Here is a 72,089-nt window from a genome sequence, read left to right as displayed (position 1 = left end):
CAAAGACTGCAGTTTATATATACAGTATCTATTGTAAATATTTTATTATATCAGCTCTCATGCAGCCCCAGACCATGACACTCCCACCACCATGCTTGACTGTAGACAAGACGCACTTGTCTTTGCACTCCTCACCTGGTTGCTGCCACACACGCTTGACACCATCTGAACCAAATAAGTTTATCTTGGTCTCATCAGACCACAGGACATGGTTCCAGTAATCCATGTCCTTAGTCTGCTTGTCTTCAGCAAACTGTTTGCGAGCTTTCTTGTGCATCATCTTTAGAAGAGGCTTCCTTCTGGGACTGCAGCCATGCAGACCAATTTGATGCAGTGTGCGGCGTATTGTCTGAGCACTGACAGGCTGACCCCCCACCCCTTCAACCTCTGCAGCAATGCTGGCAGCACTCATACGTCTATTTCCCAAAGGCAACCTCTGGATATGACGCTGAGCACGTGCACTCAACTTCTTTGGTCGACCATGGCGAGGCCTGTTCTGAGTGGAACCTGTCCTGTAAAAACGCTGTATGATCTTGGCCATCGTGCTGAAGCTCAGTTCAGGGTCTTGCCAATCTTCTGATAGCCTAGGCCATCTTTATGTAGAGCAACAATTCTTTTTTTCAGATCCTCAGAGAGTTCTTTGCCATGAAGTGCCATGTTGAACTTCCAGTGACCAGTATGAGAGAGTGAGAGCGATAACACCAAATTTAACACACCTGCTCCCCATTCACACCTAAGACCCTATAACACTAACGAGTTACATGACACTGAGGAGGGAAAATGGCTGATTGGGCCCAATTTGGACATTTTCACCTAGGGGTGTACTCACTTTTCTGCACTTGGAAGTGCAGTCGCTGTAGATCTAAGGGGGACATGAAAGGTAAATAAAAAACAGCATTTGTGCTTGCACATGATTGAATGATAAAATCAGCAGAGCTTCCCCTCATTTCAGATCTTCCCCTCAGATCTTGTAGTGCAAAGTGGATTTGCCTTTAGTAAATAAATCCCATTGTTTGCATGTTTGCAGACTGCAGTACTACAGAGCGTAGGTTTTGAGAGAAGAAAACTGCTCGGGCAGCTTTCTTCAGGTTTTGCTAGTTCCGGATGGGATTCTGTAGTTTGGAGATCCCTAAGAGTTTTGGGTGGGACAGGATCTCCAACACCTGTGTCCGAGTCTTGAGGATAGCCAGCAGGGTGTATGCCCAGGTGCACACAGCCCATATAACGAGGGACTGGTAAGAGCAAAAGGTGAAGGAAGGTGGAGTGTGAGCAGCTTGCTGCTGTTTAAAGACAGACCTGTGTCTGGAAAGCTGTCTGCCCTGTTTGAGACTACATCCCTGGTGACAGGGGACTTCTTGTGGGAAGGTTAGGCGGCTACAAGGGCCTGAGAGACCAGAGGAGTGTCTGGGAGGCTGGGAAAGCCGAGGCGGCTAGCGAGTCCAAGGGGACTGAAGGAAGTTCTAAAGTCTTGGAGACAGTGAATAATCCCAGGGGGCTAGAGAATCCTGTTAAGGCCAGGAGTAGGCCGGTTAAACAAGTCAAGGCAAAGTAAGCCTAGGAGCCAGGAGCCTAGGAGCCAGGTGGCATTTTCTCATTTGTTGGAGAAGAACCCCCTGTGTGGGAAGTCCTACGTAAAAACTTTTATTTCGTTTTTTCCATTTAATAAACGTGGGCTACCAGGTCCTTAACTGAAAAAACGCCTATCTGATGTGGACTCACTGGAAAAAGGCATCTACACTTGAGTTAAACACCCCCAATATCACAATATATAATGTAATTTAGCACCCTGGTATTTAGGCAGGGTTGCTAAGTAAATTTAGTTTGCCAGGCAGTAGTTGTCCTGGTTAATTGTTAGTAGATCCACTGATTCCTCTCTAGTTCTGGACTTGCTGCACCTTCTCTCTTCTGTCGCTAGGTGGCGTTATGCTGGTGACATTATATAGACAAGGGCTTAGCAAGGTAAGGTTATGAATGGTCTTTGGTCCTTTGGCCTGCTGGGAGAGCCTATTTATTGAGGTGGAGTCAGGTGATCGGGGTTCTGTGCTGCTAGGCCAGAAGCCTGAGGCCTGTCCCGGGGACATCTGGCTGCTAGGCTGTCTGAGGGCCTATCCAGCAGCAGAGCAGGGTTGGGACTGCAGGATTGAAGTCCAACCGAGAGTAACGGTTCAACCGGATGGGGAACCAGTTGAGGTGAGAGGTAAAGGGGAAGCTGTCGCCACTAAGGGATCATCCACCTTGTTACCGGAGACCATTATGAGTAAGCTGGAGCCAGTACCAGAGCAGTCTTCTCACTAGCCGGGGATGGAGAAGAAGTGGGAAAACTTCAGCGAGTGCCAAGCTAGGGACCCACCGGGACAGCAGAGATGACGCTTGAGGAGCATCAGTGAGTACCAAGCCAGGGACCCAGCAGGGAAGCGGGGGTGACGCTTGAGGAAGATACTGAGTAATGGAAGTGGAATAGCTCAAGGATTCCAGTGGCGATTGGGTCTGAGAGTCTAATGAGAGACTGGGAGCTCAGTGAGTGAAGACCTACAGTGAGAGACTGTAGCGTGCGAGGAGAACAATTCTGTGTTACCAATTGTTAAGTACAATTACCGTTAGTGACCGTTTTAAGATTTGTTGCCATAGGAGACAGCGGTCCTACCTATACAGACGTGGTATTCGGCTGGAGGCCTTCCACTGTATAGCTGTCTACCTATAGAAGTCTCGGAGTCTGCCAATTATCATTGCATCTACTTAAGGGTGTCCTGGCTGTAACCCTCTCTCCCACAGTTCTTGTTCAAGAGACAATAAATCTCTTTGCATTCAAATAGTGTCTGGCGCCCATCACTTCAGCTTGTATTACATCCGCCGTGCCTTGTAACCCACTCTACCAAGAAGGATATCAGCTCTCCCTGGCTCTGGAGGTCACCATTAGGCCTCTAGAGGTCCGGGACCTCTCTACAGTAATATAAAATATTGATCTTTTTCTAACTCAGTGATTTTGTTTTTGAATTTTTTTATGACATGTTGGTTTTATATCTTTAACTTGGATGTTATAAGTTGCACTAGTAAATACATCTGGATAAATCAAAAACTGTGTCTGTCTTCATTTCAGGTTGCAAAGCAACAAAATGTGATTATTTTAAAGTGGGGGTGATTCTTTTCTATACCCACTGTAGGTGCCTAGCTCTTGCTATGTCCATGCTGCTGCTGCTGCTGCTGCTTGGGGCCCAATGTGTACAGTGAGTGGAGGTGGAGAGGTGATCAAGCTGTTTTATTATCTCTAATAGAGAAAAGTGGGGTCACCAAGCTGTGCAGTGTGAATGATAAGACCTGCTAAACACAGCTACTAATCCATTGGCAGATAAGGCTGTTCACATATAAGCCTTTCACTTCAACTGTGTATTTAGCATTTTGCCTTCAGCTCAGCTTTAAAAATAGTGTATTTTTACCAATTATACTTCAGGACTAAAGTAAGGTTTCTGAAAGTGCCCGGAGTTCTTCTTTAAACATATATGCCAATATATTCCCGGTGTAAGATTCCTTGAGGCTTGACAGAAATTTTTAATTTGATGCAAAACCCCTGTCTGCAGAGAAGGTATTTTTGTTCTATCAAACTAATTCTTCATGACAGCAATCAGCAAGAACATTCAAATTTAAAGGAAATGCTCCCAAGGGAACCAGCCAATCCTCCTTCTCTTGATTTAGTAATGTAGCCAGTGTTTAATACACAGCACGGCAGATGCAAACTGCCCTATTTCCTACTGGCGGCAGAACGTAATCCACAAACTGTAAGACTGCAAGTTTTTTTTTTTTCCCGTGGATTAAAACGCGGTAGCGTACATCTACAAGGATGGCATTTGTTGAATCCTTTCCCTGTAAAAACATGGAAAAAGTTTAATACTATGACTTCTCTACAACAGAGAAAATATTACGAGATTAAATAGGGTTAAGTAAGCTTTTGTTTCTTGGCATCTACCATGAAATTCAAATATAGCAGCAGGTGATAGATTTCTCATAACAAATATATACTATATATATGTATTAAAAGTATATATACAGTATATATTCATGTACACTACAGATTGAGTTTAAATTCTGGAATATATATAACAAATTTGGCCTGCGTTAATATTTTCTGTGGAATAATGGGGGGGTATATTAAAGCTGGATACACACTATACAACTTTTTGTTGTTTGATTTCCTTTAGGTTTACCTTCAACTATGTAGTACAAGGGCCTGAGTGATTGTATACAAATTGGAAGTGTTTATGTTTGATCTCATATTAGATGGTCTTGGTAAATCTAAAGAAAATAATTGTATAGTGTGTATCCAGCTTTACTGTGACCAGGTGTCCATAAGCGGTCCTTGCAGGGTCCGCAGCCATCAGTCAGCTTGACATGGCACAACTCCCAGTTTTTAACATTGGCGTCTATGGAAAATCTTAGTCAGCTTGACATGGCACTGCTCCCGGTTTTTAACATTGTGTCTATGGGAAATCTTGGTCAGCCTGACATGGCACTGCTCCCAGTTTTTAACATTGACATCTATGTGAAATCTTGGTCAGCTTGACATGGCACTGCTCCCGAATCATACGAGTCAGGTACACCAAACTTGGGGAGCACCAAGAGGGGACCCAGGACTACAACATACCTGATTTTGGGGTCAGTCAGCTTGCCTAGGTAATCTACCATGTGGTAGTTCTTGGTCCCCTTAACGTGCTCCCCAAGTTTGATGTCCCTGTCCCTGGTTCGGGAGCAGTGCCATGTCAAGCTGACCAAGATTTCCCATAGACGTAAATGTTAAATGTTAAACGGCAGCAGTGCCATGCCAAGCTGACCAAGATTTCCCACAGAGCTATGGTATTTACATGCATTGAGAAGTGAAAAAAGGTATTGCTTCACTTTAAGCACATTTTCATATTTACATACATGCTCTGGTCTCATTGTGTACTTAAAAGTGGGGTATGCCTGTATATATTCTTTGCAGGGTGAGAGCCTGCAGTGTAGTACAGGAAAACCTAGAGAATATAGAGGTGAAAAGGTCCTGTCCTGCTCTAAAGGGGGATCTATTTGATTTGATTTAATATGGGATTTGTACTGCGCCGAATGTGCTTCGTTAGGGGGACCCTGGCCTGCTTTAAAGGGGGTCATGTTGGATATATATATATATATATATATATATATATATATATATATATATATATTTATATTATTTTATTCTTTGCAGGGAGAGCGTGGAGTACCTCGCGGTGCAGGAAACCCTGGTAGTACTGGGGAATATAGGTGAAAAGGTAAGACTAAAGGGAGATCTATGGGGACCCTGGTCTGCTCTAAAGGGGGATCTATGGGGATCCTGCTAGACCCTGCTAGTAGTCAGTGTTTTTTGATGGTTTTAATTTGAGATGTACCTTGGTGTCCTTCAATTTGGAAAATGTCAGCCACAGCCTTGGTCCGTGCCTATCCCCTGACTATAACATGATGGAAAGTATAGTGAGTGAAGGTTTCTAGGTGTGTGTGTGTTTTAGTTAATACAATGAAGCAGTCAAGGGATACAAATATTGGGGGAGAACAATAGTGTGGCTAGTTTGTTTTAAAATCTATTAGCTGGCTTCTTTGTTTAGTGTGATGGCTAATCAATTCCTTTCACAAGCAATGTGAAGTCTATTTAGACCCCCCTTCTGTCTTCATAATGGCTATCCCCATAAGGGCCAGTGTCGATGGACTCTTCAGAACTGCAAATCAGCAGCACTTACAATGAATTCTGAATGATCTCAGAAGCATCTCAAACAGTATTTTCCCATTACACGGGCCCTAAAAAGCACATCAATTCAACAAGAAAAAAAAAGTTCAAACCTAGTGCATATCCTGTTCTCTAGGATTCTCTAAACAGAAAAAGCCAAAAGATGGTTACTATAAGGCCATGTGCAGTTTGAAACATGCATACTTACACAGGCAGCAAGGCTCGGGATCGAGTCAGCGGTTGTTCCACAGTAGGAAGCAAATTCCTATGGTCGCACAGTAGAAGCCAGGAGTGCCAGTGGGGAACCCTAGAAGAGAGCAGGTAAGTATGGCATGTTTATTGTTAAAAAAAAAAATACCCTTTACAAAAGGTTTAACTAATCTTAGGTGAAATAAAATCCTGATTGGTTGATATGTTTTGTACACTCTGCACATTTTTATTATTATCTTTCATAAAGATGCTATAGATGGCAATCATTCTTTCTATTTCAGTTGATGAAGAATTGTTCCTCTGTATGAACTCCATGTTGCTCCATCTATTTGTTCTCTGGGGCAATACTTCCCAAACTTCACTGTAATGTCCTGGCTTCAAGATTTCCCTTGTCCGTCATGGAACCTGGCAGCACACATAAAGCTTTTTCAGTATTGACTTAAGCTTCTTATGGAGAGCATCCACACCCATGGGTGTACTAGCCAACTTCAAATTATTCAATTTATTACAAGTCATTGCTTTTAAAACACATACAGTATCTCACAAAAGTGAGTACTCTCCTCACATTTTTGTAAATATTTTATTATATATTTTCATGTGACAACACTGAAGAAATTAAACTTTGCTACAATGTAAAGTAGTGGGTGTACAGCTTGTATAACAGTGTAAATTTGCTGTCCCCTCAAAATAACTCAACACACAGCCATTAATATCTAAACCGCTGGCAACAAAAGTGAGTACACCCCTAAGTGAAAATGTCCAAATCGGGCCCAATTAGCCATTTTCCCTCCCCGGTGTCATGTGACTCGTTAGTGTCACAAGGTCCCAGGTGTGAATGGGGAGCAGGTGTGTTAAATTTGGTGTTATCGCTCTCACTCTCTCATACTGGTCACTGGAAGTTCAACATGGTACCTCATGGCAAATAACTCTCCGAGGATCTGAAAAAAGCATTGTTGTTCTACATAAAGATGGCCTAGACTATAAGAAGATTGCCAAGACCCTGAAACTGAGCTGCAGCACGGTGGCCAAGACCATACAGCGGTTTTATAGGACAGGTCCCACTCAGAACACACCTCACCATGGTTGACCAAAGAAGTTGCTCAGCGTCATATCCAGAGGTTGTCTTTGGGAAATAGATGTATGAGTGCTGCCAGCATTTCTGCAGAGGTTGAAGAGGTGGGGGGTCAGCCTGTCAGTGCTCAGACCATACAACGCACACTGCATCAAATTGGTCTGCATGGCTATCGTCCCAGAAGGAAGCCTCTTCTTGAGATGAGGCACAAGAAAGCCTGCAAACAGTTTGCTGAAGACAAGCAGACTAAGGACTTGGATTACTGGAACCATGTTCTGTGGTCTGATGAGACTAGGGATGAGTTGAACACCCCTGGCAGCAGAACATGCGAACATGCAAAAAATGTGTTTGAACATGCGAACACCGTTAAAGTCTATGGGATACGAACATGAATAATCAAAAGAGCTAATTTTAAAGGCGTATATGCAAGCTATTGTCATAAAAAGTGTTTGGGGACCTGGGTCCTGCCCCAGGGGACATGTATCAATGCAAAAAAAAGTTTTAAAAACGGACGTTTTTTCGGGAGCAGTGATTTTAATAATGCTTAAAGTGAAACAATAAAAGTGAAATATTCCTTTAATTAATTTTGTACCTGGGGGGTGTCTATAGTATGCCAATAAAGTGGTGCATGTTTCCCATGTTTACAACAGTCCCTGCACAACATGACATTTCTAAAGGACAAAAAGTAATTTAAAAGTACTTGCGGCTATAATGAATTGTTGGTCCTGGCAATACACATAAAAGTCATTGAAAAAAACGGCATGGGATTCCCCCACAGTCCATTACCAGGCCCTTTAGGTCTGGTATGAATATTACGGAGAACCCCAAACCAAAATTAAAAGAAAAATTGCGTGGGGGTCCCCCCAAATTCCATACAAGGCCCTTCAGATCTGGTATGGATATTAAGAGGAACCCCGCGGCAAAATTTAAAAAAAAATGGCGTGGGGGTCCCCCTCAAAATCCATACCAGACCCTTATCCGAGCATGCAACCTGGCAGGCTGCAGGAAAAGAGGGGGACGAGAGAGCACCCCCCCTCCTGAACCGTATCAGGCCACATGCCCTCAACATGGAGAGGGTGCTTTGGGGTAGCCCCCCAAAGCACTATGTCCCCATGTTGATGGGGACAAGGGCCTTATCCCCACAACCCTTGCCCCGTGGTTGTGGGGGTCTGCGGGCAGGGGCTTATTGGAATCTGGAAGCCCCCTTTAACAAGGGGACCCCCAGATCCTGGCCTCCCCCCTGTGTGAAATGGTAACGGGGTACAAATGTAAAAGACATATGAAGCAAAGTCCCAAAAATATATCTTAATCCGAGGTGATGGATGACTGCCCACTAGTATGAAATGGTAACGGGGTACAAATGTAAAAGACATATGAAGCAAAGTCCCAAAAATATATCTTAATCCGAGGTGATGGATGACTGCCCACTAGTAGAGAAGGGATTCCTCAGATGGTAAGAAAGGGTGCAGTGATAGGATAAATTAAGCATTCGTGTATCAACACCACTGTGTTCCACCACCAGGAGTCTAGGCCGCTCACCTCATTGAGTAGACCTTCTGCGCTAACAGCAAGGTCACTCATGCATTCCCTTCCACAGGGTTGAATATGAAGATGGAGGTCCACTTGCAGTATCCAAAAATCAGTCACATCGGTAGGTATATATCATGGTAAAACAAAATAACAGGACGTAGTGCTCTCCATACGACAAAGTATAAAATGTATTAAATTAAAGAATATTACTCACAAGGATAGCACTGAATCCCAGTGCAGGAGTATGAAGCATACAAAAATAGAACCAGATGGGTGGCTGTACTGACGTCACGGAGCCCCTCGCACGCGTCTGTATGGACTTCCTCAGCGAATCGCTCCACCATCCTCAAACGGAAGGTGGAGGAGTGCAAGGTCTCTAACATCCACCAGCTCTGTGATGTCATCATGGAGGAGTGGAAGAGGACTCCAGTGGCAACCTGTCAAGCTCTGGTGAACTCCATGACCAAGAGGGTTAAGGCAGTGCTGGGAAATAATGGTGGCCACACAAAATATTGACACTTTGGGCCCAATTTGAAAATTTTCACTTAGGGGTGTACTCACTTTTGTTGCCAGCGGTTTAGACATTAATGGCTGTGTGTTGAGTTATTTTGAGGGGACAACAAATTTACACTGTTATACAAGCTGCACATTCACTACTTTACATTGTAGCAAAGTGTCATTTCTTCAGTGTTGTCACATGAAAGGATATAATAAAATTATTTACAAAAATATGAGGGGTGTACTCACTTTTGCGAGATACTGCAGCTGTTCTAGATTCAGTCTGCAACCACCACAAGAGACCTAAAGCACATTTAGAGACTCTGTCACTTTGTCTATTCAGGGCATAGTGAAAGTTTCTTACTAGCTCACCCTTTGACCCATCTATACTTACCCTCCCCACACTCCCCCTGCCACTCCTACCTCTGGGAGTCAAACCCTGTGTAAGCTTTGTGTCAAAGCTCATACAGGATTGATGATGTCATCCTCCTCACATGACATTGTTTGAGTCTGCCATTGGCTGGTCAGGCTAGAGCACTGCATGCTGGGAGGAGGTAGCAAGATTCCCAATACCCAGGCTTGAAAGCATTGAAATACAATGTGGAAATGAGTTGAGATGATTTAGTCACTGCTGGGGGGGGTTCAGGAGGAGCTTAGCTGGGGAATCACTTCTCTGAGGGGGAGCAGGGAGAGCTCAGCATTTCAGTCAATGCTGGGAGGATAGAGTAGAGAGCCTAGGTGTAAGTCAGGACAGCAGAGCTGGTGAGTCCCTGCTGGGAGGAGTAGGCAGAGGGAGCTGAACTGCTCTGACACTGCTGGCAGGTGAGAGCAGGGGAAGTTTACCTGCTGAGATAAGGACTTAAATAACATTAGTCCTGCTGTTGTGAAATTTGAGGATGAATTGCTCCCCAGTGCCTGAAGGTACAGAGGTCAGTTAATGCTTGTTTAAAGCTCATCTGCTTGTTACGAAAATATGAATATAATATAAATACTTGAGAGTCCATAGTCTGGCCATAGGTTCACTTTAATGTACTACATCAGGGGTCTTCAAAGTGCGGCCCTTTGCTTGCCTTTATCCGGCCCTTGGGATACTATTCATCCAGCTGGTATGAGACGTTATTCTGATGCCAGAAATGGAGCATAATTCCTGCCACTGACATCAACAATGGAGCACTATTCCTCCCCCTAACGCCAAAGATAGGGCACTGTTTACTCCCACTGATGCCAGGAAAATGTTCTATTCCCGTTGTCCACAGTCCGCCCCCCTAAAGTCTGAAGGACAGTAAACTGGCCATTTGATTAAAATGTTTGGAGTCCCCTGTACTACATTAAAGTGTTTGTAAACCTCTGAAATGAAAATGAGCAAAGCATTTCCTTCTATGTGTATACTTGCCTTGATCCAAAGTACCTAGTGTGCTTTCTGTCTTTTCTCTCATTTCTCTGCTATCTGCATGAGTCAATTTTTGACAGTTTATGCCGACAATCCCAGGAGACGGCACTGCCCACCTCCAGCACACAGCAGGTGATTAACAGCCTCATGTTTCCCTATAGGACTGTGTATAGGGAGGGGGGGTGTCCATTTCCTCAACTCAGATTACACTCAGCTCCCTACTGAATGCTGTGTAGTGTGTGGCATCAGCTCCCCGCTCCCTGCCTATTCGAGCTAAGGAATGCTGTGTAAAATATGTGCTGTAGGAGGCTATAGAGAGGGCTGCAGATGCACAGGTACAACTTATGTAGGAGGATTTGTTTCATCTGTTTTTATCACCTGGGGCTAGTTACTTCAGTTGGTATATGTAAGGGCTTACAACCACTTTAAACAACTTCAGTCCTTCTGCTGTGAAATTTAAAGGATGAATTGCTCCTCATTGCCTGAAGGTACAGAGGTCAGTTAATGCTTGTTTTAAAGCTCATTTGTTTAAATATAAATACTTGAAAGTCATTCAAAATTTACATCAGCCTTTCTCAACCTGTTTAACACAGAGGAACTCTTGAAATAACTTTCTGGGCTTGGGGAACCCCTGCTAAAAATGACTATATCTACAACTCATAATACCTTCGTGTTAAATTCAGTGGGAAGAATGCTCCTTACGTTTGTAAACATTGGAAAGAATTATCCCCTTACAGAAAGCTAAAAAGACCAATGGTGTCATTGGGAACTTATCTGAGAGGCAGAAATTGCACATTGTTCAAGGAACCCCTAGCAAAGTCTGGAGGAACTCTGGTTGAGAAACCCTTTACTACATTAATACAATGAGATCTGTTTGTTTTTTTTTTTACTTTTTCACATTGGCGGAGTGAATTTTGAGGGCAACATTTGCAAAATGCCAACAGTTTACATTTTCATCATCTGTACAACTCCTATAATGAACCAGGGGCGCATCCAGAATCTAGTCTCAGGAGGGGCACTGACAACATTTTCGCGGGCAATTTGTCGGGGCAATGGCTGGTGCTGGCGCTTCAATTATCATGGCACCATGGTTGATATGGTGTCAGGATGATTGAAGCGCATTATTTCTATTATTACATAGAAATGTATAATGAAATAGTTCAACTCACCATAATGCAGAATCAGTGGGAGCCCTGAGCGTGTCACTTGCCACCAGATGGGCATTGTCACTTGCTACGTCGCCTATTATCAGATGCAGCTTGTCACTTGGCATAGTCACCTGTCACCAGATGCAGCTTGTCACTTGCCAGTGGCCAGTGTCCCTGTTGTCCCAGAGTGGGGGCGGGCAGTGAGAGATGATGTCATCTCTCTGCTGCCTACGCCTGCACAGTAATGGCAGTCTTCTTTTAGATGCAGTGATGCAGGGGGGCGGTGAGAGACAGTGGTGGCTCCAGCTTTCATATTTAGGAGGGGCACATGGGGGGACAGGGACAAAAGTAGGGGGGACAGGGTGGGTGCAGCCAGGTGGAGGGGAGGACAGAGTGGCAGCAGCCAGGTGGAGGGGAGGACAGGGTGGGAGCAGCAAGGTGAAGGGAAGGACAGAGTGGGAGCCGCCAGGTGGAGGGGAGGACAGGGTGGGAGCAGCAAGGTGAAGGGAAGGACAGAGTGGGAGCCGCCAGGTGGAGGGGAGGACAGGGTGGGAGCAGCCAGCTGGAGGGGAGCACAATGTGGGAGCAGCCAGGTGGAGGGGAGGACAGGGTGGGAGCAGCCAGCTGGAGGGGAGCACAATGTGGGAGCAGCCAGGTGGAGGGGAGGACAGGGTGGAAGCAGCCATGTGAAGGGATTGACAGCGTGGATGCAGCCAGGTGGAGGGGAGCACAAGATGGGAGCAGCCAGGTGGAGGGGAGCACAGGGTGGAAGCAGCCATGTGAAGGGATGGACAGCGTGGATGCAGCCAGGTGGAGGGGAGCACAAGATGGGAGCAGCCAGGTGGAGGGGAGCACAGGGTGGAAGCAGCCAGTGATAAGGTCCTGTACCTCTATAGAAGCCTGCACCCCTGCCCCCCCTCATCCCCCCCACCTGGAGGTAAGTTCTTACCTTGGGGGATATATAGTAGAATCACTAGCACTTTCTCTCTGGCTCCCTCCACCCGACAGCCTTGTGGTCACTCTTCTCCTCTCACGGTCCTCCTCTCCCCTCCTCCCGCTTGGCATGTTGGGGGTTGCATTGCACTCTCAGGGAATCATCCTGGGGCCTGCTGGTATCTGGGACTACATGTCCCATAATCCTCTAGTTGTTAGTTTCCCAGCCATTGGCCCTTAATTTAGCCAATAAGAGCGGTCATTGCCGGGTGAGTGAGAGCTGCTCGGCTCAAAGAGGAGAAGGAGGGGTGGAAATCCCCGGCAGCTGCGGCTCTGCCTGTGTCACTCCCTTTACAGAGCCTGTCAGTTTCCACGCCGCTGCCCTGTCTTTTTGCACTTTAATGGGGGGGGCACAGTAAAATGTCGCCACTGGTGAGAGATGACATCTCTCTGCTCACTCACCCGCCGAGTCACCTGCCAGCCTGCTCACTTACCCGCCGAGTCACCTGCCAGCCTGCTCACTTACCCGCGGCGGCGGCCTGCTCAGCAGCCTGCCCACTAAGTCACCGACAGCCTGCTCACTATTTTCTCGGGGCAATTGCCCGCCCCCCCCCCCCCGGATCTGCCCCTGTAATGAACAAGTGACGGCACGGAACCTGTAAACTCAGCTGGTTTATATCTCACAGGACAAGGTGAGCTATAGAACCTGCTAAATAACCCTCTCATTGGATAAATTACATTTTATCATATTTATTAAAAGCAAACAAAAAAATTATCTTTATTGAGTTTTTTTTACAAGCGCGGCTGCCAACAAAAACTTGTATGAAAATTTATAAACACAAATCTGAAATGCACATCGCTACTCAGAGAGGCTGATCAGTATGTATTAATCCTAATTTCATACAGCAGAGCACACAACAAATTTGTTTATTTGAAGACATTACCCTGAAAATGTCAACCGCTATTAGTACTGCATGTTCTTTGTCTCGGAAAATCATAGTTTAAAAAAAAAAAACGTGAATTTTGGAAATTAGGCAATATGTCGGGAACACATGTTTTTCCTAAGGCCTCTAACAAAAAAGCTACTGTAAAATGAGACTGGACGAGCAGCAGAGGCTAAAAGTTGGCACAGGAATGGGGCCGTGTGTTTAACCAATAAGCGAGACCAGGCAGAGTCCAAGTTAAACTAACATTTCTAGTGGAAGGAAAAACTGAACAAACACCGGACTGAACAAATACTGATGAGATGAGGATTCTGAAATGTTTTGCAAGAGCTGTCTTCTGCTCAGGGTCATCAGCTGTTCTCTTTTATGATACTGGGCCAAATTAACCAATGTTGAGCTTGTTTCTGAAGGTCAACACCAACAAAACCAATGTCCAAAGTGGAGATACATACTGTAGCAATGAAATGAATTTCTTGGAATTTCCAATATAAAAACATCCCTTCCTCTCTGCCTAAGTGGATGTGTTCCTCACCCTAAGGAGATTAAATAATTGCGGGCATGACACCATTTGTCTTTATTAAGGCTGTTTAGACAGGAATTTTGGGGGGACATCTTGTTACTTTTCATTTCAATTGTATGTCAGTTCACAAAAGCACAATGCATACGGTATATTAATTTTCATGCAGAATTTACTACTATATATTTTTTTTTATCTATATATAGTTCCTAAATGTCCCCCTGTCCATTTTTGGGAACCAGGTCCCTTTGTCCCTCTTTCCTCTTCGGTTGTCCTTACTTTGCATAACTTGGCGCAATTTTAGTGTACCCATAGCTCCCAACTGTCCCTGATTTCGAGGGACTGTCCCTGATTTGGAGCAATGTCCCTCTGTCCCTCGTTCCCACTCATTTGTCCCTCATTTTGGTCTGATCCATATAGTTGTGTATATAAAATGCACTTTTAATCTTTCAAAAAGTGCTTCCCTGTGCTAAACCTTTCATCCAAATTCTAAATTGGTGCATTTGTAAACTTTAAAAGCCAATATAAAGGAATAGTAGTGGTAAAAAAAGCTCTTGTGGATTTAATGAACCTTTCATTTTGGTTAATTCTCCTTTAAGAGGGTGTGGCAGGGGGGCGTGTCTTATGCCTACATACATTTGCTAGTAGGTGTTCCTCATTCTTATCTCAAAATGTTGGGAGGTATGGTGTACCCAACACCTGCAACGTCCTCGGACATGTCACACCTCCCAGGAGGCTGTGGGGCTAGTCACATGCAAGATGGTGGCATTAGAGAGCTGAAGCTCAGTGAAGAATGGGCTCAGAGAAAGACATGGCTGGACTCCACAGGCATTGTAGCTGCTGGCTTCCTCTTTAACCACTTCAGCCCCGGAAGCTTTTTCCCCCTTTGTGACAAATCTCACGTTCATGTAACGTTGTATCCAAACAAAATTTATATCCTTTTTTTTCCCCACAAATAGGGCTTCCTTTTGTTGGTATTTAATCACCTCTGCAGTTTTTATTTTTTGCGCTATAAACAAAAAAAGGCTGACAAATTTGAAAAAAAAAACAATATTTTTTATTTTTTGCTATAAAACATACCCAATAAAAAATATGCAAAAAAATCTAATTTATTCATCAATTTAGGCCAATATGTATTCAGCTACATGTTTTTGTTAAAAAAAAATCCCAATTAGCGTATATTGATTGATTTGCGCAAAAAAAGTTATCGTGTCTACAAACACGATAACTTTTGCATGCCCCCCAGACCTGGAAGAAGTGAACAATGTACAGGTACGTTGTTTTGCGCAGCCGGGCTGCCCTGCCACAGTATATGTGCGGTGGGTGGTCCGGAAGTAGTCAATCATGTATTTACATCATATCACAAGCAAACAAAAGATTTCCCAGCACACTTACCAGCCAGCCTACAAAATATCTAAATTGACCCTGTCTAACAGTTTACATTAAAAACAGGGGTTTTGGTTGCACACACTTGCAAATATATGCGTAAGCTGCAGTGCCCACATCAAGGCTCCTCTGTATACTGCTGTCCTAATTTTTACATTTCCAGAGCCTCTATAGCTAGAGCGCATACTGTATAAAGTAGGGTACACACTATAAGAAAATCTGGCAAAAGATTGTTTGATTTTCCTGGTGGTTTCACAGCAAATCGGAGGTGAGGAACGAAAATTTGTACGAAAATTCTCGTACGGCAAAGGCTTTTTCTTTTTTTGTTGTTTGTTTGTTTCTGATCATGCACAGTCTCTTTTTTGATCGTACGAAAACGGTACACATTAGACGAAAATCGTTCATTCTGTTCCTGTACAAGAAGAATTTTGGAGTTCTTCTGGAATTTTTGTCCGAAAATTCGGAATCGGCTCTCGAAAGTTGTGTACACAATATACGCAAATCGTACGAAAATTCTTTGGACGAAAATGTTTCCCCCATTTTCTTATAGTGTCTACGAGCCTTAAGGGCAGTTATGCGCCCGCCCCTCTTTAAAGGCACAGGAGCGCACATGACACCCACAAAAGCACAATGGCAGCGAAGGCATCCCTGCACCCAACTGTACAAAAAAGTGGCAACCACCCCAACCTATAACTTGTCTGGAGTTTGGATTTAACTTTCAAATGGGACCTATTACCCTGTTATATTACAGAACAGAAACTCCCTAAATACTCAGACAACCATAAGGCTCCTTTCACACTAAGGCCCCTTTCACACTGGGGCGGTAGGGGGCGTCGGCGGTAAAACAGCGCTATATTTAGCTCTGTTTTACCACGGTATTCGGCCGCTAGCGGTGCGGTTTTAACCCCCCGCTGGCGGCCGAAAAAGGGTTAAAACCCCTCGTATAGCGCGGCTATAGCCGCGGTATTACCGCGGTATAGCCGCGCTGTCCCATTGATTTCAATGGGCAGGAGCGGTTTAGGAGCGGTGAATACACCGCTCCTTCACCGCTCCAAAGAAGCAGCTGACAGGAGATTTTTTCTTCTCCTGCCAGCGCACCGCTTCAGTGTGAAAGCCCTCGGGCTTTCACACTGAACAAACAGCGGAGGCTGTTTAGGGGCGGTTTGCAGGAGCTATTTTTAGCGCAATACCGCCTGCAAACCGCCCCAGTGTGAAAGGGGTCTAACAGCAGTGTTTACTGCCCCCATGAAAAGCATTCTGGAGCTTTGCAGGCATTCAAGAGGTGATGCAGTTTCTTTTTTTGGCTTTTGTTACTGCTGGTCCGTTATCTTGCATTGTGAGACTGCACCGCAACTGCAAGGCATGCGTTTGGCTTGCCGTTGTGGAGCGGTCCCATCCACTTACATGGCAGAGTTCGACAGGCAGTCCCACCTATTGCTGCTCCTCATTGCAAAGCATCATGGCGGCTGCAATGTGTACTCACCCAAGTGGCACCATGGGCAGCTAAGAGGCTTTAAAATTGCAAATCAACTGTTTGTATTTACCACCCCCTGGCTGTCCTTGTTCAAGGAGCAAAGACTGCTACTCATCTGAAAAGTGATCCACACTCAGAGGCATTTGACAGGCAATATATTGGCATATGTTTTAACCCCCTAAAATGCCACACTACCGTGCCGTGGTGGTTGCAACACAGCCATAATCGCTTGAATCGGCTGTGTTTGGTGGGTGTTAATGCTCATGGAATGCGACAGGGGGTATAATTCCTGCTCTGCCCACAAAGCATCATGGCCGCGGAATGTGTAGACCTCTGGCCAGTGTCTTTGCAGCTTAAAGTGGTAGTAAACTCTGCTACACCACTTACACCTGTAGGAAAGCCTATAAGAAGGTACTTTGAACAGTGGCGTCCGGTGGTAATATTTTTTTTTTGGGGGGGGGGGTGGGGGGCGGCAAACAGTGACACCAACATCCCCCCCCCCACCGGTCGGATGGTCGGGTCCGGAGCACTTACCCCATTTATTGGGCGGCAGCGCTTCTCCTGCGGCTTCCTCTGCTCTCCGTGGGCATCATGGCGATGGCAGCTTCCTCTTCTCTCCACGGGCATCGAGGCAGTGGTGGTGGGGGGCGTCCCCTTCCCCTGCTCTCCACGGGCATCGAGGCAGTGGTGGTGGGGGGCGTCCCCTTCCCCTGCTCTCTACGGCCTCCGTTTCCTCCCTCTTCCTCGGCGGCCAATCGAGATGCTTCTATCTTCAGCCAATTGGGAAACGGGTCTCATACCCGCTTCCTGATTTGCCGAGAGGAGGATCAGTGTTTCAATAGCGAATATTCATTCGCTAATGTAACCCACCTGGGTGGGCTCGTAGCGTAATGCTCTGCGCCCCAAGCCCACCCTATTTTGAAGCCTATTAGAACCTCTGGTTCTAATCATGTATCCGGCGTCCTGAAAGGGGCCGGATGCATGGATAGATGGGGCGGCCATGGATAGGGGGGGGGCAGCACCCGGGCTCCCTTAATGGACGGGCCACCCCTGACTTCCACAGTTTAGGAGATATTCAGAGGCATGCAGCCGGTGACGTCAACAGCGAATGTGTCCGAGAAGGTCTGGCATACAGTGCTGGAGACCTTTAGAGCCCGTGCCGTAATCTTGCGCGGTAGTGACATCATCGCGCCCCCAACCACTCATATAGCCAGAAGGAAGACCGGGTGAGGATGGAAGCCCTCTCAGTGGTGACGGCGCAGCACTGGAAGGCGTTGTTCTAAGGTACGTTTCTCATAATGTACTAGTATGCAATGCATACTAGCACATTATGACATTGCCTTGCAGAGATTTTTTTTTTCACCAGTTGCGATTTACTACCGCTTTAAGGGTAAGCGGTTGGGAAAACTCTGTATTTTTACTGCCCCACACACACACCAACCGCAATTGTAAATAAGCCCTGGAGCCTGCACATTTAAAAACAATTCTCAAATGACAGCTATAAATTTCTACTCTAATAGGTTCTTTTCAAGTCACCTTTTTCTGTTTGAATTCCTTTAAAGGTCTCAGAAAGCTAAAAAAGAAAATGTTCATCTGCCAGGTGAGTTCACTCAGTTGATCGGACATGACTGCGTTATGCGGGTGAACGTCTTGTTATGCAATTTTTCTATCAATGGGATAAATTTTAATCCAAGAAAAATATTTTTGTCTTACGAAAGCTTGGGGTTTTCCCGAAATAATCCTTCTCCAACTTCAAGTATGAAGGGAGTGGTTTGAAGTTGGCAGACCTTACTCAGTAATAAACGCAGATCTCCACAACCCTGGCCGAGCCTGCAGAAAATATTTTGGACAGAACTGAACGTCTTCGGTAAAGCTCCGGATTGAGTGACTTGTCCTTGCTCGCCCCTTAGACTGGGGAATAAGACACGGGGGTAAGTGCTCCTATACCTTCTGAGAAAATGCAGAATTACATCTCATACAATGTATATTGATGCTAATATAGAAAAAAGGAACTGCTGTCTGCAGCTAGCTGGATTCCATTTCTTTTACTTTCCAGATAATTTCTGATTGGTTGTTCTGAACAGGAGCCCAGTAGTCCAACTTTTTTAAAAAAGCCCCAATGTGCTCAGTTCAGCATAGCTCCCAACTGTCTCTGATTTCGAGGGACTGTCCCTGATTTGGAGCAATGTCCCTCTGTCCCTCTTTCCTCCTCATCTGTCCCTCATGTTGGTCTGATCTATATAGTTGTATATAAAATGCACTTTTTATCTTTCAAAAAGTGTTTCCTAGTGCTAAACCTTTCATCTGATTTCTAAATTGCTGCATTTGTAAATTCCATTAGCCAATATAAAGGAATAGTAGTGGTAAAAAAAGCACTTGTGGGTTTAACCAATCTTGTTTTTTTGTACAATTCTCCTTTAAGGGGATGTGACAAGGGGTGTGTCCTATGCCTGCATACTTTTGCTGATAGGTGTCCCTCATTCCCATCTCAAAAAGTTGGGAGGTATGGTTCAGTGACCATTCTAAACTCATCTTTTAAGCATCATTCCCACGAGGTGGATCCGCTGCCTCGGAGTCCGCCTCTGTCCGCCAGCTCAGCGGGAGATCTCTCCGTTGATCTCCACTGAGCCGGCGGATGACAGGTCCCTCTCTGCTCACTGAGCGGGGAGGGGCTTGTCGAGCGCCGCTGGTTACTATGGAGAGATCGGACGAAACTGGACAGCATGTCTGTTTTCATCAGATCTCACCCGATCCGCCAGGGACGGATGTGAATGTTGGGCCATCCGTCTGATTTTAGCGGATCGGAACGATCGGATGTCAGCGGACATGTCACCGCTGACATGCGTCGCTCCATAGACTAGCATGGAGCGCCCGTTCAGGTCCGCCGACAAAACCGGCATGTGGACCTGAACGGTCCGACAGTGTGAAAGGGGCCTTAGTGGTGTTATTGTTGCAAACTGATTGGCTGATAGGGTGCTGCTGTCTGCACCCCATGTCTGCCATTATCACTACCCTATGTGTAAATGCAAAAGAGCAAAGGACATATGTAAACCGTTGTTAGAAATGGCTCTGTGAGGAGAGCCCCAATTATATTTTTGCTGCTGTTTGGTAAATAAGTTTGAGGCAGGGTTCACACTGGTGTGATTGCAGACATCGCATGTGATTCGCACCGCATTCCTGTTCACATCGCATGCGATGTCTGTGCGGAGGGTTTTCAGCCATACAAACTTTTGTTTATATGGCTGAAATTGTATTGCATTCGCACCAAAATGGTGCAGAACCCTGTTTTTGTCCTCCGCACCTAAATTGCAATGCATGGGTGTTCACACCTATGCGATGCGATTCTGGCAATCGCACTGCTTTCTGCGATCTGTTTTGGGGTGTCGTTGATTTATTATTGACCCCCCCGAGGCAGATCGCATGGACGCCGTGCGATTGCTTAGAGTGCAATAGAGTGAAAACGCAGCAAATCCTGTGCGTTTCCCGCATCGCACCAGTGTGGACTGAGACTAAAGCATGCTTAAACTTAAAAAACAAATATTTTAGAAATTGACATTTACCTTTTCCTAAAAGTGGTTGTAAACCTCAGACATGTGACATGAAATATGAACAAAGCATATCCCTCTATACTGTTTACTTGTCTCACTTAAAGCGGAAGTAAACTCATCCATAAAACAGATTCATTTCCGGTACGTGCCAGATATGTAACACTCCCATTGGTTGTGCTCTCAACCAAACTGTCAAACCATCCAATGGCTGGTGTCTAAACTGATCACATGTGCAGCATCATGGCAGTTGTAGCTTAAACAGAGGCAAAGATGGCAGCTTCCTTGGCTGAAAACGATAGGGGGGTTTACTTACACTTTAAAGTGTTACTAAGCCCAGGACTCTGCATTCACTATATCTGGTCTCCCACAGTACACAGAACATGGAAATGCAATCATTTTAATAAATATAAACTGCTAAATACCTTTTCTCCTCAGCAGTATTTCTCAGTCTTGTGACTTCTATCAGTGTCTGGTTAAAGCTTGTAGGAGGAGTTTTCATTCTTCTCTGACTGTCCTATGAGGCTGCAGGACCCCTGCCCCTCTGTCTGGACAGTGCTGACTGGCCCTGTGCTGATCAAATGCACCCTCCCAAGAAAAGAAAAAAAAAATCTCTCTAGCAATACACACCAAACTGAGCATGTGCAGAGTGCCCCCAAGGCTCTGTACTTTCAGGAGATGGATTGGGGACAGTGGAAGAAGGGGAGGATCAGAGAAGACAGGCTCAAACAGCCTTTTTATACAATGCAGAGGATTTACCCCTTAAGTTCCACAGTGAGTATAACAAGCATGTTTTACTGCATATACAGACTGATTTTACTGTTGTGGGTTTAGTAACACTTTAAGGGAGATTTACTAAAACTGGAGAGTGCAAAATTTGGTGCAGGCCTGCATAGAAACCAATCAGCTTCCAGGTTTCATTGTCAAAGCTTAAATGAAGAAGCTGAAATTAGAAGCTTATTGGCTACCATGGACAGCTGCACCAGATTCTGAGTGCTCCAGTTTTAGTAAATCCCCCACTAAGAGTAATTTCTAGATGCTGCATTCCTCTGCTATCTGCAGGAGTCATTTGTGACAAGTTTTCCTGACACCAAGAGAAAAAAAAGGTGATAGGGGAGGGATCTCCCGCACACAGCCTGTGATTGACAATCTCAGATCTGTTCCTGTGGGCTGTGTGAAATGTCCCTTCCCCCCAATCAGCTCTCGGAGCTCTCCTCACTGAGCTCAGCATTTCAGCTCTCCACCCCCTTTTTTCTGCAATCTCAGACAAGCTCATAGGCGTGCGCACAGGGTGTGCCAGGTGTGCCCGGGCACACCCTAATCACCCTGTGCTGCGCAGATTACCCCAGATGCTTGGCTGCACAGAGGAGGGGACTGGGGAATCTGTCTCCTCAGTCCCTTTCTCTGTCTCAATAGTGAGACATCAGGGGTCTGTTTAGACCCCTGATTTTCACCAAAGCCACCCAATGGGGCTCCTAAAAAATTGTTAAAAAAAATAAAAATAAAGAGATGATTATAAAAAAAAAATGGTAAAAAGATAAGTAATAATAAAAAAAAAAAATAACATTAACTAGTGACATGGGCCACTGCTCTACTGCTATATATACAGTATATACAGTATTTATACACACACGCATTTGTGTTTGAGGGTGCACACCCTAATGCACACACCTATGGACAGGCTCTATAATTTCTGAACTTCGATCAGATGTAGAAAAGAGAAGATTGCAGATAAACAAGTATAACTTATGTAGGAGGATTTGTTTCATCTCACTGCTTCACCTGAGGCTGTCACCTCACTGGGTGAAGGGTTTACAACCACTTAAATGCATTCATTTTCTTTTTTTTTTAGCCCAGGTTCACACTGACTGCGGGTTAGAAATCATGCGAGTTCAGCTGAACTCAGTCAGTCCAACTTCGGGAGCGATTTCAGAGACATCTGTGCGGATTCATGCACAGATGTTTATACAAATCGCCCGCCGAAGTCACCAAAAGTAGTATAGGAACAACTTTTGGGGATCTGTGCGGAGCCACAAAGTCTGCGTCACCCCGATTTGGACAGTTCCATTGCAGGCAATAGCCGCCGATATGGAATGCGATTTGACATGTCAAATCGCATGCCAAATTGCTTCAATGTGAACCTGGGCTTAAGCTTTTTTCCCTTTACTTTCACCTGGTGAAAACACACTTCCTGTCTTAGCCTCGGTTCACACCAGAGGCGGCACGACTTGCAGGTCGCCTCACCGAGGCGACCTGCACACGACTGCCGGGGCGACTTGCAGGACGACTTCTGTATAGAAGTCTATGCAAGTCGCCCCCAAAGTAGTGCAGGAACCTTTCTTCTAAGTCGGAGCGACTTGCGTCGCTCCGATTAGAACGGTTCCATAGCACAGAACGGGAGGCGACTTGTCAGGCGGCTAGGTCGCCTGACAAGTCGCCCCCGTGTGAACCGAGCCTTAGGGTGTCTCCCCTCTGGTTGGAGAAGCAAAGGAGCCACCCCTTGGACAGCAGCATTGTCAAGCTGTAGAGGGTAGTAATAAGCTGGCCATTTGCTGGGCTGAAATTCGCTCAGCGGGTAGCATTTTAGCAGTGGCAGCTACTGGGTTTTATTTTGTTGGGGGGGGGGGTTGGCAAACAACCACCCCCCAGGCGGCTGGAGGTCCAGCATTTACCCCATCTAGGTGGTGGGTGGCGGGCAGCGGCTCCGGTGTCCTCTGCTCCAGCACGGCGGACTCGATCTGGGTGGCGGGCGGCGGCTCCAGTGTCCTCACCTCCAGCACAGCGGCTTTTGCTATGCATCTCCTCTCTCCCCCTCCTAGGTGCTAGGCGTCCAATAGGATTTTGGCCAATCGGTAAACAGGTCTCACGACCCGCTTCCTGATTGGCGGGGGAGGAGATTTAGTGTGACAATAGCAAATGAATGCATCAACTGGGTGGGATCGGGGAGCAGGCTACCCTTTTTTGAAGCCTATTAGAGCCTCTGGCTTTAATCACGTGCTTCAAAAAAACACCCCCTTCATTGGAATCCATAGTCCAGCGCCCTGTATGTAAATTAGGGGACTGGAAGCATGGATAGGGCGGGGCGGCACCAGTGCGCTCCTAATGGACGGGCCTCCACTGCCTTTTAGCCCATCCCACCCAACATCTTTCAACTGAAAATTGTCAGCCAAACAGTGGCTGCATTCAATCAGCCGACAGCTGGCAGCACAAGCGGTCAAACTGCAACAGCCACAACGTGAGATTTGTCCATCTGAGTAAATGGAGGAATTGTTAGATTTGCTTAGCTCCGCCCACAGGCTAAACAAAAAAATCTTTATGGGCAATGGCCAGCCTTAGATGCACTAGCAGATTTTCATCTTTTAATCTTTTCTACCTTTATTTTTAGCTGTTGATCCAGCCAGTAACATACTTCCTGCCTTAACCATTTGACCTCAGGAAGGTTTTACCCCCTTCATGACCAGGACATTTTTTACTATTTAGCACTGCGCTACTTTAATTGGAAATTGCTTGGTCATGTGACACTGTACCCAAAATAAATTTATATCATTTTTTTGACACACATGGAGATTTCTTTTGGTGGTATTTGATCACCACTGGGTTTTTTTTTTATTATTATATAAATGAAAAACAACTGAAAATGTTGAAAAAAATGTATTTACAATTTCTGTTATAAAACATATCCAATAAAATCAAATTCCTTCATAAATTTAGGCCAAAATGTATTCTGCTACATGTCTTTGGTGAAAATCAAACTGCATTGTTGTGGGCACTATACTATTGGGGACACTAGTATAGTTCTGATCATGATCAAAATGCTGATCTGTACAGACAAGTAATGGTGGCAATCATCGTCTGATAGTGTGGTAGGCAATCTGGTGCTAACAGACACTGGCTGGGAGGGACACTAATGGCCCGTACACACGATCCGAAAATCGTACAAAAAAATAACGTCTTGACGCAATCGTACGATAATCGGATCGTTAGTACAGAGCTTTCGAGAGCCGATCACGGCAGTTCATCTGATATTATTCGATCAGACAAGCACGAAAATTTTCCTAGTACGATACCAGATCGTACGATTTTCGTTTGGTCAGTACAGTGGTCGTCCGAAAATACAATATAAATACATTACAACACATGACATCACTTCCGATTTTCTTTTTCTGTCGTACGAGAATTTTCGTGACTTTAGTAACCTATTCAATTTCTACTTGCGACTATTAAGAGAAAAAAGTCGGACGATCTGTGGTCCGATTTTCGGATCGTGTGCACGGGACATAACTGACTAATTGACACTGACATCGCTAGTGACAATAATACAGTTATCAGTGATAATACTATATACTGTACTAATAGCACTGGCTGGTAGGCAGTGTTCATTTTGACATCAGATTTCGATTTAGTTTTAGTCATAATCTTTTAACTAAAATGCCATTTTAGTTTTAGTCGTATTTTAGTCATCTGAGTTGTTTTAGTTTTAGTCGCATTTCAGTCAACTAAAATCTCCAGTACATTTTAGTCGACTAAAATCGAATGGGTTTAGTTAAAGTTATTGTAAAGGTGTTTTTTTTTTTTTTTAAATAACAAACATAACATACTTACCTCCTCTGTACCTTACCCCTGGCGGCACTCCTGGCTCCTTCTCCGCATTGACTGCCCCCACGGAGAGACGCTTTCCATGGGGGCATTCTTGCGGGCGCGCTCCCAAGTCCTGCTGCTGCGTCCATTGACACAGACAGCAGAACTCGGCCCCGCCCCCTGGCTCCCGTGTCACTGAATTTGATTGACAGCAGCGGGAGCCAATGGCTGCTGCTGCTATCAATCTATCCAATGGGGACCCGAGACAGCGGCTAGAGCTGCTGAGCTCGTTCTCGTCACTGGAAAGACGGGGTCAGGTAAGGTCAGGTAAAAGGGGGGCAGCTGCAGCACAGAAGGTTTTTCACCTTAAAGCGGGGTTCCACCCAAATTTTGAACAATATCTGTATGTATTCTCTTCCTTGCCTAGATGCTGACATGCCGTTTAAAAAAATTTAAATCGCCGTAATTACCTTTTATTTTTCTATTCTTCTTTGCACTTCCTGGTTCTCCTCCCGTGGGAGTAGGAGTGTTTCTAGCCTCTCCCAGACTCCTGGGAGCTAGTCTCAGGCTTCCCAGGATGCCACTGAGCATGTGCGGGAACGAGCGGTGAATGCTGGGAGCACAGCATTCACCACATCCAGGAAATAAATGCTTGTGGGCTTCAAATGCCCACAATGAAGATGGAAACCGCCTGCAGTGAATAATATAAGTTATTCTTTTCGACGAAATCTGACACAGGCGGACATATTACACACAATATGTGAGTATGTAATGCTGAGAAGAAAAGTTTGTGAATGAACTCAAAAAAAAAAAAAAACGATAGATAGGTGGACCCCCGCTTTAATGCAAATGCTTTACAACTCCTTTAAATTTGAATGCATTATTTCTTTAGAATTACCAAACATCATATACTCCTGGAGTAAAAATCGAATAACATGTTATTATTTATGGTATTAGGGTTTGAACATGCACTACAGACACAGATTTAACCGTTGTGAATATAAATTAAATTTAGTATTAGTCATAGTCATTTTAGATTTAGTTGTATTTTAGTCATCTATATTGTTTTAGTTGACGAAAATATTTTAGGCGTCAAAATTAACACTGCTGGCATACCTCCCAACTTTTTGAGATGGGAATGAGGGACACCTATCAGCAAAAGTATGCAGGCATAGGACACACCCCTTGCCACGCCCCCTCTTAAAGGAGAATTGTACAAAAAAACAAGATTGGTTAAACACACAAGTGCTTTTTTTACCACTGCTATTCCTTTATATTGGCTTTTGGAATTTACAAATGCAGCAATTTAGAAATCAAATGAAAGGTTTAGCGCTGGAAAACACTTTTTGATAGATAAAAAGTGCATTTTATATACAGCTATTTGGGTCAGACCAAAATGAGGGACAATTAAGGAGGAATGAGGGACAGAGGGACATTGCTCCAAATCAGGGACAGTCCCTCAAAATCAGGGACATTTGGGAGTTATGACTGCTGGTAAGGGGTTAACATCAAGTGGCAATTAAAGGGGTTACCTTTGTGCCTTACAAGTGTACTGTGTGCTGCTTTTACTAACAGATCTGTCTGCGTTTTCTCCCTGAATTCAGAGTTGATTTCTGGGAGAAAAAAACAGCCAGATCGCCGCTCTGTGTACAGAGGTCTGTGTGTTTGTAAACACAGAGTTCTGTGCTGTGATTGGTCATAGCCAATCAGCGGTTGTACAGCCATAATCATTGGCTGTAACCTTGTATAAAAGAGAGAAAAAACAGGCCCACTTCCCCTATCTCAGCGCTATGGTGCTCAAATTCTTTCACAGCAGAAAACATTTTTTAAAACAAAGATTAAAATGAAAATACAAAAGATATAATATAGTTATCAGCAGCTGCTTAAAATGAAAACATATTAAAACATTCAAAAGGTAAACGGGTCCAAAAGTACATAACCAGCACCAGGTATTTACCAAAGCAGCGCTCATCTTATTACTTAATATGTCTGGCTTTCTTATGTTAATATTCATATGAGAAAAAAGCACACTGATTGGAATGACAGATGTAGATAAAAAGTCCAGAAAAGACGCAGGCGGTGTTGTTTCCTAGTGTTGATTGATGTGTGCACCTATCAGCAGAATCCTCACAATCGTGCATCGCACTCCCCACAGGGGGTCAAACACACCAGAAATAAGTCATTTTCAAGCCTCAAATCACTTTAACCGATTGCCGACCAGCGCATGACGATATATGTGTGCACAATGGCACAGCAGCGCAAATGGGCCTGTACGTCCCCTTTAAGACGCAGCAATGTGGGCGCACATGCGCCGCGTACTCCATAACCGTGCCTGCGGGTCCCGCGGACTCTATGTCCGCTGGTGTCCCGCTATCGTGCCACGGAGCGGCAGAACATGTAAACAAGGCATTTCCCCATTCTGCCTAGTGACATGACAGGGATCTACTGCTCCCTGTAATCGGGAGCAGTGATCGCTGTCATGTCAGTGGTAGCCCATCCCCCCCACAGTTAGAATCACTCCCTGGGACACACTTAACCCCTTGATCGCCCCCTAGTGTTAACCCCTTCCCGGCCAGTGTCATTTATACAGTAATCAATGCATTTTTATAGCACTGATCGCTGTATAAATGCCAATGGTCCCAAAAATGTGTCAAAAGTGTCCGATGTGTCCGCCATGATGTCGCAGTCCCGATAAAAATCGCAGATCGCCGCCATTACTAATAAAAAAAAAAATAATAATACAAATGCCATAAATCTATCCCCTATTTTGTAGATGCTATAACTTTTGCGCAAACCAATCAATATACGCTTATTGCGATTTTTTTTTTTTTTTTTTTACCAAAAATATGTAGAAGAATACATATCGGCCTAAACTGAGAAAGAAATTTGTTTTTTTATATATTTTCTGAGATATTTATTATAGCAAAAAGTAAAAAATATTGCTTTTTTTCAAAATTGTCGCTCTTTATTTGTTTATAGCGCAAAAAATAAAAACCACAGAGGTGATCAAATACCACCAAAAGAAATCTCTATTTGTGGGAAAAAAAGGATGTCAATTTTGTTTGGGTGCAACGCCGCACGACCGCGCAATTGTCAGTTAAAGCGACGCAGTGCCGAATCGCAAAAAGTGCTCTGGTCAGGAAGGGGGTAAATCCTTCTGGGGCTGAAGTGGTTAAACAGCTGCTATTCACAGTATGGGCTGAATCAAAGCTGCATACAATCTCCAGAGGTATTCAGATGTATTAAAGAAAAGCTCCACCTAGTACAGTTCCGTTTATTGCAATCCTTCAATCTGTAAAAAATGACACCTTCCAACAATCTACATCAAAGTTGGTCCAATGTATCAGTGTCAGTGTTATCACCAGTCTTACTGTAGAGCCGGAGAAGATCAGAGGTAGTCACCGTGAACTGGACAGCCTTCATTCGTTCCTTCTGGTTGTCTCTCTTAAGCTGCGGAAAGCAAAACGTCACTTTCTTCTCATATATCTGAATACCTCTGGAGATTGTATACAGCTCTGATCCAGCCCATACTGTGAGCGGGCAGATAGCGGTTAAGCTGGATACACACGTATAGAATTTCAATGTATGTGTATCCCTTTCTGTTCAACAGAAGCTGGTCTAATGACCAATGGCTGCAGCGCTGACCTGTGTATTCTGATGGGGGCGGAGTCACCATGTCAGAATACAATAGTGCAGCAGGGGAGATCCCGGCATCTATACCGCTTGTGTGCTTGCAGGGATCTGTCAGCTTTTTTTTTCCTTTTAACCCACAGGTGGATGAGTGTGGGTGGGTGGATTAGGGAGGGGTTAGGTGTTCACCTGTTCATTTTTTCTGGAAAGGTGACCTAACCCTTTCAATGGAGACTGCAGTTCCCCTTTCATGGATTGGTAAACTGCAATATATTCCATTTCTGCGTTTGGGTTTAGATCCTCATTAAAGGAGTAGTAAAGGCAGAAGGTTTTTTTTATCTTAATGCATTCTATGCATTAAGATAAAAAAACCTTTTGTGTGTAGCAGCCACCCTAGCACCCCCAAATTACTTACCTGAGCCCCATCTTTTTCCAGCGATGTCCACAAATGTCAAAGCCGTCCGGACACTCCTCCTGGGACACAGTAGCGGCGCCATTGGCTCCCGCAGCTGTCAATCTAAGTCAGTCAACCAATCAGGGGAGAGAGGGGGTAGGGCCGGGTCGGGGATCCATGTCTGAACGGACACACAGAGCTGTGACTCGGCTCAGGTACCCCAATAGGAAGCTGCTGACTGTGGAGGCACTTGATAGGAGGGGGGGTGCAGGAGCAGCAAAGAGGGACCCAAGAAGAGGAGGATCTGAGCTGCTCTGTGCAAAACCAATAGTACCAGAAGAGATAAGTAGAACATGTTTGAGAGGTAAGTAGAACACGTTTGTTTTTTTTTCAGTTTTTTTTTAAACAAGACTTTACAATCACTTTAACTTGTCACTCCACTATTACAGTAAAAAATGGGATTGATAGAACACAGTGGTATGTTATTTTGCAACCATAATGCTTTTTTTTCCTACCACTTAGTTTCCAGCTTGCTTAGTGTACTTGGCTGTGTATCCCCCGCTGTGCCCAGACCGTGGGCTCTCTCTGTTGGTAATTTAAAACGAACAGCGCACATAAGATTTTATGCGGCTCAGTTTGAGTCCACTGAAGTGGGTTGGGGAGAGGCGGAGTTTTCCAAAGACGGCGCTACATTTCCCGGCTACTTTTCAGGGAACGTAATGCTGTTTGGCTTTAAAGGTAATTTCCTCTTAGAAAACGAATATGTTGAAAAATGCGTTACACATACACTTTAGGCAAACGCAAACTTTCTGACTCACAAACTTTCTGACTGTGAAAACACAGCCTACCTGGTCATTTTATACCTTGGCGTTCATTGCATGTAGCTGGCAGCTGTGCTGGATAAATTATAGTGTTAACTTCAGGATTTCATTAAAAAAAACAAAAACAAGCTGGTGTGTTCTGTGGTTCTGACACCACCTTCTCCTGAGTCAGCCTCACCCACACACATTGGACACAGAACAGAGAAAGAGGTTGCACAGATTAGACAAAAGCATGCAACTCAGAAGTCCTGTGTAAAGCCAGATTAAACATTTGCCTACTGGGCACTTTCACCCCCTTCCTGCCCAGGCCAATTTTCAGCGTTCAGAGCTGTCGCACTTTGAGGGCAGGTTCGCATATGTCCGAATTGGATGCGGTTTTCACCACATCTTGTAAAACAACCCATTCAATTTCAATTAGAAATGAAAGGCAAAACATTTGTATAGAGATATTAAAAAAAAAAAATTATAAGAGACGTGTAAACTGTAACATAAAACCGTTTATTTCCTTTATTTTAGCCGGTACACTTATGTTCGGTTACAATCATGCATACAGATGTTTTTTCAGCACTCGAGAAAGTAACCAGAATTTGCATTCTTTGCATTCCAGCCACAGGTTGTAGGGAGGGAAGCTGAAACCATTTCCAAAGACGGGATCTTATGGGTTTTTTGTTTTGTTATTGTAGATATTTTCAGGAAAGTTGCCTTATAAAAATATACAGCCTCCAAATTCAAGGTTGGTGCATTAATTATACAGGGCATTTCAAGTGACAGGGTCTCTTAATTAAACAACCTGCCCACTGATTTTCACTTTTGCTGCTTTGTTGCTCCACTGGAACTCTTCAGGAATGGCCAGTACTTCCAGATATGGGGGATCGTGTGACCTCTTCCTCTTCCTCTTCGGCCTAGGCCTGAGCAGTCAATCCTGTGAAAAGTGGAAATCATTTACAGCTCCAATGGGACATACACAGGGCTTGGATTTCCTGATTAAATGTAGGCACATTGTGGTGGGGAGTACAGTGAAGATGTGTTATTTCTTGATAAAAGCCCTCTAGTGTGCTAGATGTAACTAGGTTCAGCTGTTAATGTAGGTAGATTGGCTTGGCTGAGAGCCAGGCCTGGGTTGAATCTTGGTCAGGGTTGAGGGACTCAGGGAGGCTGGATGACTCAGCAAGCAGCATTTCTGGTGACTCCCCCTGCTTTCTGGAACCTTGGAGAAGCTTCCAGAAGTAGAATGTTGAGTCTAGGAGGAGCTGCTTGGAGTATTGATGAGTGCCCCAGCCAATTCCCAGAAAAATGGGCTGGCAGGGGGCAGATCACCTCATAAATACTCATGAATCATGCCAGCAGGGGCAGTTGGGTGGAAGATGGAGACGGAGTGCTGAGGAGGCTGTCGGTGGCCCTTGAGGGTGCCCCCTAGTCTGGGGGGTGACCTTGGGCCTGAGGCTCGGGTGCTGGTGGGACCCTCTACAACACACTGAGGAATCCTTTCTGGAGGCACGAGAGCAAGGAGAGGACAGCGGGAGCAGGTCAGCACGTCCAGGAGGTCTCTTGAGAAGTCAGCCGGGTGGGTTGGTGAATGATCAGTCTGGGCATACCTCCCAACTTTTAAACTTCAGAATGAAGAACACTTGAGGGAGGAAGTGACCTGCAGTGCGCGTAGCATGGTAAAATGGGTGTGGCCAAATGCTTAAGAGTGGGGGGCTAAAGGGGCGTGGTTAAAAAACTTGCTTGTACTTATAAAAAGGCTTTGATTGCTGTGCCACAAGCTGGCGTCTCAAGGACACAAATCCCAGTACGATCATTTAAAAAAAGTTATAATAGAAAGCCTCTATTACAAATGTTTTTACAATGCGGAAGAGTCAGTTACGCTAAGCGTGGAACAATTCAGGAGTGAGTTTCGTACAGAGTGCAAGGTTCAGATGTGCATTTCATACAGAGTGCAAGGTTCAGGAATGCATTACGTACAAGGTGCAGGGTTCAGGAGTGCGTTGTGCAGGGCTCAGGAGTGCGTTGTACAGAGTGCAAGGATCAGGAGTGCGTTGTACAGAGTGCAAGGTTCAGGAGTGCATTGTACAGAGTGCAGGATTCAAGAGTGGGTTGTACAGAGTGCAGGGTTCAGCAGTGCATTGTACAGAGTGCAGGGTTCAGGAGTGCATTGTACAGAGTGGAGGGTTCAGGAGTGCGTTGTGCAGAGTGCAGGGTTCAGGAGTGTGTTGTACAGAGTGCAAGGTTTAGGCATGCGTTGTACAGAGTGCAAGGTTCAGGAGTTAAACTGCAAAGACACCAATGAATTAAACATAGCACACTTATCTTCTAAAATCTTGATTACCAGCATACAGGAGCCGAGGCAAGAATGGCGGCTTTAGATGGATAACAAATGAGCGCAGCCTAGCAGGACAGTGTTAACATCCATCCAGCACAGTCAGGGATTGGTGGGCAAGGGGAGTACGCCACAATGAGAGTGAGTGCAGCTTTCAAATTGAAGCTCTGATGTCAGGGATAGGCGGGGCCGATATGCACTCACACTCATTGCGGCTGTACAGCCGCCAGCTTGCCTACCAATCCCTGACTGTGCTGGATGGATGTTCACACTGCTGCATGTCCTGCTAGGCCAGTGGTTCTCAACCTGGGGGTCGGGACCCCCTCGGGGGTCAAATGATGATTTGCCAGAGGTCACTGAATCCTGGCTGTTCCTGAAGCCAGCACTGATGTCCCAGCCTTTTTGTGGCCGTCCAGCAAGGCTGTTCCTGCAGCCCGCAGCTGCCCACTCAGCCTCTTTGCATCCGCTCATTTAGTTTAGGGCATGACTGGGGGGCAGAGACTAGAGGTCAGCTGACTGGTGAGGAATGTGAAGTGGGAGGGGCTGGAGGAGACCCTATCTCCTAATTTTGGCATAGGTGTCACTGCTACAAGACACCACAAAGTCGGAGACACAGTGAGTAACACTACCTGTGACTATAGTTGCCATTAAAAGTCCCCACTACAGTTCTCAGATCAGCAGATGACCTTGATCAAGAGCACCTAAGTTGGCTGATCAGAACTTCCCCCAGCACTGCCACTCATCCCAACTCCCCGCCAGCACTGCCACTCATCCCACCACCAAGGCGTAAGAAAAGGAATAAAAATAGAGAATACATGGAAGGGAGAGGAAAAGAGGGGGAGGAACAAAGAAAAAGGGAGAGAAAGAATAAGAAAGACGGCTAGAGAGAGGGATGGGGAAAAAAAACTCCAAGAAATTAAGATAGAGAGAGAGATAAAAGGGGAAGAAAGGAGAACAAAGAGAAAGAGTGGTACATCCTAAAATGTACCATGAGGGGTTTTAATACTGTATGAGTGGAAAGGACTCAGGGAGAGCTAAATGTCTGTGGGATAGGGGCGCAAATTACTTGTCTTACCTTGGGTGCTGGCAACCCACGCTACAAAAATAATTTTACTGTTAGGGGTCCCTACAACTTGGGAAATTTTATCAAGGGGTCATAGCACTAGAAAGGTTGAGAACCACTGTGCTAGGCTGTCAGCAATGGAGTAATGTGGGACAAGGTCCCTGTACACCGGGACAAACCGCGGGACAAAGTTTGAAATGTGGGAAAGTCCCGCCCAATCTGGGACTGTTGGGAGGTATGTAAATACCTGCAAAGCAGGGATAAAAAAACAAAGTTCTTTAGTAAAAAGCAGCACACATTAAACATTGTTAGACACACATTTAACCCCTTGATTGCCCCTAGATGTTAACCCTTTGCCAGCCAGTGTCATTAGTACAGTGTCAGTGTATAGTATTATCACTGATCACTGTATTTACCCCCCTAGAGCCAATTATTGTCACATTGCAGTCACATTATACTTTGCTGATTACTGCCATTAGTAGTATAATATAACAAAAAATAAAAAAAATTCCACTATAAATACCATGGTTTGTAGAAGCTATAACTTTCACTCAAACCAATCAATATGCACTTATTGTGACTTTTTGTAACAGAATACATTTGTATTGTAGCACAATACATTTTGGCCAACATTTATGAAGAAATGTGATTTTTTTTTATTTATTTTTTATTTGGACATGATTTATAGCAGAAAGTAAAAAATATTGTTGTTTTTTTTTTTCAAAATTTTCAGTCTTTTTTAAATTCATTTAATAAAAAAAAAACAGTGGTGATCAAATAGCACCTAAAGAAAGCTCTATTTATGTGAAAAAAATGATATAAAATTAATTTGTGTAGAGCGTTAATTACAAGTTAACATAACAGTGCCGAACTACAACAAAAATGGCCTGGTCATGAAGGGAGTAAAACCTTCCGGAGCTGAGGTCGGTAAACAGTCTAGGAGAAGACTTTTTAGATCTCTATCTTGTAAAGCTTTAACAAGAGAAGGACAATGGGGTTTGAGATACTCCAAAAATTCAGAGCACTATTATCCAAGGACATTCTTCAAAGTAACACAGCAAAGTAACCCAGTCTACCTCTCACAGCTAGTGACCATAAGGTAGTTTAGCATACTAAAGCAGTCTAATAGTTCACCGCTGAGGACTATGAGATAGTTTGAATACCAGTGAAGTCATTTATCAGATTGAAGCAGTCAATAGCTTTAAGGCTGAGGACCATACAATAGTTTGCAGCATAGATAAAGGCTCTTATTAAAAAATCCTGAAGCATGATAAGTCCATAGGTTCAGTCACTTGGAGAGCAGTCCAGCATCCAGCCCAAAAATTACCTCGGGCAAACAGCCCCCTGAGGATAGGTTTACATATATTAGAACTGGATGAGGGTTTCCCTGCAGAGTGTGACCGCCTCTCAATGGAGCAGGTTCACACAGCTACGGGACAGCCGAGGTCGGCATTTGGAAAGGGTCCTGTTCGTCTTTGGTTCCGATTCAGGTGCGAATTCAGGCAAAAATTCTAACCTGATTCGCACCTGAATTGGTAAACAGAGACGCACTGGACCCCCTGCTGTGAGCTGCGACCACAGTGTGTGTGAACCCAGCCCAAATCCATCCCTCCATCTCCAACCTATTTACCTCCTCAATGACAGGGCATAGTAAATATTCAGGCTGGGCATTTTTCCTGCCCTCACCCCAAGAACAGGGATCTCCAAACTATGGGCCTCCAGCTATTGTGGAACTATATGTCCCATGATGCATTGTAAAACTCTGACATTCACAGACATAACTAGGCACGATGGGAATTGTAGTTCCTGAACTACTGAAGGGCCATAGTTTGGAGACCCCCGCTCTAGATGATTCTTACAGAGGCAGGAGGAAACCATCAAAGTTTCAGCCTGTGAAACCATGAGCAGACAAAAGCAATCAATTACTGCTCCTCTGATTACAGAGAAAACCAAAATATACAGAGCAAGCCAAAATATACAGAGCAAGCCAAAATATATTTGCCTAGCATCCTATAGGGTGCTACAACCACAATTAAATCGGTTGTAAACCCTGGGGAAAAAAAAACAACAAAAAAAATCTGTAAGACAAAGGCATAATGTGCTAGTATGCATCGCATACTAACTCATTATGAAATACTTACCTTAGCATGAAGCCCTCCAGCAGCGCCCGCACACTGCTGAGACGGCTGACATCTTCCCTGGTGTTTCTTCTGGGTTCGTGGGCTCTGTTGCTGTGGGAGGCCTGGAGCCATGATGAAGTCACTCCCACGCAGGCGTGCAGATGCCGCCGTTTACGGCATGGGCTCTGAAGGTCTAGCACGGTAAGCCGGACCTTCAGAGCGCTTGCGCCGATTATGCTATTGGCTCATGCACTCTGAATATCTCCTAAACTGTGCATGTTTAGGAGATTTTCACAGTACTTATAGGTAAGCCTTATTATAGGCTTACCTGTAGGTACAAGTAAAAAATAAGACTTTACTTCCACTTTAAAGGTTTGATGAAAATATGACACATTTTTCATATGCTTTTGAGGTGTTCAAGTGTACAAAGGTGCTGCTGCTGCTATTTTGGTCCTGGGCTCTATGTCACTTTTTTTCATCAAACAAATCATTGTGGCGATTCTGCCATTTTGTGTCCGCCCCGGTCTACCAATATCTGAGCTTTGATAAAGGGGAATACTGATGAAGCCCTGAAACGCGTTGGCCTTTTTGTGATGCTTTGCGGACGTTTTTCACTTTAAGCACATTGGTCTGGCACTAATTTTGAACTTTGCATATGTTGCTTCCAAATTTGAGGTCCCCCCGTTTATAGGTGCACCCTGTTTGTGTTTTAGGACAGCCTCACCAGACACCCCATATAAATGCGTATGACCTTCAAACATGATCCATTCATGAGTGGAAGTCAGCACTTCAGTTTTAACATATTCCAGTTTGCTGCAGCACTATGATTCTGACCAGCAAAGATATGTATATGCAATCCTTCTGCAAAATTGTTGCTTCCAGGATTGTCTAATAGAGAGCGTGCCAGGTTGCCCACATCAGCATCCCCCAACCCCTACATCATGCACAAGTCTAATACTGGCCTTAACACTTTGAAACTTATATGTTCTGGGTGGAACCGCAGCCTCCAGGACAGGAAGTGATGGGAAATCTCCCCAATGGGACATGGATAGAAAAAATAACCCTTAACACTCTTTTACTCCATTCAAAACTAAAATAAAAAGTTTAGGCAATACAGGGGCGTATGTACAAGGGTTGCAGGGGTCGCCATTGTGGCCCCTCTGTATGCCTGGATAGGAAGGCGGCGGGGTCGGGGGAGGCAGCATGTAGAAGAACTGATCCCTCCATGTAGCCGCTGAATGTCTGCTTCTCCTCCTCTCCATCCTGCAGGCATTCAGTGGCTGCAGGAGAGAAATGAAGGTCATCAGTTCCTCCACCTGCCACTCCCACCACCTCCCTTTCCCTGTCCTGGTGCCCTAGGCCCCTGTGTGCCTTCCTGAAACCCCCGCCTGCCCTGCCGGCCTCCCCCCCCCCCCCACCGGTTGCTGCAGGGGATTGTTCAGGATGGAGAGCGGTGAAGGGGCCAGTAAATTACACATTCCTGGTCTTAATGAATAGAGTCAGTAATTGGTACCGATCACTGACTCTATTTTTTTTCTTCAGTCATTCATAGCTGAGTCATAGTAAACTGTGTTTACTATGCTTCGGTTTATGAATTAATGGAAAGCTCTGTACAGAAATATTCCTGTTTATTCGTTCTGTGCAGCTGAGGCTTCATTCTGTGCAGCTGATGAATCTGTCCTCAGTCCCTTTCTCCGTCTCAAAAGTGAGACATCAGGGGTCTGTTTAGACCCCTGATATTTCACCAAAGCCCCCCAACATTGGTCCTAAAAAAAATGTAAAAATAATAAAAAATTAAATTGTAAAAAATAAAAAAACAAAAATTAAAAACTACTAATACCAGCGGAGGAACTACCAGAGTCACAAAGGTTGCACTTGCAACTAGACTCTGGTGTGGGGGAACCCCAAGATGGAAGGAAGGTGGCCCACTGTTGGACCATAATAAAGGGTTCCACGATGGGAATAAAAGGCCCCAGAATCTGTAGGAAGGGCCCTGGTCGGGGGCCCTTCATGGTTTCTTGCACCGGTGATCTGAAGGTTCCAGTTACGCCTCTGAGGCTATACATAACCTCTACTGGCTGTAACAGGTTGGTGTATCATAAGAATGGTCAAAATGATAAACCCTTTGGCCAGTAGAACAGTAAACAAATATATTTCAACCTCATAATTAGTTGTTTCCCTAACACTCAATTTTAAAAAGTGGATCTGATGCATGCCTGCTTGCAATTGGCAGTTCTTGTTTGATTGGTAATTGGAATACAACTGCAAAATGATACTGCTAAAGACATACTGTATTTATTGGCGTATAACACTCACTTTTTCACCATGAAAATCGGGTGCAAATAGTGTGTGCGTGTTATACGCCAATACTTCAATTTTAGCTGCCTCGGAGGGGACAGGACGAGCGCCGTCAGATTACATACAATGAGAATCTCCTGTTTACTTGGCGGCCTCTGTAATAGGAAGTCCCGTCTCCTGAGCCGCCATTGGACCACTGTTCTGTCTATCATAGGAGATTCTCACTGTATGTAATCTGTCGGTGCTAGTCCCACCCCCCTCCCTGTCCCCTCTAGGCTGTAGATGGTCGTCGATCAGACAGCACTGATGGCAATGGTGAGGCTGCTGCATTGAATGCATTGGTGAGGCTGCTGCATTGATGACAATGGTGAGGCTACTGCATTGAAGGCATTGGTGAAGCTGCTGCATTGATGGCAATGGTGAGGCTGCTGCATTGATGGCAATGGTGAGGCTGCTGCATTGATAGCAATGGTGAGGCTGCAGATGGGCATTGATCAGGCTGCATTGATGGCAATGGTGAGGCTGTAGATGGGCATTGATCAGGCTGCATTGATGGCAATGGTGAGGCTGCAGATGGGCACTGACCCTTATTTTGCTTCAAAGTTCCTTATTTAAAATGTAAGATTTTTTTCCTGAAACTTCCCTCTTAAAATGAATGTGCGTGTTATACCCCTGTGCGTGTTATACGCCGATAAATACGGTATATTGCTAAAAAGCAACCTGTGCCTTTGTTTTTCAGGAGATGGATGAATCCTTGAACAACATTCCTCTTCAAGTGCATTCAGATCCAGCAAAACGTGGAACGGTTTGTATATTTGGCACTGGAGATTTTGGACGATCTCTGGGGTATAAGTTACTCCAGTGTGGTTATGTGGTTGTCTTTGGAAGCAGAAACCCAAATTTCAATTCCAACCTCATTCCAAGAGGAGCCGAGGTTCTCAGCCATGCCGAGGCCGCGATGAAGTCCTCCGTCATTATAGTAGCCGTTCACAGGGAGCACTATGACTTTCTAAAGCCATTTTCTGACATCTTGAAGGGAAAAGTCTTAGTAGATGTCAGTAACAACTTGAAAATCAATCAGTACCCGCAATCCAATGCTGAGCACCTGGCCAGTCTGTTACCAGGTGCTAAAGTGGTCAAAGCATTTAATACGGTGTCTGCCTGGGCTCTGCAATCAGGAACATTGGATGCCAGCAGACAGGTAAGAGATACACAATCCATTGTACTAAATCAATAATCTTTGTTTCATACAAATAGGGCCATGTCACTAATAGCTATTTTATTACAACAGACAATTGGCAAAAGCATTAAGCAATAAGGCTCCATTCAACCTTCAACATAACAAATTCACGAGATTTTAAAGACTTTTTTTGGGCTTTTTTTTTGGGGGGGGGGGGTGTTTTAGAAGCAATGTACTGTACAGAACTTTCTTTGGGGCAAGACTGTGTGTTTTTGATCCCATAGACATTTATTATGGGAGTGGCTAATAAACGCATTGTATTTTCATGGGTTTTTCTCAGACACCCTGATTGAAGTCTATGGGGCAAAAATGCCAAAATCTGCATGAAAAGTGTACTTTTTTTAGCTACAGGCACCTTTTTCAGGAGCAGACTTGATGTGTTTGTTTATCACATGTTTTAGCGCATTTGCAGCAAGTTTTATTACAATTCAAAATATGCATTTCCTTGCTGCTCTATTAAGAAACACTGGCACCAGTGTTAAAGTGGTTCTAAAGTAAGAAGGTTTTTTTATCTTCATGCATTCTATCCCTAGCGGGAAACCGGGATATTTCCCGGTAGGCTGGCTGCATTTAGTACCGCTGAGGCCGCTTTTGCCTCTGAGCTTGGCTGGCTGGCTGTCTGTGTCAGCAGCGGCCGCCGCACTATGCAATGCCTGTGTCACTGTGTCTCCTCCTCCGATCCAGCACCGCCCACACTCAACTAAAGTGTAATATGCCTCTGTGTGTGTGAGGGGAGGAGCAGGAGAACACCGTGCTGCTTGATTTTTCCCTTCGTGACTCGTCCTGTGCGGCGCCAGCACCGCCCACTAATCTGCACGAGGAGAATAGAAGTGGCCGGCCGTGCAGCTGCAGCACAAGAATTAAGGTACAAAATATCTCTCTCTCTCCCCCTCTCTCCCCCTCTCTCCCCCTCTCTCTCTCTCTCTCTCTCTCTCTCTCTCATCAAACGCAGCCACTGTACCCATCGATTACAGCCACTGTGCCCATTAAACGCAGCCACTGTGCCATCAAGCCCAGCCACTGTACCCATAAATTGCCACCACTGTGCCCATTAAACACAGCCACTGTGCCCATCAAACGCAGCCACTGTGCCCATAAATTCCCACCACTGTGCCCATCAAACGCAGCCACTGTGCCCATAAATTCCCACCACTGTGCCCATCAAACGCAGCCACTGTGCCCATAAATTCCCACCACTGTGCCCATCAAACGCAGCCACTGTGCCCATAAATTCCCGCCACTGTGCCATCAAACGCAGCCACTGTACCCATCAATTGCAGCCACTGTGCCCATTAAACACAGCCACTGTGCCATCAAGCGCATGCCACTGTACCCATAAATTGCCACCACTGTGCCCATTAAATGCAGCCACTGTGCCCATAAATTCCCACCACTGTGCCCATTAAACACAGCCACTGTGCCCATCAAACGCAGCCACTGTACCCATAAATTGCCACCACTGTGCCCATTAAACGCAGCCACTGTGCCCATAAATTCCCACCACTGTGCCCATCAAACACAGCCACTGTGCCATCAAACGCAGCCACTGTACCCATCAATTGCAGCCACTGTGCCCATTAAACACAACCACTGTGCCATCAAGAGCCACCACTGTGCCCATCAAGCGCCACCACTGTGCCCATTAAATGCTGCCACTGTGCCCATCAAACGCAGCCACTGTGCCCATCAAACGCAGCCACTATGCCACCAAATGCAGCCACTGTAACCATCAATTGCTGCCAGTTTGCCCCATCAATTTCCGCCAGTTTGCCCCATCAATTCCTGCCAGTGTCCCCCCCGCCCGGCACTTACCTGTCTCAGGTCAGCGCGTTGCTCCACGCTCCCTCCGATCACAGCGCCTGTCACTTCAGCCAATCAGGTGACAGGTAACCAGACCCAGTGCACCTGATTGGCTGAGAGGCGGGTCAGTGTTAGGGAAGCGATTTATTTGATTTCCTAACACAGCACTGTGTAAGCAGCAAACGCACAGCAGTGTATATATATATATATATATATATATATATATATATATATATATATATATATAAAGCCCTATGTGCTTTTATATGTGTCTTATCTATATATATAATGCACTCTTTAAATGTGCTTTAAAATGCATGGTTTTCCATTTTATGAACAAGAAAATAATGACGTTATGCTGTTGGGCTGGTATAATAATGCTATGGGGCTGGTATGACATTTTTCCAGGGCTGGTTTTCATACCCAGTCCGGCCCTGAGTCCGGCCCTGGCAGCAGCCCCCCCCCCCCAATACTTACCTGAGCCCCATCTTGATCCAGCGACGTTACACAAGAGTCTCGGCTGTCAAGGACTCTCCCTCCTCATTGGCTGAGACAGCAGCGGGACGCCATTGGCTCCCACTGCTGTCAATCAAAGTCTGCGAGCCAATGAGGAGAGAGCGGGGTGGGACCTGAGACACGGGTCCGTGTCTGAATGGACACACGGAGCAGCGGCTCGTCTCAGGTGCCGCCATAGCAAGTTGCTTGCTGTGGGGGCACTCGGCGGGAGGGTGGGGCCAGGAGCGAGGGACATGACGAGAAGAGGAGGATCAGGGCTACTCTGTGCAAAACCACTGTACAGAGCAGGTAAGTATAACATGTTTGTTATTTTTAACCACTTCAGCCCCGGAAGAATTTACCCCCTTCCTGACCAGAGCACTTTTTGCGATTCGCCACTGCGTCGCTTTAACTGACAATTGCGCGGTCGTGCGACGTAGCTCCCAAACAAAATTTACGTCCTTTTTTCCCACAAATAGAGCTTTCTTTTGGTGGTATTTGATCACCTCTGTGGTTTTTATTTTTTGCGCTATAAACAAAAATATAGCGACAATTTTGAAAAAAATGCATTATTTATTACTTTTTGCTATAATAAATATCCCCCAAAAATATTTAAAAAAACATTTTTTTTTCCCTCAGTTTAGGCCGATACGTATTCTTCTACATATTTTTGGTAAAAAAAAATCGAAATAAGCGTTTATTGATTGGTTTGCGCAAAACTTATAGCGTCTACAAATTAGGGGATAGTTTTATGGCATTTTTATCGACAATTTTCTTTTTACTAGTAATGGCGGCGATCAGTTATTTTTATCGTGACTGCGACATTATGGCGGACACATCGGACAATTTTGACACATTTTTTGGGACCATTGGCATTAATACCGCGATCAATGCTAAAAAATTGCATTGATTACTGTAAAAATTTCACTGGCAGTGAAGGGGTTAACCACTAGGTGGCGCTGTAGGGGTTAAGTGTGTCCTAGGGAGTGATTCTAACTGCGGGGGGGAGGGGCTGTGTGTGACACATCACTGATCACCGCTCCCGATCACAGGGAGCAGAGATCAGTGACACTGTCACAATGCAGAACGGGGAGAGGCTTGTTTACATTAGCATCTCCCCATTCTTCCTCACTGTGAGACGATCGCGGGTATCCCCAGCGGACATCGGGAACGCGGGACCTGCGATCGCGGTCACGGAGCTCCCGGCGGGCACGAGCCGCCTCTTAAAGGGCAACGTACAGGTACGTTAATCTGCCTGTACGTGCCCTTCTGCCGCAGTATATCTGCGTGAGGCGGTCCGAAAACGGTTAAATGAAAAAAATGGACTTTAGTATCACTTTAATTTTTATGTCAAATTTCAATTGAGTTTCTGACTAAAATGCCATTTTAGTTTTAGTCGTATTTTAGTTGAATAAAATATTGTCAATTTCATCAACAAAAACACTTACTGGCACCACAAGCGCAGAGCACATTTGTTGCGCAGTTTAAGACATGCTGCCCTGATACTGCCCCCGTTATATTTTAGTCGACTAAAATCGAAGGGGTTCAGTTAAATTGTAATGCATTATTTAAGCATTTCTCCAGAATTTCCAAACTCGTTCTATACTCCTTGAGTAAAAATTGAACAACAGGTTATTATTTATGGTATTAAGGTTTAAACATGCGCTACAGACACAGATTGAGCCCTGGTTCACATTGGTACGATTTGACGTCCTTGCTTCCGAGCATGCGTGGTTGTACTTTGGACTTTTGTCCGACGGACTTGCGGAAAATCCGACAACAGACATTTGTCCGCGGAAAGTTTTAAAACCTGCCATCCAACATTTGTCTGCGGAAAATCCGACAACAATTGTCTGATGGAGCGTACACGCGGTCGGATTTTCCGCCAACAGCCTGACATCACACAATTCCTGTCGGAAAGTCCAATCGTGTGTACGAGGCTTCAGTGTCCCTTCCAGTCAGTGTCTGTTAGCCCCAGATTGGCCGCCACACTATCACAGTCCCACTATAAATTGCTGATCACTATCATTACCAGTATAGCGCCTATAGCTACATAAATTCTAGTATACAGTATATACCATAGTTTGTAGATGCCATAACTTTGACACAAACCAATTAATATATACTTATTATGATTTCATTTTTACCACAAACATGTAGCAGAATACATTTTGGCCTAAATTTATGAAGAAACTTGTTTTTTATTTTTTTTTTATTGGATATGTTATATAACATAAAGTAAAAAATATTGTGGTTTTCTTTTTCAAACTTTTCTGTCTGTTTTTCGTTTATATAATAAAAATAAAAAACCTAGTGGCGCTCAAATACCACCAAAAGAAAGCTGTATTTGTTTGAAAAAAATTATGTAAATTTAAAATTGCATACAGTGTTCCATGACTGCGAAAATACCAGTTAAAGTAGTACAGTGCAGAATAGCAAAAAGTGCTCTGATCATGAAGGGGCTAAAGTGGTAATTCCTGATAGCAAAATCCTTCAGTAGTGAAAGCTAAAGTTATGGGAAAGAATTGAAAGAATTGAAATTTGTGTGTCCTCTGTGCAGCTGCTAAGGGCTGCGATAATCATTTGCTGTGAGCAGCTGGTCAGGGATGAACTTCCATCAATTGTTTTGAATAGCTGCCCAGGGCTGAGAATCATAATATAGTGGCCTAGGAATGCAGAAAATGTAAATCCCTTCCTGTTTGCCTAAAATCTGACCGTTAGCACCCATCCATCAGACAATTGTTGTCCAACTTTCTGCCAACAAATGTTGGATGTTGGCTAGTAAATTTTCGGCGGACAGCGGTTTGTTTTCAGATTTTCGTATGGTCAGTACACAAGTCCGTCACACAAAAGGCCAAAGTATAAATACACATGCTCGGAATCAGTGCTCCCCAAACACGACATTAGCAGAAGGTGCCCAAAGTGTGGCGCTCATGAGCTGAAATTCCACGTAGTACGTCACTATGTTCGTGTTTGTTGGCCAACAATTGTGTACCGTTTGTATGCAAGAGAAGTTCCTGGCACACGCCCTTCGGACAAAAGTCTGACGCTTTGTTAGCCAACAATCCGATCGTGTGTACGAGGCTTTTGGGTCAATAAAATACAGAAAAATGAATTATGATCTAAGGAAATTTCCCAATATCGCTGCAGCAGGTGTTGAAGACTGCTATTTTTTTCTTTTCAGTGAGCCATGGGTATATTGCAACCAATTGCAATAAAAAAATTCCACATATGTAGAGGATTGTTGTTTTTAGGGGCACTGGTGGCAAGGGTCCCAGGGCTTGCTTGTCCTTAGAAAATCCTTGGAGCTGGAGTGAGTACAGTAAAAAAATATTTTTGCAGTTGGGTAGAATAGGATGCCAAAAGAGAATATGAAAAACAACAATAATAATAAAATTTCAGATAATAATCATGGTAGTATTGACAGGTTCAATATGTATTAATTGCAATACTGTAATGGCTGTTTTGCTTTTATGATAATGCAACACTCAAACCCATTTTTATACCCGAACAGGTTTTCCTTTGTGGAGATGATGCAAAAGCAAAGGAAGTGGTTATGGATATTGTTCGATCTCTTGGACTGACACCATTGGACCAAGGATCTCTGCTGGCAGCCAAAGAGATTGAGAATTACCCACTGCAGTTATTCCCAATGTGGAGACTTCCCTTTTATGTTTGCTCTGGTTTCACCATATTGGTCTTCCTTTATTGTCTTATCTTTGAGGTGTTCCATCCCCTTGCCACAAATAAGGAGGACGCTTCCTACCTCATCATGATATCCATTGCCAACCGAGTGTTCCCCATCGTCTCTCTCATACTGCTGGCCTTAGTCTATCTCCCAGGAATCTTTGCAGCCATCATCCAGTTGTACCGAGGCACCAAATACAGCAGGTTTCCGGACTGGTTGGACAAATGGATGCTCTGCCGGAAACAGCTTGGGCTGGTAGCATTGGCCTATGCCTTTCTACATGCCATCTACACACTGGTGATGCCCATACGTTACTATGTAAGGTGGTGGACGGAACATTACATAAAGGAACAGGTAATTATTTTGACCCTAGAAATATTCAATGCAACTAAATTAATATAAACTGAAAACTCATGGAAAAGGAAGTACATCTTAAGCCAAAACAACGGCAGCAACGCCAGCTGGTGGTCATTATGGCCAGGAATAAAGGTGATGGGAAATGGAAAATATTACAGTTGTCACCAGAGCAGAGATAGAGGAGAAACTTCCAATGAGGACACCTGTCCTGGTCTCCCACCATTAAACTCACTTTCTCAAAGCCCTAGCTGTCATAGACCCAGTCATTCCCTTCTCTATCCAATACAACAAAAAGAGAAAACTTTTGGCTATAGATATACTTTAGGTGCAGTGGCTAGTTAAAACTCTTGCCATGCTGTTCTGGGGGCCCTGAGTCTCAGATTCACTTGGAACACCATGGGTGCCCCTTATGTAATTCTGGGCAGTTCATGAATTCTGGGTTATAAAGTGTATCTAAACTTAAGTACAAAAATATAACACATTGCAGCATACCATTTCTTAGATGTAGGGGCTGCATTATGGCCACATGGCCATCTTAGGTCACTGATGACATCTTAGGTCACTGATGTCACAAGCAACCTTGTCTCCCAGTGTATGTCAGCTGCAGGGCAGGGAATATCCCACTGACAGTTCATTGGCCCATGAATGATAGCTGTCCCAAACCTGGTCAAACCAAACACAAGCTCATCCCTAGTTGTCACCCTAGGACAGGGAGACATATGGGACCACAGAACACTTTCCCTCTCCTTTTTTAGAACATAGTCAGGATGTGTTCTGTAATCCACAAAGATAGCTGGGAACAATGTAACCGATGCAGCACAGGAAGTAATCAGCTCACTGGATTTATGCCAGGTTCAACATATGGTTTTGCACCAAATATACACTATATTACCAAAAGTATTGGTACACATGCCTTTAAATGTACATGAACTTTAATGTCATCCCAGTCTTAGTCTGTAGGGTTCAATATTGAGTTGGCCCACCCTTTGCAACCATAACAGCTTTAACTCTTCTGGGAAGGCTGTCCACAAGGTTTACCTTGTGGACCTTTGGGATGAATTACAGCGGAGACTGCGAGCCAGGCCTTCTAGTCCACATCAGTGCCTGACCTCACAAATTCACTTCTGGAAGAATGGTCAAACATTCCCATAGACACACTCCTAAACGTTGTGGACAGCCTTCCCAGAAGAGTTGAAGCTGTTATAGCTGCAAAGGGTGGGCCAACTTAATATTGAACCCTACGGACTAAGACTGGGGTGCCTTTAAAGGTCATGTGCGTGTAAAGGCAGGCGTCCCAATACTTTTGGCAATATAGTGTATCAGGTTTGGGACAAACCATTTCACACTGACAGAGGTGATTACAACCATCAGCTGGGATGCCATTAAAGTTCATGTGCATCAAAAGGCAGGTGCCCCAATTCTTTTGGTAATATAGTGTATATAATAGGACAAGAAGATAAATAGATAGGACTACAGAACACTTTCCCTCTCCTTTTTTTCTAGAACATAAGCAGAAGGTGTTCTGTAGCCTACAGAGAAAGCTGGGAACAATGTAACTTATGCAGCACCGTTTACTGTATACAGTGCATCCAAAAAGTATTCACAGCACTTCACGTTTGTTATGTTCCACATTTTGTTATATTACAGCCTTATTACAAAACAGATTAAAATCATTATATTCCTCAAAATTACACAAACAATACCCCATGATGACAACGTGGAAGAAGTTTGTTTGAAATCTTTGCAAATTTATTAAAAATAAAAAAATCCCATGTACATAAGTATTCACAGCCTTTGCTCAATACTTTGTTGAAGCACCTTCAGCACCAATTACAGCCTCAAGTCTTTTTGAGTATGATGCTACAAGCTTGGCACACCTATTTTTGGCAGTTTCTCTCATTATTCTTTGCAGGACCTCTCAAGCTCCATCAGGTTGGATGGGGAGCGTCGGTGCACAGCCATTTTCGGATCTCTCCAGAGATCTTCAATCGGGTTCAAGTCTGGGCTCTGGCTGGGCCACTCAAGGACATTCACAGAGTTGTCCCATAGCCACTCCTTTGTTACCTTGGCTGTATGCTTAGGGTCATTGTGCTGTTGGAAGATGAACCTTCGCCCCAGTCTGAGGTCCAGAGCTCTCTGGAGCAGGTTTTCATCAAGGATTTCTCTGTACATTGCTGCATTTATCTTTCCCTCGATCCTGACTAGTCTCCCAGTTCCTGTCACTGAAAAACATCCCCACAGCATGATGCTGCCACCACCATTCCTCACTGTAGGGATGGTGTTGGCCAAGTGATGAGCGGTGCCTGGTTTCCTCCAGACATGACGCTTGCCAAAGAGTTCAATCGTTATTTCATCAGACCAGAGAATTTTGTTTCTCATGGTCTGAGAGTCCTTCAGGTGCCTTTTGGCAAACTCCAGGTGGGCTGTCATGTGCCTTTTGCTGAGGAGTGGCTTCCGTTTAGCCACTCCACCATACAGGCCTGATTGGTGTAGTGCTGCAGAGATGGCTGTTCTTCTGGAAGATTCTCCTCTCTCCACAGAGAAATGCTGAAGCTCTGTCAGAGTGACCATCAGGTTCTTGATCACCTCCCTAAGTAAGGCCCTTCTCCCCCGAATGCTCAGTTTGGCCGGGCGGCAAACTCTAGGAAGAGTCCTGGTGGTTCCAAACTTCTTCCATTTACGGCTGATGGAGTCCACTGTATTCACTGGGACTTTCAATGCTGCAGAAATTTTTCTGTACCCTTCCCCAGATCTGTGCCTCAATACAATCCTGTCTCGGAGGTCTACAAACAATTCCTTGGACTTCATGACTTGGTTTGTGCTCTGACATGCACTGTTAACTATGGGACCTTATATAGGCAGGTGTGTGCCTTTCCAAATCATGTCCAGTCAACTGAATTTACCACAGATGGACTCCAATCAAGTTGTAGAAACATCTCAAGGATGATCAGTGGAAATAGGAGGCACCTGAACTCAATTTTGAGTGTCATGGCAAAGGCTGTGAATACTTATGTACATGGGATTTTTTTTTCTTTTCTATTTTTAATGGACATGTGCTCACTGAAATATTTTGTTTCAGAATTTCGGTTTCGTCCAAAAAATACATTTATTTAGTTACTCCCGAAATTCATTTTTATTTGGTTTCATTAAAAAATGCATTTGTACGAAAACCTGAATTAGTTAACCACTTAAGCCCCGGACCATTTGGCTGGCCAAAGACCTGAGCACTTTTTGCGATTCGGCACTGCGTCGATTTAACTGACAACTGCGCGGTCATGCGTGGCTCCCAAACAAAATTGACATCCTTTTTTTCCCACAAATAGAGCTTTCTTTTGGTGGTATTTGATCACCTCTGCGGTTTTTATTTTTTTTGCACTATAAACAAAAAAATAGCGATAATTTTGAAACAAAAACGCATTATTTTTTACTTTTTGCTATAATAAATATCCTCAAAAAATATATAAAAAAAACATTTTTTTCCTCAGTTTAGGCTGATACGTATTCTTCTTCATATTTTTGGTAAAATCGCAATAAGCGTTTATTGATTGGTTTGTGCAAAAGTTATAGCGTCTACAAAATAGGGGATCGTTTTATGGCATTTTTATTGATAATTTTATTGATAATTTTTTTTTACTAGTAATGGCGGCGATCAGCAATTTTTATTGTGACTGCAACATTATGGCGGACACATCAGACACTTTTGGCGCGATTTTAGGACCATTCACATTTATACAGCGATCAGTGCGGTTAAAATTGCATTGAATACTGTGTAAATGTGACTGGCAGTGAAGGGGTTAACCACTAGGTGGCGCTGTAGGGATAAGTGTGTCTTAGGGAGTGATTCTAACTGTGGGGGGGCTATGTGTGCCACTATACTGATCACCGCTCCCGATTACAGGGAGCTGTGATCAGTGTCCTGTCACTAGGCAGAACAGGGAGAGGCTTGTTTACATTAGCAGCTCCCCGTTCTTCCTTACCGTGAGACGGTCGCGGGTATCCCCGCGGACATGGAGTCCGCAGGACCTGCGATTACGGTCACGGAGCTCGCGGCGGCGCGCTCGCGCCCGCAAGCCGCCTCCTAAAGGGCCACGTATAGGTACGTTAATCTGCTTGTACGCGCCCTTCTGCCGCAGTATATCTGCGTGAGGCGGTCGGGAAGCGGTTAAGGTCGAATCTGTAAATTGAATGCTTATGGTGCCTGCCAGATGTTCTAAGAAGATTCGACAAAGCAGCTAAACTGTACAACGCCACGATCGTACATTTCCGGTCGAATGCCCTGCCCACAAGCTATAGTAGAATTCTAATGTTGTTTGGCTAGAAATAATTATAATTAGTAATTATGATTACTAGTCAAACAACATTAGAATTCTTCTATAGCCTATGAGCGGAGCATTTGACCATAAATGTCTGCTCGCGGCGATCGCATGTTTTTAGCTGCTATGACGAATCTTCATGTCGAACGGTATTACCACAGGTTCGATAGACACAGATCGCTATTGTCACCGTCATGTCGAACCTTCTATCTATCCATATCGGACTGTTGTCGCAACAATACGAAAATATAATGGATATGAAAATAAAGCATTTTTTAATTTTATTTTTTTTAATTATTTTTTATATTATTTTGGATCTTTCAGATTTCGGATTCTGCCCATTCGTTATTGTTTTGTTAAAATGAACACGAAAAATCCCTAAAGTTCGGGCGAAAATTCTTGCGGACAATACCGAATGCACATGTCTATGTCTCTTTAATAAATTTGCAAAGATTTCAAACAAACGTCTTTCTTGTTGTCATTATGGGGGATTGTTTGTAGAATTTGGAGGAAAATAATGAATTTAAAGCGGAGGGCCACCTTGTAAAAAAAAACACCACCAAAATTCCTAAAAAAAAAATTTTTATACTTACCTAAACCCTTGTTGCTAGGCAGTCTTCCTAATCTGCCTCTTCCTATTCCGCGGCGTGTTCTTCTCCTCGGTGAGCGGCCCCGTTGTCTTCTGGGAACTGTGTGTGTTCCCAGAACACCACGGGGCCATTCACAGATCGCTGCGCCACTCGCGCGTGCGCAGTAGGAAACGGGCAGTGAAGCCGTAAGGCTCCACTGCCTGTTTCCCTTACCTAGGATGGCGATGCCGGGACCCGAGAGCCGAGGGACGGTTCGGCCTCGGGCGGCCGACATCGCGGGCCGCCAGGACAGGTAAGTCTACTTATTTAAAGTCAGCAGCTACAGTGTTTGTAGCTGCTGACTTTAAACATTTTTTTTAGCTGGCCGGAATCCCGCTTTAATTCATTTTGGAATAAGGCTGTAACATAACAAAATGTGGAAAAAGTAAAGCGCTGTGAATACTTTCCAGATGCACTGTACTGCTCGTAAATTAATTGCCTGTTATTGGATCACTCCCCATATTCCAACTAAGAAGCAATGGGTGGAACAAGTGAATAATATGCTCATACATGAAAAACTAACATACCAACACAGAAAAATGTTACTTTATGTGGCAACCATGGCCATGTTCCAAGCCTTGCATAACACCAACTGGTGATGAATAGACTCCTCCAGGGTTGAGGTCCTATAGGGGAATTTGTGATTAGTTATGGCTTATATCTTTGAAGACACTCTCTTCTTTAGCACTTTGGATGGTATATACTCTTTCCATTTTATTTTGTATTTTTTGTTTGAATTATTCATGGATTTTACTGTACATCTCCTTGTCGGTTTATTTTGTACACCAACTAAGATCATTTTGTATATCTCTGCTAATTGGACACTGTTTTATACTTATTGTGCCACTTACATCTCCAAGTCCATTCTAAGTGCATGTGAAAGGCCTTTTATTTTTTTTATTTTATTTTTTTTTGGTATTTGTATAGCTGCTGTGATGTACCTGCTGGTTTTTCTAAAATAAATGTTTTTTTCTGCTAAAAAAAAAAACAAAAACGTGTGCAGCACAGGAACTAATCAGCACCCTAGATTTATGGCAGGATCAACATATGCTTTTGCACCAAACATATATAATAAAATGCTTTCAATGGTATATTAAACAGACCAAAAGGGAGCATAAAAGAAGTTCCCTACTAGAGTTTACATACATTATAAAGCAACAAATTCATTTTTTTTTCTTTTTTTATTAGTCTCGTGCATTTTTTCAAGTTTCATTTTTTTTTTTACTGGATTTTAAAAGAAACCTTTATTTACATTAGATTTTTGGTCTGCAGTGGATATGAGTACAACAGGAAGTGGTGTTATTACTACGCCTATATTAAAAAAAACTCTGTTTATTTACAGTTGGCTTAGAAAACCTTTTAAAATGAATTAGAACCTATGGAAATAAAATCAGCTACAGTCTTCGCTTGCAGGAAATAAATAAAGGCAAAATATACACAGGAAGTTCCAAAGAGGCTTAAAATGATTTATATTATTAGGCAAATACTGGAGGACACACAGGCAACCGGCAATTCTGCATTGGTGGGATCTAAATTGAATCTAAATATAATCTAATGTAATCACAGTTTATTGTTATTAATAGAGACAAATGGGAAAAAAAAAGTTACTTTGTGTTTGGTTTGCAGATTAAATCCAATACCACATATCCCTTCCAGAACTACTATGCCTGGGCCTCTGACTCCTATGTGGCACTGGGTATACTGGGATTCTTCTTCTATGTGCTACTGGGCATCACTTCTCTACCATCAGTCAGCAATGCCGTTAACTGGCGGGAATTCCGCTTTGTACAGGTGAGTGTAAATTATATACGATACTTTCTGCCAAATCAGACAGGTCAGACTTTTTTATTATATGTTGTATACTACAGTATGTGTGTGTGTGTATAATATATATATATATATATATATATATATATATATATATATACAGTATCTCACAAAAGTGAGTACACCCTTCACATTTTTGTAAATATTTTATTATAGCTTTTCATGTGACAACACTGAAGAAATGACACTTTGCTACAATGTAAAGTAGTGAGTGTACAGCTTGTATAACAGTGTAAATTTGCTGTCCCCTCAAAATAACTCAACACACAGCCATTAATGTCTAAACCGCTGGCAACAAAAGTGAGTACACCCCTAAGTGAAAATGTCCACACTGGGCGCAATTAGCCATTTTCCCTCCCCAGTGTCATGTGACTCGTTAGTGTTACAAGGTCTCAGGTGTGAATGGGGAGCAGGTGTGTTAAATTTGGTGTTATCGCTCTCACTCTCTCATACTGGTCACTGGAAGTTCAACATGGCACCACATGGCAAAGAACTCTCTGAGGATCTGAAAAAAAAGAACTGTTGCTCTACATAAAGATATCCTAAGCTATAAGAAGATTGCCAAGACCCTGAAACTGAGCTGAAGTACAGTGGCCAAGACCATACAGCGGTTGAACAGGACAGGTTCCACTCAGAACAGGCCTCGCCATGGTCGACTAAAGAAGTTGAGTGCACGTGCTCAGCATTATATCCAGAGGTTGTCTTTGGGAAATAGACGTATGAGTGCTGCTGTAAAATACAATTACACAGACTACTAAACCAGGGAAGGGACAACACACACCAATTCTGCAAACCAAGTGTCAACAATGATTAGTACAAATAAAGTTTTTATACAAATTAATTAAAGGTATAAAACTTCCATTTATAAAAAAAATAGAGAAAAATAATATTAACCAAGTTTTATAATTTTCCTTTAAAAAGACTATAAACCCTTTTAAATGGAGAAGTTACAAGTTTGTATCAATACTGCTCTTCCTCAGTGTAGTCTCAAAAGAATATTGTATAATAAATGATGCAGCATTTTTTAATTCAATTAGGAACTTCAACCTAATTAAAAAGTACAATAACATTTTAAAATAGGGTTTTCTGGAACTGGCGAGTTTCTGCTGGATCTTTTTGGAATTACTAATACAACTAATTAACACTTTAGTTTCCTTTTCTGGTAATGGAATAACAATGAATCTAAAGAGCAGCAACTTTTATAACCTGTTGCACCCCCTCTATGTTCCAAAAGCATTTTGTGCGAATGTCTTAAAGCCAAACTTCAGACAAAGAAAAAAATGATCTCTTGCAGAGGGGCTGTGCCTGCACTGAAAGAGTTAATTGCTTCTTTAACTACTTGCCTACTGGGCACTTTTACCCCCTTCCTGCCCAGGCCAATTTTCAGCTTTCAGTTCTGTCGCACTTGCATTGACAGTTGCGAGGTCATGCAACACTGTACCCAAATTAAATTTTTATCTTTTTTTTTTTTTTTTTTTTTTTAGACAGATTTCTGCTGGTGGTATTCAATTGCCACTGAGTTTTTTTTTTTTTTTTTCTGTTAGAAATTTTGTAAATAAGTAATTTTCTCCTTCACTGATGTGCGCTGATGAGGCGGCACTGATGGGCACTGATGAGGAGGCAATAATATGCAGCACTGATTGGCACTGATAGGTGGAACTCGCAGATGGCAAGGATAACTTGCCACAAATTTGTGGCAGTGTTGAATTGTAAGTCTGTTAACTTGCTGCACATTTTCACTGGCAAGTTGTACACTTGCAGAACACTTGAAGCACAAGCTGTAGTTGACACATTTCCAATTTTGCAGCAAATTTGCATGGCAAGTCTCTAGCAAGAGCAAAGTTGCAGTGGTGAGTCTACAGCAAGAGCTCTGCAAGTCTACAGCATGGAAATTCAGCCACAGTGACCCCTGTGGTGGGAGGACTATTGCACAGCATAACTGAACCAGAACTTGCAGCAGACTTGCAGATTTTTGCAAAGGAAGTTGATCTGGAGTCATACAATGCGGACTTGCTGCAATTGTGTAACAAACTTGTGAAGTCTGGCAAGTCTGGCAATAGCTTAGAAAGTCATTTTGAAACTTGCAGCAGAATTGCTTGCTGTCTGGAACTGATATGCAGCACTGATGGGCACTGATAGGCGGCACTGATGTGCAGCACTGAAAGGTGGCACTGATGGGCACTGATTCATATGTCGTCATCCCAGAACAATCACCGTCATTTGCCTATACGGCAGGTGATTACATTCAGGGGAACAAGAAAAGGACATACACTTACCCGATCCTCCGGTCCTTCCCGCAGCTAGGCTGGTCTCCGCAGAGACTGTACCCCCTACACTGGACATGAGAACGCCGAGGGACAGTCCACAACTGGATTGTGGGGGAGTACCATGTGAGTACAATTGTTTCTCCTCTCCCCTAGACAAAACAAGCTTTTTATTTGCCTCAACTTAAATCACTCTAACTTGGATCTTGCTGTGGGTATCACTATTGACTTTCAGTGGAAGGGTGATATGCTCTCCCTGCGCATCGATCCCACTTGATCCTTAAGACTTAGGACCTAGATTTAAATTAACACTGCTCATACTCTCTAACCACAAGTCATTACAATATCATGGGCATTGGTGGAAAAACAGCCGTACAAGCTCCTGCTTGATTGAGTCTACACCACTAGGATGACTAAATGATGCAAACCATAGACAATTATACTGTACAATTACGATCTCGCAGAGCACTCGTCATTATGACATAATTGTCTTTATTTGGATTATAAAGTAGGACTTAGTCTAATTAATGGTAATTATGTCCTCATAATGTGCCACATTACTTTTTTTATATAATAAAATTTCACCCATTGACCAATTCACTCTCTGACCACACCGCTAAGGTGAACAGTTAAACCAGCAGAAGGGACCCACTCATGATGAAGGTGAGCTGTTGGTATGCAGTTTCCAAATGTATGTCTTCCCTATAGGTTACCTATTTTAGTAAATTAGAAATCTTTAGATGTAACCTTAGAACTTGACTTTTTCCATTCTTTGTAGACTACTATGTATTTAACCCTGGTTTGACAACTATACTTCTGGTATTTGTCTAACACTGTGAATGTCAAATGCATTGTAATCTATAATAGCCTTGTCAAAATAGGCGCGCGCACAGGGTGTGCCGAATGTGCCTGGGCACACCCTAATCCAGGGGTCGGCAGCGCCTCGATCGTGATCTACCTGTCAGTTGTGGAAAGGTGACGGGTAGACTGCTATCCTTCCTACCGACCACTGGTATCACTCACTGTGTTCATTCACAACTGAAGAATAGTAAACTGTGTTTACTATGCTTTAGTTTGTGAATAAAGAGGACGCTGCTCAGCACAGAGCACTTCCCATTCATTTGACCAGTGCAGCAGAGAAAGAGACTGGGGAATATCTGTCCTCAGTCCCTTTCTTTTGTCCCAAATGTGAGACATCAGGGGTTTGTTTAGACCCCTGGTATTTCACCAAAGCCCTCCAAAGGGGCTCCTAAAAAAAAATGTAAAAAAAATAATAATAATAATAAAAAAAAATTATAAAAAATAATAAAACAGTTTAATTGTAAAAATAATAATAAAAAAAAACTACTAACACTTCCATAACTGTACTGACATTAATCTCTGCCATACTGACTGACACCATCCACTATTCTACTGACACGAATCTCTGCTCTACTGTCCATCAGTCCATGTTTTAATGTTAATATATGTGTATATATATATATATTTAGCTTTGGGGTGCACACCCTAACGCAATAGGCTGCGCACACCTAGCAAGTCAACCTATGGATGTACTATCAATTGAAATTCACTCAGTGACAACATTGAAAAACAAATTGAAATGTTGAGGATTCCGAAGGACCCGTTCAACTGATTGAGTGAAATGGCAGAAGAGCCAATTCACTTATTAGCCAGTTCCCTACGGACGTATAGTAAAATGACGGTGGCATAGAACGTCATATGACGTCCTCGGCTTCCCGGCATTGTGGAGAGCGCGCGTTCGCCGCATCACTAGGGACGCGATGCGCGTGCCCGGCGGCCGCGATGTCCGCCGGGCACCCGCGATTGCTCATTGTAGAGCAGGGATGTGGATCTGTGTGTGTAAACACATAGATCCATGTCCTGTCAGGGGAGAGGAGAACTGATCGTATGTTCCTTGTACAGAGGAACATCAATCGGACTCCTGCCCTCATCAGTCCCCTCCCCCCACAGTTAGAATCACTCCCTAGGACACAAATTTAACCCCTTCAGCGCCCCCTAGTGTTAACCCCTTCCCTGCCAGTCACATTTATACAGTAATCAGTGCATTTTTATAGCACCGATCGCTTTATAAATGTCAATGGTCCCAAAATAGTGTCAAAAGTTTAAAAATCGCAGATCGCCGCCATTAGTAGTTAAAAAAAAAAAAGAATGATAAAAATGACAAATCTATCCCCTATTTTGTAGACGCTATAACTTTTGAGCAAACCAATCAATATACGCTTATTGGGATTTTTTTTTTTTTTTTACCAAAAATATGTAGAAGAATACATATCGGCCTAAACTGAGGAAACTTGTTTTTTTTTTTTAACAAAAAAAATGGGATATTTATTATAGCAAAAAGTCATAAATATTGTGTTTTTTTTTCAAAATTGTCAATTTTTTTTTTTATAGCGCAAAAAAAAACCAATCAAAATTTAATTTGGGTACAACAACGCATAACCGCGCAATTGTCATTCAAATTTTGACATCGCTGAAAGCTGAAAATTGGCCTGGGAAGGAAGGGAGGGAAAATGCCCTGTATTAAAGTGGTTAAAGTGTATGTAAAGCCAGTGTATGCCTTTTAGCTTTTCAATAGAATGTGAGCAGCTTGGAACCTCTTTCAGGTTTTATTGCTATAAAGAGTCAGAAACATTACGCTCATGAAATAGTTCAACTTGCAGCAGCTTTTCAGTCCACTTCTGGACTCATTGATGTGCTATAATATTAACCAATTGAAAACCAGGCATTTTCTGGCACTTTGTGTTTACATGTGAAAATCTGATTTTTTTTTTTTTTTTTGCTAGAACATTAGTTAGAACCCCCAAACATGAGGCCCTAGAGAAAAAATTGGTGGGTTTTGCAATTTTTTTATGTCACATGGTATTTGCGCAGCAGTTTTTCAAACAGATTTTAGGGAGGAAAAAAATACACTTTTTAAAATGTTAATGCACAAAAACATAATACATAGCCCAATTTTTTTGTAAAATATAAAAAAAAATGATGTCACGCCGAGTAAATGGATACCAAACATGTCACACTTTAGAATTGCGTATGTCCGCAAAACGTCAACAAACATTGTAAATTTTACAATCGATAGGCGACAATTTAAAAGCCTTTACAGGTTACCACTTTAGATGCACAGAGAAGGTCTAGTGCTAGAATTACTGCCCATGATCCAACGTTCACGGCGATACCTCACATGGGTGGGACAATCGTGGTTTGCGTCCGCCCTTGCATGCTAGCACGGTGGCCGGGGGCACTTTCATTTTTTTTTTTTTTTACACCGTTGCTTAATTATTTTTTTTTTTTTAATCACTTTTATTGCTGTCACAAGGAATGTAAATATCCCTGCCATAGAAATAGGTATGTGACAGGTACTCTTTATGGAGGGAACCCAAATCCCTTCCTTTCACTTGAAAGCATTCAAAACGCCAAGATCAGTGTTTTTGAATAATTTCAATTTTAGAAAAGCGTTAAGCGTTAAGATGCCGCTAAACCAGAAGTGATGTCATGACTTCTGGGTTACCATACCGGCGACCTGATCAAAGCCGATCCCGCTTTCTTCGGGTTTCTGACTAGCCGGGGGACATGTCAGAGACGTCTCAGGTCTCCCAGTGAGAGACTCTTCTCCACTTGAAGTCCAATGACATACCAGGTAGGTGATTTGGCAGCAAGTGAGCGGAGCCTCTAAAACTATCATATGTAGCACTACCTCCGCAGGGGTTGCAGATGACTGGTTTCCCTAGTCCTGCACAGCCAGGAGACAAGCATTTTCCCCTTCCATCCGGACACAAGGAACAGTCTTTGAGCTTGGTTTATGTTGTTTATTAGGGGTAATAACTTGGATGGGGAATAGGAATTATGGGATGCCTGGCTTGATTGCACCAATAACAGGGACAACTTCCTCCCTATATACATGCTCCAGAACTCTCCTCCTCCAGAATGCTGACAGTCTCTAATAATCAAAGATGCAAAAGCCCCTTAAGGACTAGGAACTCTCAGTCCCTTAGAAAGTAGCACAACGTGTTGTAGGCTGCATACTGGAGAATCTCCAATTCCCCTGTAGACACTGATCCCAGCTCTACTGCCTGCAGAAACTATCAGCCTACCTGGCTGCTTCTTTACCAGCCCACCTGGCTGCTCCGAAGATCTCCCAAAGGCTTGCTACATGTGGCAGTCTCTCCCCTTGTGAATCCCTAGGTGTCCTGATGTCCTCTTTGCTCTCGTGCTTCTTAGGCAAGACTCCGCTTGAACCGCACTGCTGTCAGGATCCTCCCAAGCCAGCCCAAGCTCCATCCTGAGGCAGAGCCTCCCCCAGACCAGGGGCCCCCCTCTAAGGCCACCATCAGTCTCCTAAGCACTCCATTTTCCACCCGATTTCCCTGCTGGTACGACTCATCCATTTTTAAGGGCTAGCTCAGCCTCTCTGCCTGGTCCACTGCCTGGGGTTTGGCCAAGCTCCCCTAACTATGCAGATCAATCCTCCTAGCCTCCACACTCTAGATTCTAGAAATTTCTACAAACTTCTAGAACCAGGGGGAAGCACCAGAGACCTGCCTCTGTGAGTCATCCAGCCTGACCTGTAGTAAACCCTGACCCAATTTAGACTCACAAATTAGGTCATAGATTTGCCTACACTGGCACTAGTAGCACACTAGAGGGTGCTACACATATGTTCCCATCAGCTACCTTATTTGCTGGAACATTTCTGTCAGTCAAAACCCACCTGTGGTATCGGCCTTTTTTAGTCCCTCTACAGCAGGGCTGGAGCGTAAGAAGAAGTAGCAGCACAAGGAGCCATGTGCTGACAATGAGCTTGCTGACAGGAGGAGAGAGTAGAGCGACTGTTCAGTTACAGGCTGGGGGTGGGTCCAGGACAATCTGGGATCAGAGGAAGTGAATTAAATGATGCTCGCCATTAAACTGAGGACATTAAGACATTTCTGGATTGAAGCTGAATATTGCAGCAAAAGCTAGTATTCTTATATTTTCTTTTAATTAGCTTCTCATTTTTATCTTCTTATTTTTGGCTGGAGTTCTTCTTAACCTCAGCAGAGAAAATACGATTTTTTTGCCCTGCCAGATGGGGTAGCACAGTGTGACAGAGCTGTGTAAATTTTAGAACTGGATTGACTGGATTACAAATCCCTTGGCAAGGAAAACAAATCCCTTATACTCAATGCTTTTTTTCTGTTAATTTAGCTCTTTACTAGTTATACTTTTATCTACATATCACATACATCTATGTTTATCCTGATTGGAGTTTTCTGTTTAAGCGGTATTAAAAACAAAACCAAAATGTATATTGCAGCTTACCAATCATTAAATGTGGTGGCTGCATTCGTTTTCTATTTTCAGCCTTTTTACTCCTCTGTTTTCACCTGGTGATCTGGCCAGTAACACACCTCCTGTGTTTGTGTACCCCACTCTGGATGAAGGAGCATAGGGGGCACAGCAGGCAGCAGCATTGTCAGTCAGGGGGGAGGGTAGTGGTAACTGAACAGATTTAAATACACTAACAAATTGAAGCCAAACTCCAGCTCACACTTTATAAGCAGTTATGGCAGTTTTTTTTTTTCCTTTTGGAATAAAGGTTTTACATAAATAAATAAAAGCTGATCGTTGTAATCACCTCTGTCAGTGTGAAATGGTTTGTCCTAAACCTGATACCCTATATTGCCAAAAGTATTGGGACGCCTACCTTTACACGCACATGACCTTTAAAGGCATCCCAGTCTTAGTCCGTAGGGTTCAATATTGAGTTGGTCCACCCTTTTCAGCTATAACAGCTTCAACTCTTCTGGGAAGGCTGTCCACAAGGTTTAGTAGTGTGCCTATGGGAATGTTTGACCATTCTTCCAGAAGAGCATTTGTGAGGTCAGGCACTGATGTTGGAAGAGAAGGCCTGGTTCGTAGTCACCGATCTAATTAATCCCAAAGGTGTTCTATTGGGTTGAGGTCAGGACTCTGTGCAGGCCAGTAAAGTTCCTCCACCCCAAACTCGCCCATTCATATCTTTATGGACCTTGCTTTGTGCTCTGGTGTGCAGTTATGTTGGAACAGGAAGGAGCCATCCCCAAACTGTTCCCACAAAGTTGGGAGCATTAAATTGTCTAATATGTCTTGGTATGCTGATGCCTTAAGAGTTCCCTTCACTGGAACTGAGGGGCCAAGCCCAACCCCTGAAAAACAACACCATAATCCCCCCTCCACCAATTAATTTGGACCAGTGCACAAAGCAAGGTCCATAAAGACATGGATGAGCGAGTTTGGGGTCGAGGAACTTGACTTGCCTGACCTCAACCCGATAGAACATCTTTGGGATGAATTAGAGCGGAGACTGCGAGCCAAACCTTCATGTCCATTAGTGCCTGACCTCACAAATGCTCTTCTGGAAGAATGGTGAATCATTCCCATAGACACACTCCTAAACCTTGTGGACAGCCTTCCCAGAAGAGTTGAAGCTGTTACAGCTGCAAAGGGTGGGCCAACTTAATATTGAACCCTACTGACTAAGACTGGGACAGCATTAAAGTTCATGTAAAGGCAGGAGTCCCAATACTTTTGGCTATATAGTGTAGATTCTGCTGGAGAGCTTGCTCTTTTGAAAAACAGACTTACTGGCCAGATCACCAGATGAAAATAGAAGAAAGAAAGTTTAAAAAACAAAAAAAAAATAAAGCAGCGATCACTTCCAAGAATTGGTAAGCCGTACCATAATAAATGTTTGATGTTGGTTTTTGGCTGCTTTAGGTTGTACATTTTACAAGGAAATGACAGCTCACAATGGTCATATCTTCATCGGGTCTCTTTGCAGTTTTGCTAAATGCCTTATTTTTTTGTATTATCTTTGCAGTCCAAACTGGGTTACCTGACGCTGGTCCTCTGCACAGCACACACCCTGGTCTATGGTGGAGACAGATTCATCTATGGTGCCTTCTATCGGTGGTATCTCCCCCCGGCGTTTGTCATCTCTTTGATCATCCCATGTGCCGTGCTGGCCATGAAATTCATCCTCATCATTCCTTGCATCGATCAAAGAATCACCAGAATCCGGCAGGGCTGGGAAAGCAAAGCCAAGGATTAATGGGACCCAAATCACAAAGACAGTGATAAAAACTATTCAGCCATCCGCTGGACAACTTCCAGGACCAAGGACAAGTTTATGCCTTCAAATAACGCCTTGTCTTTTTTTTAGGAAGAGCTGTCCAAATAACACTGTTGAGCTATTCAGTAAAGCAATGCAAAAAAAAATGGAGGCTGTGCAAAGCTTTGAAGCCTATAGCAGCCAATCATATACCAACTTTTAACTGATTTGACACCCGATTGGCTACTATGGGTTATGCTTTTTATACAAGGTCATTGGATTTTTTTTTACCATTTTGTTAAAGAGCAAGTGCACTTATATGTTAAAAAATAACTGCTAAGTTGTTCCTGACCATTAGCCAGCCAGTTGATCCAATGGGGTTGATTCAGGGCCACCATTAGAATTCATGGGGGGCCCATACAGCCTAGGCATTGAGGGGGAAAAGCAAGGGGCAGGGCCGGCACAAGCCTGATGGATGGCACCGCTGACCAATCAGACTCATCTTGGTCCCCAGCCAAGCCTGGGTCCCCCCTACTGACCCACTAGGACCTGGGCCCAGTACGGGAGGGCTGGCTGTACTTGGGTACAAGTAGGTTGTTTATGTTGCAAGGGCAGTTACACTTTGCAATGGAATTTTCCGCAGAGCTTAGAGCCCTTGCACACTGGGGCGGGGGGCAGCGTCGGCGGTAAAACGCCGCTATTATTAGCGGCGTTTTACCGTTGGTATGCGGCCGCTAGCGGGGCGGTTTTACCCCCCACTAGCGGCCGAGAAAGGGTTAAATACCACCGCAAAGCGCCTCTGCAGAGGCGCTTTGCCGGCGGTATAGCCGCGCCGTCCCATTGATTTCAATGGGCAGGTGCGGTAAAGGAGCGGTATACACTCCGCTCCTTCACCGCTCCGAAGATGCTGCTAGCAGGACTTTTTTTACCGTCCTGCCAGCGCATCGCTCCAGTGTAAAAGCCCTCGGGGCTTGCACACTGGAATGAAAGTAGCGGCACTTTCGGGGCGGTTTGCAGGCGCTATTATTAGCGCAATAGCGCCTGCAAACCGCCCCAGTGTGCAAGGGCTCTTAGTGCATTTGGTAAAGTTTCATTTTGCAAGGAATATCCAACCATGTGCAAGGAAAATAAACAAACTGTATTTTGCTTGCACATGATTGGATGATGGAAGTCACCTCATTCGCTATGCTCTGGAAAAGTCGATTGCCTTTAGAAAATCAATCGCAATGGCAGCAGCCCTAAAATCATCAGTTCTGCACAGCATATGCCTCAGTGAAATACCTGAAAGTAAGTCTGTGATGGTTCTCAGTTATGCCAGTCATTGTATACCTGGCAGTAGTTGGTGACATTCGGGTGAACTTGTTCTATAATGTTGAAGATGTTTTGCAGCTCATATAAACCACAGTTCTAATGAGTGTACAGTAGTATCCTACGATACTTATCGCCATCTAGTGGCCAAATGCGATATGTTCTGTTTTAAATGAATAGAAAATATTCAGTCAGGAAAAATTGTAAACCCTCACCTTGTAAAACAACCCATTCAGTTTAAAATAGAAATGAAAGGCAAAACATTTGTGTATAAATATATAACATATTATAAATACCTTTTTTTTTTTTTTTTTTTTTGCTTTTTAAAAAAATTATAACATTCCTTCCGTTCTCAGCTGCATAAGAGCTGGGAGAGGAGAAGCAGCAGCACACTGATCTTCAAAGTGAATGGCTGTGCAGCTGGGACGTGTCAGCACAAGTCTGATCATTGGAGGAGAGCAGAATGAGTTCCCAGCACAGTTGGAGAACTGACCACTGTGTACTCTTCTGCCTAGTGTGGTCAGTTTTTAATAGGAAAGCAGAGGGACTGGCAGGAACACCAGGGATTTCAAACAAAGTAAGAAATATAAAGAGAACAGGAGACATTTTCTTACAAATACAGGGTACAGTAGGCACATATCGGGAATATGAAAGCTTGGGTTTACATAACATTAATTTTTCTTTGCACCATTTACACCATTCACAACTATTATACTTTCACTGCATTGGGCTTTTTTTTATAAATACACCCCAAAGTGTTAGGCCGGGTTCACACTAGCTGTGGCCGCGGCATACAGCATGGGGTCCGGTGCGTGTCTGTTCACCATTTCAGGTGCGAATTAGGTCCGAATTTTATGGCTGAATTTGCACCTGAATCGGACCAGAAGATGCACAGGACTCTTCTCCAATCCGGGCTGCGGCTGCCCAGAGCTGTGTGAACCGACTCCATTATTATTATTATTATTATTATTATTATTATACAGGATTTATATAGCGCCAACAGTTTACGCAGCGCTTTACAACATTAGGGCAGATAGTACAAGTACAATACAATTCAATACAGGAGGATTTAGAGGGCCCTGCTCGTTAGAGCTTACAATCTAGGAGGGAGGGTCAAGTTATACAAAAGGGTAATAGCTGTGGGGGATGGGCTAATGGAGAAAATAGTGCAGTTGTTAGATGGAGGCAGGATAGGCTTCTCTGAAGAGGAAAGTTTTCAGGGATCGCCTAAAAGTGGATAAATTTGGAGACAGTCTGACAGATTGGGGTAGGGAATTCCAGAGGATGGGCGAGGCTCGGGAGAAGTCCTGGAGGCGGATATGGGAGGAGGTGATGAAGGAGTTAGAGAGCAGGAGGTCTTGGGAGGAACGGAGATGGCGATTAGGTTGGTATTTTGAGACTAGGTTAGTGATGTAGCTGGGGGCAGAGTTGTGGATGGCTTTGTAACTTATTGTTAGTATTTTGAATTTAATTCGTTGGGCGAGTGGTAGCCAATGGAGGGATTGGCAGAGAGGGGTAGCAGACACTGAGCGGTTTGTAAGGTGGATGAGTCTGGCAGCAACATTCATGATGGACTGAAGGGGGGATAGTCTGTTTAAAGGTAAGCCAATGAGGAGCCTCACCATTGCCATCAATGCAGCCTGATCAATGCCCTTCTGCAGTCTCACAAGTGCCACCAATGCAACCTCATCAGTCCACATCAATGCAGCCTCACCATTGCCATCAATGCAGCAGCCTCACCATTGCCATCAATGCAGTAGCCTCACCATTGCCATCAATGCAGTAGCCTCACCATTGCCATCAATGCAGTAGCCTCACCATTGCCATCAATGCAGCAGCCTCACCATTGCCATCATTGCAGCCTGATCGATGCCCATCTGCAGCCTAGAGGGGACAGGGAGGGGGTGGGACGACCGCCAACAGATTACATACAGTGAGAATCTCCTATGATAAACAGAACAGTGGTCCAATGGCGGCCCAGGAGACGGGACTTCCTTTTACAGAGGCCGCCAAGTAAAGAGGAGATTCTCACTGTATGTAATCTGATGGTGCTCATCCCACCCCCCTCCCTCTCCCATCCTAGGCAGCTAAAATTGAAGTATTGGCGTATAACACGCACACACTATTTGCACCCGATTTTCATGGTGAAAAGTGATTATTATACGCCAATAAATACAGTACATCAGAAAAGAAAATGGAGCAAACACAAGAACACTTTGTTTCATATAGTATTTCATTTCATTATTTGTCTTTCTATGGAGGATTGCATTAGAGCTTTGTAAAATGGTGCACTTAGATACATCAGATTTGTTTTGACATTTCATATAAGATTTTAGTGATTAGGTTTACTTCTACTTTAAAGTAAAAAAAAAAGTTCTGTAAAAGTACACTTATTCTTTATCTAAGCCAATGTATTCTGTGCAGTAATTTATATGGTATTATTTTTTATGAAGGGGTCAGTTTAGACACAAATGAAACAATGAGAACAATATCAGTCTTTGGTTGATGCCTGTGGATTGAATAACCTTTTGAAGTCTCATATCAGTGTGGGACTCTCAACAATGAAATGTCCTTTTTAACTCCCCCTCATTGTGAAACTCTTGAAGACTCCAGCAGCATCCAATGGAGATATTGCTAGATAAAGCTTTTATGCCCCATACACATGAGCGGAATTTCCGTCGGAAAAATCTTGGAGGGTTTTTCCGACGGAATTCCGCTCAAGCTTGGCTTGCATACACACGGTCACACAAAAGTTCTCTGAACTTTCGACCGCCAAGAACACGGTGACGTACACTATGAGGAGCCAAGAAAATGAAGTTCAGTGCTTCCAAGCATGCCTCGAATTGTTTCCGAGCATGCGTAGGAATTTTGCGCGTCAGAATTGGTACAGATGATCAGAATTTCCCATCGGAACTTTTTCCGACCGAAAATTTGAGAACATGCTCTCAATCTTTTGCTGGCTGGAATTCCGCCAGCAAAAGTCCGATGGAGCATACACACGGTCGCATTTTCCGACCAAAAGCTTTCATAGGTCTTTATTAGCATTAGCCTCATCCTTCACCATTGCCCCACCATTGAAAACACAAACACCAAACTGTCCATGGTGGACATGTAAAAGCCAAACAGCTTAATACATTCCAGACACATCAAAACAAAAGGTGGTTGAAAGTCTCTGCCGAGTCAGAGCTAGAGGTCTCCAATCAGCAGGGAGCATGAGCTTTGTTTATAGCAAAGCTGGCGGTCCGACTTGGCAGAGGGTGCATCAGATCTCTGCAGAGAGAACGCTGCTTTCACATGGAGAGTCACAAGGGTCCTTTTTCTGCATCTGCTGGCAGAGGACAGGCTTTCCTACTCAGATTGTGGCTGCTTTCTAAAGAAAATGAACTGTATGATTTTTGCACGCCTTTTGTTTCTATGCACCTTAAAGTATTTAGATGATTTCAACTGAAAGTTCACGTGTGCTTTAAGGGCTTGTTTATACTATTGTGGTGACCCACGTTTTTCCTGCCTTGATAACACTGAAATAGAGGGGTTGAGCCTAATGCCACGTACACACGATTGGACTTTCCGACAACAAAGCCGTGGATTTTTGTTCGAAGGATGTTGGCTCCAACTTGTCTTGCATACACACGGTCACACAAATGTTGGGCAACAATTACAAACGTGGGAACGTGGTGACGTACAAGACGTATGACAATCCGAGAAGGATGAAGTTCAATAGCCAGTGCGGCTCCTTCTGCTTGATTCCGAGCATGCGTGGACTTTTGTGCGTCGGGCTTGTGTACACACGATCGGAAATTCCGACAACAAAGTTTTGTTGGTGGAAAATTTGAGAACCTACTATCAAACATTTGTTGGCGGAAAGTCCGACAGCAAATGTTCGACGGAGCATACACACGGTCGGACTTTCAAGCTCACATCCAATATTTATTGTCAGAAAATCCGATCGGGTGTACGGGACATGACTGTTTCCCACGCCATCCAAAAAATTTATATATATATATATATATATATATATATATATACTGTATATCATATTAGAGTATTAGATACACCTTAAGCACGCTAATATCCACCAAAACTGAAATATCAAAAACACGTATTATGTATCTATATTTTATTCATGAAACAAGTAATATATTTATACTTACACAGTGCATTACATTTAATGCATCATTCCTCCACATGCAGAGTGGGTTAAGGAAATTATCACTTTGTAATGTGATTCTCGGCTGGTGGTTTTCTGTATCGGCCATGAAATCAGTATAGACCAGGGGTGTCAAACTCAATTTCATGGTGGACCACATCAGCATTATGGTTGCCCTCAAAGGGCCAGTTGCATCTATAAGACTATATCAATTTATCCGGGGTTTTGTTCTCTGAGAATAGGTGCACTCAACCACACTACCCGCCAAACCGCAACAAACGGTGGGCGTGGCTAAATTGCATTAAAGAGGAAGTAAGTCTTCCTTTTTAATTGTACCTACAGGTAAGCCTATAAAAAGGCTTACCTGTAAGTACTGTAAATGTCGGCACTGCTGAGAGCGCTTTGTTCTAAGATAAGGATTTCATAGAGAACTAGTATGTGATGCATACTAGCTCATTATGCCTTTGTCCTCCAAGTTTTTTGTTTTTTTTACTTTAACAGTGCGAGGATCTTAAAGTGGCAATAAATGCCAGGAGAACCACCAAGAGGAAAGCTGTAGTTGTGTTTACAAATGACAGTCATAAGTGGAGAGCAGAAGGCGAGAGCCAGACATGGTGGAATGGAGTTCTGCCACGTTCTGGCTGAAAAGCCCTGGGTGTGAGGGCCACATGAAATGGCCTGGCATGCTGGATTCAGCCCAGGGGCCTTGTGTTTGACACATGTGCTATACAGTGGCGGCTGATGCTAAACTTTTGGGGGGGGGGGGGCAGCAAACAAACCCTTTCCCAGGTCCACACTCACCCCTCCACCGCCATAGCTGCCCAGGTGTTCTATCTGATTACTGCTACCCGTCAGATCATGAAGTGTTTAGAACGCATAGCGCCGTGGAACGCATTTTGGAATGGATAGCGCATGCGCAGTAAATATTCTTTGGTCGGAACATCACATCTGTTACATGATCTGACGGGTAGCGGTAATCTGATAGAGTACCTACCTTGGCTTCTCCTCCCGGCCAACCCGCTCCACCTCCTGTCCTGATTGGCCAGAAGACAATAGCAAATATTGGTGGGTGGGTTCAGGGGGGAATGCTCTGCACCCCAAGCCCAACATTTTTCGCGCCAATTAGAGTGGCTTGAGAAAAAAAACAAATTTATGGAAACCTATGAGTCCGGCGCCCCAAACTAGGGGGGCGGCGCCCCTGCACCCCTTATGGACTGACCACTCCTGGTGCTATAGATGCTGAATGGCTTATGTGAGAAAATCAATCAGACATCTATGTGGACCTCTGCGCTTACCTTAGCTGTTAAAATGGACACCAGGTGCTTAGACCAGACACTTCCAGGCACTTTTGTTTCCAGAGGAAAACTCAGTCCTACATGTGTCTCTTTGTAAACTACAGAACACCTCCCCCCATGTAATAGAGTTAAGGAGAGGTGTTCTATAGTCCAAACCAAGACCAAGGGTGACAACACTGAGTCCTTTATATACTATGCAGTGGGCGTTGTCACCCTAGGACAGGAAGTGTGTTACTGGAAGGATCACCAGGTGGAAACACAGCAAAGCGTGAAAACTAGAGCACAAATGCTGTGGCTACACCTAAGGACTGTTAAGCTGAAATATATTACATTTTGTTCTTGGGTTTAGATATGCTTTACGTAAAATAAAAACCAAATGCGCAAAAGAGGATTCCCCTGGCCTCAGTTTTCAGTGAGATGAACCTTTGAAAAACGAATCTATTATAAACAAAAAAAAAAGCATTACATCTCCTTTACAATGCACTGGCATGGTGGGTAACTGGGTGGTTAGAACTGGTGTTTTTGCAGCTGCATGTTCCTCCGAGACAAGCCAGAACGTGGGACGTGACACCGTGAGCTTCTATTATGTGTTGGCCGATGAGAATGGGTCAGAGCTGTCTCTGTAATGAACAATAATCCTGATGTACACAATCATTCCATGGTATTAAAGAGCAGAATTTACATAACCCCAACTGGTTATTTTTATTTGGCCTTAAGATTTACATTTTTTGGACCGTATGAAGATAATGCTAAAGGTTCAAGAGGTTTAAAACAGCAATTCCAACCAATAAGAACTAGTGTTGCATTCCAGCAAACACTGAAACATTCACTCCAATTATGTGTTTGTATTTGTTATTCATGATTGTGTAAAACTTAGAAATATATTTTTCCATTTTCTTTGTGCAGTACATATTGTATATTAATATTTCATATCTACAACTGCAGCCAATAGGTGGCGCACTGTAGGCTGGTGGTGTCAAACTCAATTTCATCACGGGCCACATCAGCGTTATAAATACTCTCAAAAGGCTGGTTGTATCTTTAAAACTAGATTCCAGAGCACCCCACCCTCCCCCTAATGTCAGATGTCAAGAGCCCCCCACCATCAAACGTAAAGAGCCCCCCACCATCAAAAGTCAAGAGCCCTCCACCCTCCGTTACATCATAGTGCACCTCCTTACCTTGTGCTGCTGGAAAGAAGCTGGGGCTGGGAAGCAGAAAGTCTGGAGAAGGACCAGAGGAGGGTTGGAGTCAGCTGCTGGAGTTTGCTAAATGCTGAGACCCGGGGAGGCGGAGACGAGAGGGTGCTGTGTCTGCACAGAGAGGCACAGGATCTGTAGGAGGAATTCTGTCCACCTATCTGCTGAGAGGAGGGGTGGGGGCAGGGCCGTTTTTATGGCAGGGCAAAAGGGGCAGCTGCCCTGGGCCCTGTCATTGTTGTGGGGCCCAAAGCAGCTGCCTCATACTTGCCAACTATCCCAGTTTAAATTCCTTTGCCCCTTGAAGTTTTAGTCCATGCTGTGTCCTGATATCTCAGTGTGAAGTGCTGCTACTAATGCTGCCCAGCTCTGCCCTATTGTTTTGTACAAATGGCTCTCCTGCAGACCCTGTGTTTACATGTAAATAACCTGCAATCATATGTAAATAGCGGCGGCATTCATATGTAAATAGCTGCATCCGGCAGCATAGATATGTAAGTAAAGGCGGCATTCATATGTATATCACGCCCCCTACAGTGAGGAGATGATGTGCTGTAACCTCTAGCAACCAATCAGTGAGCAGTATTACTGTACAGTAATCTCTAGCAACCAATCAACAAGCAGAAATCATGTGCTGTAACATCTAGCAACTAATCAGTGAGCCGTAATGTGTTCTGTAACCTATAGGAAGCAGTCATAAGGTATGGGGGGGGGGCAAGAAAACGTTTGCCCAGGGCCCAATCGATATTAAAGACGGTCCTGGGTGGGGGGGGGCAGAGACGAGCCTCTCCGTAGCTGCACGGGAAGAGCAGGATCTGGCAGAGGAGTTCTGTCCTCCTCTCTGTTGCCGATTTCTGAGACAAGGTGGTGGTGAAGATTAAATGTCTTGGTGGGCTGGATTTAGTTCTCCTCAACATCTGTTGTGTAATTTACTGCTGTGTTATTTATCAGCGGCTAGAATAACCTGCAGTTTGATCTTCATGTATGAGTCAGAGGAAGGACACGCTTCTTATATTATGCAGAGCTGTAAACCAGAAAATGCTGGGCTTTCTTATTAGAAAGCATAGTATGCACTGCAAACAAAGAATGCAGGGGAGATATTCATGAACCTACCTGTGGCAGCTCTTTTATATATTTATATTGAGACATTCAGTTCACCTTAAATAGACTCCTACTGACTAATAAAAAGTTGAAGGCAAAAGCAAAGAAGAGTTTTTTATGCTTACTTGGAGATTTTTTCTTTTCTTTAAAGTGGAGTTCCACTCATATAAAAGTGTACCTGCTGACTTTTAATAATCAGACACTCACCTGTCCCACGGTCCAGCGATGCGGGTGTACGAAGCCCCGCTCCTCTCTCCCTCCTCTCCACAGCGCCGGCATTCTGACTGTGGGATCCCGGCTCTGGCATCACAGCCGGGAACGCACTGCGCATTCACGAGCCACGCTGTGCACTGTGATTGGTCGGGCAATCTTCTGGGACCTGTGACATGTCCCAGAAGATTGCAGGGAGGGAGGGGGGAGAGGTGAACTTCCTTCCAGCGACCCCGAGCCCCAGGAGGAAGTGGGAGTCTGATGCCTCTAAAAAGAGGGTATACCCCACCCCCCAAAAAAAATGACATGCCAAATGTGGCATGTCAGGGGGTCACCTTCACTTAAAGCGGATGTCCCATTTCTGAGTGGAACTCTGCTTTAAATTATGTTTATTCACTCGATTTTATTTGCTTTCCGTAAACCATAAAACCAATTGGACTACTCCAGATAGTTAATATATATCTAAGACCAAAACTTTTTTTTCATACTGGATAGAGTAAGGGAGTGTTAAAACCCCTATCAGTTTTTTGCCACCTGTGTCCAATTACAGAGATTTCCCTTCACTTCCTGTCTTGTAAACTCAACAGGAAGTGAAAGGGTATTTTTAAAATGTGAAGTATTTCCCTATATACCTGTGCTGGTGGAAACTCATTGGATTTACCCTCACTTTCATTGTCATTGACATTGGTGATCAGGACAATTAGAAAGGGCGAATCTCCCAAACGGGCACAGACAGTAAAAAAATTCTAACAGCCATTCTAACAGCTATCCACTCTATCCAGATTTAAAACAAGCATTTTGCCTTTAGTAATAATTGAATTCCCTAGTATAGCCCCCTTCTCCTTGCACATCATAGCCCTCTCTTCTTCCAGGAGGTCTAATGGGTCTCTATGCTGGCCCAGCTCCTCCGTCCCTCCCCTCACCTCATTACATAACCTTTTATGTAACTGCTGTGGAAGGTGTGAAGGCAAATACTATAGCTCTGTGTCTTCTAGGCTTTTACAGGTAAATATGCCTAAAATCTATTAATATATAATCTTATGGGAAGTATGTATTTGAAATGAATGGTCTGGTCTGTGGTCTATTTAACCATCCATATTTAAAGTGGATCTCAAGCCATAATCTCTTCTCTAGTTTTGAGTGAAGAGGGGGAAGAGTAAGAACTGTTTTTTATTGCTATCTGTGCCCCTTTTTGGTATTTGTCACTGAGAGACAGTGGCGGCTAGTGCTCAAAAATTTTGAGGGGGGGCGCAAACAAACTAAAAAATTCTGAAAAAAAAACATCAATTGCAGCCTCACTGTACCATCAATCGCAGCCACTGTGCCCATCAATTGCCTCCACTGTGCCATCAAATGCAGCCACTGTGCCCATCAATTGCCGCCACTGTGCCCATCAATTGCAGCCACTGTGCCCATCAATCGCAGCCACTGTGCCCATCAATTGCTTCCACTGTGCCATCAAATGCAGCCACTGTGCCCATCAATTGCCGCCACTGTGCCCATCAACTGCAGCCACTGTGCCATCAAACGCAG

The 72,089-nt window shown here is 44.0% G+C and overlaps 1 protein-coding gene across 1 annotated transcript; it reads left to right on the top strand.

Moving 5' to 3' along the window:
* The first annotated feature begins 18,613 nt into the window (after positions 1-18,613).
* On the top strand, positions 18,614-62,694 carry LOC141144211 (metalloreductase STEAP4-like). The gene is made up of 5 exons (XM_073629663.1): positions 18,614-18,758; positions 38,336-38,797; positions 44,646-45,173; positions 51,745-51,909; positions 61,066-62,694. Exons 2-5 carry the CDS (start codon positions 38,339-38,341, stop codon positions 61,294-61,296), a joined length of 1,383 nt encoding a protein of 460 aa, XP_073485764.1. The 5' UTR covers positions 18,614-18,758; positions 38,336-38,338; the 3' UTR covers positions 61,297-62,694.
* Positions 62,695-72,089: the final 9,395 nt, after the last annotated feature.

This window comes from Aquarana catesbeiana, linkage group LG05, assembly GCF_042186555.1.
Source record: "Aquarana catesbeiana isolate 2022-GZ linkage group LG05, ASM4218655v1, whole genome shotgun sequence".
In the NCBI taxonomy this organism is placed as follows: domain Eukaryota; kingdom Metazoa; phylum Chordata; class Amphibia; order Anura; family Ranidae; genus Aquarana; species Aquarana catesbeiana.
Note: the sequence above shows the minus strand (reverse complement) of the source record. Positions and strands in the feature narration are given on the sequence as shown.

Coding starts and splice junctions, on each gene's coding strand:
- LOC141144211 (XM_073629663.1), top strand. CDS start 38,339: ATGGATGAATCCTTGAACAACATTCCTCTTCAAGTGCATTCAGATCCA. Junction 45,174..51,744: donor AACATTACATAAAGGAACAG/GTAATTATTTTG, acceptor TTTGGTTTGCAG/ATTAAATCCAATACCACATA. Junction 51,910..61,065: donor GGGAATTCCGCTTTGTACAG/GTGAGTGTAAAT, acceptor TTATCTTTGCAG/TCCAAACTGGGTTACCTGAC.